This window comes from Phyllobates terribilis, unplaced genomic scaffold, assembly GCF_046119375.1.
Source record: "Phyllobates terribilis strain yellow unplaced genomic scaffold, ASM4611937v1 Scaffold_11__3_contigs__length_659146591, whole genome shotgun sequence".
Classification (NCBI taxonomy): Eukaryota; Metazoa; Chordata; class Amphibia; order Anura; family Dendrobatidae; genus Phyllobates; species Phyllobates terribilis.
This window is the reverse complement of record NW_027362771.1, coordinates 657,134,428-657,206,516: the sequence shown is the minus strand read 5'-3', so window position 1 is coordinate 657,206,516 and position 72,089 is coordinate 657,134,428. Positions and strand designations below refer to the sequence as shown.

The following is a 72,089-nucleotide window of genomic DNA, read 5'->3' as shown; positions in this document are numbered from 1 at the left end:
TGCAGAAAAAAATTATATTGAATTTGCAACCTGGTGGAGGTTAGTATAGATGGACTAATAGAACAAGTCCCACACACTGCTACAAGCCGAAATATTTTTTCAGAGCTAGATGCAGATAAAAATTATATTGAATTTGCAACCTGGTGGAGGTTAGTATAGATTGACTAATAGAACAAGTCCCACACACTGCTACAAACCAAAATATTTTTTCAGAGCTAGATGCACAAAAAAATTATATTGAATTTGCAACCTGGTAGAGGTTAGTATAGATGGACTAATAGAACAAGTCCCACACACCGCTACAAGCCGAAATATTTTTTTAGAGCTAGATGCAGATAAAAATTATATTGAATTTGCAACCTGGTGGAGGTTAGTATAGATGGACTAATAGAACAAGTCCCACACACTGCTAGAAGCCAAAATATTTTTTCAGAGCTAGATGCAGAAAAAAATTATATTGAATTTGCAACCTGGTGGAGGTTAGTATAGATGGACTAATAGAACAAGTCCCACACACTGCTACAAGCCGAAATATTTTTTCAGAGCTAGATGCAGAAAAAAATTATATTGAATTTGCAACCTGGTGGAGGTTAGTATAGATGGACTAATAGAACAAGTCCCACACACTGCTACAAGCCGAAATATTTTTTCAGAGCTAGATGCAGAAAAAAATTATATTGAATTTGCAACCTGGTGGAGGTTAGTATAGATAGACTAATAGAAAAAGTCCGACACACTGCTACAAGCCGAAATATTTTTTCAGAGCTAGATGCAGAAAAAAATTATATTGAATTTGCAACCTGGTGGAGGTTAGTATAGATGGACTAATAGAACAAGTCCCACACACTGCTACAAGCCGAAATATTTTTTCAGAGCTAGATGCAGAAAAAAATTATATTGAATTTGCAACCTGGTGGAGGTTAGTATAGATGGACTAATAGAACAAGTCCCACACACCGGCACAAGCCGAAATATTTTTTCAGAGCTAGATGCGGATAAAAAATATATTGAATTTGCAACCTGGTGGAGGTTAGTATAGATGGACTAATAGAACAAATCCCACACACTGCTACAAGCCAAAATATTTTTTCAGAGCTAGATGCAGAAAAAAATTATATTGAATTTGCAACCTGGTGGAGGTTAGTACAGATGGACTAATAGAACAAGTCCCACACACTGCTACAAGCCGAAATATTTTTTCAGAGCTAGATGCAGAAAAAAATTATATTGAATTTGCAACCTGGTGGAGGTTAGTATAGATAGACTAATAGAAAAAGTCCCACACACTGCTACAAGCCGAAATATTTTTTCAGAGCTAGATGCAGAAAAAAATTATATTGAATTTGCAACCTGGTAGAGGTTAGTATAGATGGACTAATAGAACAAGTCCCACACACCGCTACAAGCCGAAATATTTTTTCAGAGCTAGATGCGGATAAAAAATATATTGAATTTGCAACCTGGTGGAGGTTAGTATAGATGGACTAATAGAACAAATCCCACACACTGCTACAAGCCAAAATATTTTTTCAGAGCTAGATGCAGAAAAAAATTATATTGAATTTGCAACCTGGTGGAGGTTAGTATAGATGGACTAATAGAACAAGTCCCACACACTGCTACAAGCCGAAATATTTTTTCAGAGCTAGATGCAGATAAAAATTATATTGAATTTGCAACCTGGTGGAGGTTAGTATAGATGGACTAATAGAACAAGTCCCACACACTGCTACAAGCCAAAATATTTTTTCAGAGCTAGATGCAGAAAAAAATTATATTGAATTTACAACCTGGTGGAGGTTAGTATAGATGGACTAATAGAACAAGTACCACACACTGCTACAAGCCGAAATATTTTTTCAGAGCTAGATGCAGAAAAAAATTATACTGAATTTGCAACCTGGTAGAGGTTAGTATAGATGGACTAATAGAACAAGTCCCACACACCGCTACAAGCCGAAATATTTTTTCAGAGCTAGATGCAGATAAAAATTATATTGAATTTGCAACCTGGTGGAGGTTAATATAGATGGACTAATAGAACAAGTCCCACACACTGCTACAAGCCAAAATATTTTTTCAGAGCTAGATGCAGAAAAAAATTATATTGAATTTGCAACCTGGTGGAGGTTAGTATAGATGGACTAATAGAACAAGTCCCACACACTGCTACAAGCTGAAATATTTTTTCAGAGCTAGATGCAGAAAAAAATTATATTGAATTTGCAACCTGGTGGAGGTTAGTATAGATGGACTAATAGAACAAGTCCCACACACTGCTACAAGCCGAAATATTTTTTCAGAGCTAGATGCAGATAAAAATTATATTGAATTTGCAACCTGGTGGAGGTTAGTATAGATGGACTAATGGAACAAGTCCCACACACCGCTACAAGCCAAAATATTTTTTCAGAGCTAGATGCAGAAAAAAATGATATTGAATTTGCAACCTGGTGGAGGTTAGTATAGATGGACTAATAGAACAAGTACCACACACTGCTACAAGCCGAAATATTTTTTCAGAGCTAGATGCAGAAAAAAATTATATTGAATTTGCAACCTGGTAGAGGTTAGTATAGATGGACTAATAGAACAAGTCCCACACACCGCTACAAGCCGAAATATTTTTTTAGAGCTAGATGCAGATAAAAATTATATTGAATTTGCAACCTGGTGGAGGTTAGTATAGATGGACTAATAGAACAAGTCCCACACACTGCTAGAAGCCAAAATATTTTTTCAGAGCTAGATGCAGAAAAAAATTATATTGAATTTGCAACCTGGTGGAGGTTAGTATAGATGGACTAATAGAACAAGTCCCACACACTGCTACAAGCCGAAATATTTTTTCAGAGCTAGATGCAGAAAAAAATTATATTGAATTTGCAACCTGGTGGAGGTTAGTATAGATGGACTAATAGAACAAGTCCCACACACTGCTACAAGCCGAAATATTTTTTCAGAGCTAGATGCAGAAAAAAATTATATTGAATTTGCAACCTGGTGGAGGTTAGTATAGATAGACTAATAGAACAAGTCCCACACACTGCTACAAGCCGAAATATTTTTTCAGAGCTAGATGCAGAAAAAAATTATATTGAATTTGCAACCTGGTGGAGGTTAGTATAGATGGCCTAATAGAACAAGTCCCACACACTGCTACAAGCCAAAATATTTTTTCAGAGCTAGATGCAGAAAAAAATTATATTGAATTTGCAACCTGGTAGAGGTTAGTATAGATGGACTAATAGAACAAGTCCCACACACCGCTACAAGCCGAAATATTTTTTCAGAGCTAGATGCAGATAAAAATTATATTGAATTTGCAACCTGGTGGAGGTTAGTATAGATGGACTAATAGAACAAATCCCACACACTGCTACAAGCCAAAATATTTTTTCAGAGCTAGATGCAGAAAAAAATTATATTGAATTTGCAACCTGGTGGAGGTTAGTATAGATGGACTAATAGAACAAGTCCCACACACTGCTACAAGCCGAAATATTTTTTCAGAGCTAGATGCAGATAAAAATTATATTGAATTTGCAACCTGGTGGAGGTTAGTATAGATGGACTAATAGAACAAGTCCCACACACTGCTACAAACCAAAATATTTTTTCAGAGCTAGATGCACAAAAAAATTATATTGAATTTGCAACCTGGTAGAGGTTAGTATAGATGGACTAATAGAACAAGTCCCACACACCGCTACAAGCCGAAATATTTTTTTAGAGCTAGATGCAGATAAAAATTATATTGAATTTGCAACCTGGTGGAGGTTAGTATAGATGGACTAATAGAACAAGTCCCACACACTGCTAGAAGCCAAAATATTTTTTCAGAGCTAGATGCAGAAAAAAATTATATTGAATTTGCAACCTGGTGGAGGTTAGTATAGATGGACTAATAGAACAAGTCCCACACACTGCTACAAGCCGAAATATTTTTTCAGAGCTAGATGCAGAAAAAAATTATATTGAATTTGCAACCTGGTGGAGGTTAGTATAGATGGACTAATAGAACAAGTCCCACACACTGCTACAAGCCGAAATATTTTTTCAGAGCTAGATGCAGAAAAAAATTATATTGAATTTGCAACCTGGTGGAGGTTAGTATAGATAGACTAATAGAAAAAGTCCCACACACTGCTACAAGCCGAAATATTTTTTCAGAGCTAGATGCAGAAAAAAATTATATTGAATTTGCAACCTGGTGGAGGTTAGTATAGATGGACTAATAGAACAAGTACCACACAGTGCTACAAGCCGAAATATTTTTTCAGAGCTAGATGCAGATAAAAATTATATTGAATTTGCAACCTGTTGGAGGTTAGTATAGATGGCCTAATAGAACAAGTCCCACACACTGCTACAAGCCAAAATATTTTTTCAGAGCTAGATGCAGAAAAAAATTATATTGAATTTGCAACCTGGTAGAGGTTAGTATAGATGGACTAATAGAACAAGTCCCACACACCGCTACAAGCCGAAATATTTTTTCAGAGCTAGATGCGGATAAAAAATATATTGAATTTGCAACCTGGTGGAGGTTAGTATAGATGGACTAATAGAACAAATCCCACACACTGCTACAAGCCAAAATATTTTTTCAGAGCTAGATGCAGAAAAAAATTATATTGAATTTGCAACCTGGTGGAGGTTAGTATAGATGGACTAATAGAACAAGTCCCACACACTGCTAGAAGCCAAAATATTTTTTCAGAGCTAGATGCAGAAAAAAATTATATTGAATTTGCAACCTGGTGGAGGTTAGTATAGATGGACTAATAGAACAAGTCCCACACACTGCTACAAGCCAAAATATTTTTTCAGAGCTAGATGCAGAAAAAAATTATATTGAATTTGCAACCTGGTGGAGGTTAGTATAGATGGACTAATAGAACAAGTACCACACACTGCTACAAGCCGAAATATTTTTTCAGAGCTAGATGCAGAAAAAAATTATATTGAATTTGCAACCTGGTAGAGGTTAGTATAGATGGACTAATAGAACAAGTCCCACACACCGCTACAAGCCGAAATATTTTTTTAGAGCTAGATGTAGATAAAAATTATATTGAATTTGCAACCTGGTGGAGGTTAGTATAGATGGACTAATAGAACAAGTCCCACACACTGCTAGAAGCCAAAATATTTTTTCAGAGCTAGATGCAGAAAAAAATTATATTGAATTTGCAACCTGGTGGAGGTTAGTATAGATGGACTAATAGAACAAGTCCCACACACTGCTACAAGCCGAAATATTTTTTCAGAGCTAGATGCAGAAAAAAATTATATTGAATTTGCAACCTGGTGGAGGTTAGTATAGATGGACTAATAGAACAAGTCCCACACACTGCTACAAGCCGAAATATTTTTTCAGAGCTAGATGCAGAAAAAAATTATATTGAATTTGCAACTGGTGGAGGTTAGTATAGATAGACTAATAGAACAAGTCCCACACACTGCTACAAGCCGAAATATTTTTTCAGAGCTAGATGCAGAAAAAAATTATATTGAATTTGCAACCTGGTGGAGGTTAGTATAGATGGCCTAATAGAACAAGTCCCACACACTGCTACAAGCCAAAATATTTTTTCAGAGCTAGATGCAGAAAAAAATTATATTGAATTTGCAACCTGGTAGAGGTTAGTATAGATGGACTAATAGAACAAGTCCCACACACCGCTACAAGCCGAAATATTTTTTCAGAGCTAGATGCAGATAAAAATTATATTGAATTTGCAACCTGGTGGAGGTTAGTATAGATGGACTAATAGAACAAATCCCACACACTGCTACAAGCCAAAATATTTTTTCAGAGCTAGATGCAGAAAAAAATTATATTGAATTTGCAACCTGGTGGAGGTTAGTATAGATGGACTAATAGAACAAGTCCCACACACTGCTACAAGCCGAAATATTTTTTCAGAGCTAGATGCAGATTAAAATTATATTGAATTTGCAACCTGGTGGAGGTTAGTATAGATGGACTAATAGAACAAGTCCCACACACTGCTACAAACCAAAATATTTTTTCAGAGCTAGATGCAGAAAAAAATTATATTGAATTTGCAACCTGGTAGAGGTTAGTATAGATGGACTAATAGAACAAGTCCCACACACCGCTACAAGCCGAAATATTTTTTTAGAGCTAGATGCAGATAAAAATTTTATTGAATTTGCAACCTGGTGGAGGTTAGTATAGATGGACTAATAGAACAAGTCCCACACACTGCTAGAAGCCAAAATATTTTTTCAGAGCTAGATGCAGAAAAAAATTATATTGAATTTGCAACCTGGTGGAGGTTAGTATAGATGGAGTAATAGAACAAGTCCCACACACTGCTACAAGCCGAAATATTTTTTCAGAGCTAGATGCAGAAAAAAATTATATTGAATTTGCAACCTGGTGGAGGTTAGTATAGATGGACTAATAGAACAAGTCCCACACACTGCTACAAGCCGAAATATTTTTTCAGAGCTAGATGCAGAAAAAAATTATATTGAATTTGCAACCTGGTGGAGGTTAGTATAGATAGACTAATAGAAAAAGTCCCACACACTGCTACAAGCCGAAATATTTTTTCAGAGCTAGATGCAGAAAAAAATTATATTGAATTTGCAACCTGGTGGAGGTTAGTATAGATGGACTAATAGAACAAGTACCACACAGTGCTACAAGCCGAAATATTTTTTCAGAGCTAGATGCAGATAAAAATTATATTGAATTTGCAACCTGTTGGAGGTTAGTATAGATGGCCTAATAGAACAAGTCCCACACACTGCTACAAGCCAAAATATTTTTTCAGAGCTAGATGCAGAAAAAAATTATATTGAATTTGCAACCTGGTAGAGGTTAGTATAGATGGACTAATAGAACAAGTCCCACACACCGCTACAAGCCGAAATATTTTTTCAGAGCTAGATGCGGATAAAAATTATATTGAATTTGCAACCTGGTGGAGGTTAGTATAGATGGACTAATAGAACAAATCCCACACACTGCTACAAGCCAAAATATTTTTTCAGAGCTAGATGCAGAAAAAAATTATATTGAATTTGCAACCTGGTGGAGGTTAGTATAGATGGACTAATAGAACAAGTCCCACACACTGCTACAAGCCGAAATATTTTTTCAGAGCTAGATGCAGATAAAAATTATATTGAATTTGCAACCTGGTGGAGGTTAGTATAGATGGACTATTAGAACAAGTCCCACACACTGCTACAAGCCAAAATATTTTTTCAGAGCTAGATGCAGAAAAAAATTATATTGAATTTGCAACCTGGTGGAGGTTAGTATAGATGGACTAATAGAACAAGTACCACACACTGCTACAAGCCGAAATATTTTTTCAGAGCTAGATGCAGAAAAATATTATATTGAATTTGCAACCTGGTAGAGGTTAGTATAGATGGACTAATAGAACAAGTCCCACACACCGCTACAAGCCGAAATATTTTTTCAGAGCTAGATGCAGATAAAAATTATATTGAATTTGCAACCTGGTGGAGGTTAATATAGATGGACTAATAGAACAAGTCCCACACACTGCTACAAGCCAAAATATTTTTTCAGAGCTAGATGCAGAAAAAAATTATATTGAATTTGCAACCTGGTGGAGGTTAGTATAGATGGACTAATAGAACAAGTCCCACACACTGCTACAAGCCGAAATATTTTTTCAGAGCTAGATGCAGAAAAAAATTATATTGAATTTGCAACCTGGTGGAGGTTAGTATAGATGGACTAATAGAACAAGTCCCACACACTGCTACAAGCCAAAATATTTTTTCAGAGCTAGATGCAGATAAAAATTATATTGAATTTGCAACCTGGTGGAGGTTAGTATAGATGGACTAATAGAACAAGTCCCACACACCGCTACAAGCCAAAATATTTTTTCAGAGCTAGATGCAGAAAAAAATGATATTGAATTTGCAACCTGGTGAAGGTTAGTATAGATGGACTAATAGAACAAGTACCACACACTGCTACAAGCCGAAATATTTTTTCAGAGCTAGATGCAGAAAAAAATTATATTGAATTTGCAACCTGGTAGAGGTTAGTATAGATGGACTAATAGAACAAGTCCCACACACCGCTACAAGCCGAAATATTTTTTTAGAGCTAGATGCAGATAAAAATTATATTGAATTTGCAACCTGGTGGAGGTTAGTATAGATGGACTAATAGAACAAGTCCCACACACTGCTAGAAGCCAAAATATTTTTTCAGAGCTAGATGCAGAAAAAAATTATATTGAATTTGCAACCTGGTGGAGGTTAGTATAGATGGACTAATAGAACAAGTCCCACACACTGCTACAAGCCGAAATATTTTTTCAGAGCTAGATGCAGAAAAAAATTATATTGAATTTGCAACCTGGTGGAGGTTAGTATAGATGGACTAATAGAACAAGTCCCACACACTGCTACAAGCCGAAATATTTTTTCAGAGCTAGATGCAGAAAAAAATTATATTGAATTTGCAACCTGGTGGAGGTTAGTATAGATAGACTAATAGAACAAGTCCCACACACTGCTACAAGCCGAAATATTTTTTCAGAGCTAGATGCAGAAAAAAATTATATTGAATTTGCAACCTGGTGGAGGTTAGTATAGATGGCCTAATAGAACAAGTCCCACACACTGCTACAAGCCAAAATATTTTTTCAGAGCTAGATGCAGAAAAAAATTATATTGAATTTGCAACCTGGTAGAGGTTAGTATACATGGACTAATAGAACAAGTCCCACACACCGCTACAAGCCGAAATATTTTTTCAGAGCTAGATGCAGATAAAAATTATATTGAATTTGCAACCTGGTGGAGGTTAGTATAGATGGACTAATAGAACAAATCCCACACACTGCTATAAGCCAAAATATTTTTTCAGAGCTAGATGCAGAAAAAAATTATATTGAATTTGCAACCTGGTGGAGGTTAGTATAGATGGACTAATAGAACAAGTCCCACACACTGCTACAAGCCAAAATATTTTTTCAGAGCTAGATGCAGATAAAAATTATATTGAATTTGCAACCTGGTGGAGGTTAGTATAGATGGACTAATAGAACAAGTCCCACACACTGCTACAAGCCAAAATATTTTTTCAGAGCTAGATGCAGAAAAAATTATATTGAATTTGCAACCTGGTGGAGGTTAGTATAGATGGACTAATAGAACAAGTACCACACACTGCTACAAGCCGAAATATTTTTTCAGAGCTAGATGCAGAAAAAAATTATATTGAATTTGCAACCTGGTGGAGGTTAGTATAGATGGACTAATGGAACAAGTCCCACACACTGCTACAAGTCGAAATATTTTTTCAGAGCTAGATGCAGAAAAAAATTATATTGAATTTGCAACCTGGTGGAGTTTAGTATAGATGTACTAATAGAACAAGTCCCACACACTGCTACAAGCAGAAATATTTTTTCAGAGCTAGATACAGATAAAAATTATATTGAATTTGCAACCTGGTGGAGGTTAGTATAGATGGACTAATAGAACAAGTCCCACACACTGCTACAAGCCGAAATATTTTTTCAGAGCTAGATGCAGAAAAAAATTATATTGAATTTGCAACCTGGTGGAGGTTAGTATAGATGGACTAATAGAATGATGCTATGCCCAAAAGGTTTTACTTCACTAGGTGCAGTAAAAAAAATGGTATTCTATACACAGGTGGTGTAGCTTGCAACACAGATAGGCTACTCCACTGACTAACACACACTGCAAGTGGCCAAAAAGGATTTGCTTTGCTAGATTTAGCCAAATGCTGTGAAAAAAACTTGCACAGCACTGGCACAGACCTGGCTGGCAAAAAGTGATAGGAACTGATGTAACCTAGCCCTCAAAAGGACTGCAATTACAATTAGTCATTACTCCCAACCTATCTATTTAAGAGCACAGACCTGCCTGATAAAAGTGATAGGAACTGATGTAACCTAGCCCTGAAAAGGACTGCAGTTACAATTAGTCTTTACTCCCAACCTATCTAAGAGCACAGACCTGCCTGATAAAAGTCGTAGGAAATGATGTAACATAGTCTTTAAAAGGACTGCAATCACAACTATTCCCTACTCCCAAGCTATCTGTAGATTTGTGCGAAAATTGGCTTGAAATTAACAAAGTATAGCGCACACTGCAACAGCGGTGCCGTCTAACACGCAGCTGCAGCAGTGAGAAAATGGTGGCGACGGGGAAAATAGCTGGGTCTTATAGGGCAAGGACATGTAACATACACTGCCAATGACACATGCCCTTGCTTGTGTGAAAAAAAGCAGTTCGCTCCGTGTGCGCGCTGCTGATAGGCTGACAGATTGCACCTCCCCACTGTAAATGTGGGAAAGAGAAAAAAAAATGGAGATCTTCATTATTTCTGCAGAAATCTGTCCCCTGCCCCGCTGTACACTCAAACTGCGTATTAACATTAATTTTCAGCATTACTGAGAAAAAATCCAGTTATGATTTTGGTGCACGAACAGTTATCGAACATAGCCTCGAACAGCCGAATTTTTTTCAAATCGTTCGTGTTCGCCGAACGGCTCGAACACTGCCCAAAACAGCTCGAATTTGAGAATGGCGAACAGTTCGATTCGAGCACCGCTCATCTCTAGTAGTAGGTGCAAGTTTCTCTAGCCTGTTAGATATCAGAGGGTGAACAGTAGCACATTGGCTCAGTGGTTAACACTGAAGCCTTGCAGCCCTGGGATCCTGGGTTCAAATCCCAGCAAGGACAACATCTGCAAGGATTTTGTATGTTCTCCCCGTGTTTGCGTGGGTTTCCACCTCCGTTAAAAAAGGAGCCATAGAGTGTCCGGGAACCTTCCGACACACTTTTCTTAGCCAGGACTGCTTCTCGGCAGGGTTGGACGGTCCAACCAGAGAATTCTCGGGTGGGCCCTGGCTTCTCCATCAGGAGAGTTCATGATAGCACAAACTTTGCAGCAGCTATGGGGCTCTTGAGCGGTGGAGAAAGGTGAGCCCTCAGAATCAAATCCTCTGGTGGGCCCAATGTTTTTCAACTGTTTGAAACTGCTTCTCAGTGGGAGTTGTATTTCACCACAGCCATATTCTTTAGCTCGGTGAAAGGACTGGCATAGAGGGAAACCGTATCTACTCCTGCTGTCATTTCTCCGTCGCCAGGTTCTGCCCATTGTCACACACGACCATGCCTGGCTGTATGTTCAGCGATGAGAACCACAGGTCAGGCTGCTGTGTTACAGCTTTCAACAACCCTGCAGCGCTGGGCAGTTTGTCACCTAAGCATTAAGCATGTTATATTCAGCACAGCCTGTTGCCACTTGGCCAAGGCAGTGCATCAGTGCTTTCAGCTTGTGACTGATGAGGTCTTTATGGAGATGGAGGCTGAACTGGAGGAGGAGGTGCAGGAGCTGAACAATGTGATTACATTGAGGTTACATTGGCAAGTCTGGTTTTTACACTAAACAAATATCCTACTGTGTTTTTATTTTTTTTACGGAAATCTCATTTTAACATTTTACAACCTTATCTGGCCATGGAGTGTGTGACACATCATCAGACACATCCTGTTTCATTTATGATGGAGGGACTCTGAAAGTCACAAAGCCTATTTTTATAGGGTCATCAGGCAGCCCTTAATATTCTTAAAGGGCCAGCAGTCGGCCCTCGCTATTGTTAGAGAGCCATCAGCCGGCTGTGCTTTGTTGTTCCCATTATTAACTAGAAGGTCTCCTATAGTGGTAATGCCCATGTTGTGACTGCAAGGGCTGCCAAAATTTGGGAAAAACCCCACTAACAATTTAAACACACAGAGCTGGGCCACAGTAACGAGTACGACAGGTTCCCATTAGAAAGGAGAGGGTCTGCTATACAGCTATAGGGTATGCAATGAGTCCAACGGCTGCCATAATTTAGGAAAAACCCCACTAACAATTTAAAGACACAGAGCTGGGCCACAGTAGCGACATGTTCCCATTAGAAAGGAGAGGGTCTGCTATAGTTATAGGGTATGCAGTGAGTCCAACGGCTGCCAAAATTTTGGAAAAACCCCATCAACAATTTAAAGACACAGAGCTGGGCCACAGTAACGACGTTTCTATTAGAAAGGAGTGGGTCTGCTATAAAGTTATAGGGTATGCAGTGAGTGCAATAGCTGCCAAAATTTAGGAAAAACCCCACTAACAATTTAAAGACACAGAGTTGGGCCTCAGTAACAACATATTCCCATTAGAAAGGAGCGGGTCTCCCATACCGTTTGCCTATGCAGTGACTGCAATGGGTGTCCAAAATTTGGAGGCACTCCAATTCCCCTTGCAAGAGACGTAGAGGTCGGAGGGCCTCTTGAAAACAATGTTCCCATTATTAAGAAGTGTGTCTCCCATACTGTTGTTTGCCTATGCAGTGAAGCAACGGCAAAGCTGCTTCACTGCCAGAAAGTTGATTTACGCATGTGGGCACAGTTTTTATCAAATTACAATGGTCGCTCGGTGTGGATGGATGAAGTGATCTCCAATGTGGATTTAGAGTTGGTAACAGATGCGACGGGGTCACATGGTTTTGGAGCATATTTCAGAGGAAAGTGGTGCACAGGGGAATGGCCGGAGGCATGGAGACAGAATGGCATGATAAAAAACTTAACTGTGCTGGAATTGTTTCCAATAGTGGTGGCGGTTGAGATTTAGAAACAAGCTGAACATGTGGTTGCGTGCAATTCATGTACATGGGGTCACTAATTCCATAGCGGACGCGCGCTCTCGTTTTCAGTGGAGCCGGTTCCAGGAGCTGGCACCTGGCACGGAGCCTCCACGGAACTATTGGATCTGGTCTTGGATCAACACAGATTGGTCAGGGAGTCGGTGGCACCGAGCACAGTACATGTCAGTGTGGGAATGGTGGCAGCGTCTGGAGGCAGAGAGAGGTGTGTGTCGGTCAGAGGAGTGGGCCTGTTGTTGCTAGGTTAGGCGAGGGAGGACGGAGTATCGGTGTCAGTACTGAATGGTCGCATGACAGCCTTAGCATTACTGTTTAAACTGACCAAGAAAAAGGATGCTACAAAACATTTCATAGTCAGGCAGGCACTCAAGGGTTACAGGAAAGGCCGAGTGGTCAGAGACTGGAGGAAGTCGGTCTCTTGAGTTATTGAGTAAACTTTTATAGTGGTACTATGGGAGATTTGTTCTTCCGGATTCAAAGTCATTCTGTATCAGCTAGCTTTTACATTAGCCTTTTACAGGGTTTTCAGAATTAGCGAATTAGTCAGTAGTAACGTGCGTAGTCAGGGCGGACTACAATACGGGGACGTTCTACTGGAGGAAGGGGCATGTCGTTGTCTATTGAGAAAGTCCAAGACGGATTCTGGGGGGACAGGCCGTGTAATTGAGCTGAGTGCAGGAACAGGCCTGAATGAATGCCCAGTCAAGTGTATGAGGGAATATTTAAAGATACGAGGAGTTAACCCGGGGTCGTTACTGATACATGAGAATGGATCGGCACTGTCATGATTTCAATTCGTGGCTGTATTTAGGAAGTGTTTGACACTAAATGGGATAGACGGGTCAGACTACGGCTCTCATTCATTCAGAATAGAGGTGCAGCAACGGAAGCATCTAGATGGGGTTTATCTTCTGACATGGTGAAGAGAATCGGACGATGGGGATCGAAGCGTTTCCGTTTATATGTGCGTCCAAATAGGTTATAAAAAAAATAGTGTGTGTGGGGGGGGAGAGTTAAAATGTGTATTGTAAACTGTAATTATATATTTTGCATTCATCTGTTTCTTTCAGGTTGCCCACTGCTGGTGTGGGTTATAGGCCACTGTGGTGTGGTGAGCACTAAGGGCCGATGTTAGACCAGATGGCCGTCAGCTCAGACTCCATAGAGATGAGGCGACGGTTCGGTGTATCGGGGTCAGTGGGATACTATGGACCAGGCTTGTGCCCGAGTTTCGCTTTCACGACAGTTTGGACAGGCCTCCTGCTATCCTGCTAATACACGCCGGTGGGAACAACTTGGGCGTTCGGACCTCTAAGGACTTGATCAGGGATATCAAGTTTGACTGCTTGCGTATCATGTCCTCCTACCCGCGGCTAGTATTAGTCTGGTCAGACATTGTCGCCCGATTGACATGGAAACACGGCCGGTACACTGAGCGTTTAAACAAGACTCGGGCAAAAGTCAACAGAGAAGTATCTTGTTTCCTTTCCAAGAATGGGGCCTTTGTAGTCAGGCACCATCAGTTAGAAGTCCCTTCACAGGAGCATTTGTGTAGGGATGGGGTACATTTGTCTTCCGTAGGACTGATATATGGGCACTAGGATTAAGAGAAGGCCTGGAGAAGGCTGTTTGGGTGTGGAGAATCATGCATTCAGGAGGTGGTCATTCATGCATGCCGTGGCAGGATCGGGTCTTTGGAAAGCTAAGTGGTGGTACGGAAAAAGTGGGGGACCCAGTTGTGGGCGGGTCACCTCCCTCCATTTGACAGAGAATAAGCAGGGTCCCGACTGGGCTAAGGTCTCAGAGGGAAATTGGATGGGCACCATTCAGCTGGAGGGCCCCCGAATTGGCACGTTGCGGTTGGGGGCAATAGAGGAGCTGATGGTGAGAAGTTTCGATGTGGCGGCTTCCAAAGACCCTTTCCTTATTCTCAGGTTATTTTATATGTAATAGATGCATTAAATTTAATGTGTTTATTTGTTAATAAAGGCGGCTCTGGCCATTTCATCCAAGTCACAGTGTCTGTCTTTATTGCGGGAACAGGGGAAATGAATGGGAGGGCGGCAGGGGTTATTGGGCTTGGGGTATTTGTCCAGAGGGCAGCCATTCTGCAGTCATGTGTAGTGTTGTACAGATTTGTGTTTTGCGTATTGAATGGTTTACATAAGATGGTACAACATAACAGACTCACCCTTCCTTCTACCGCCTGGAATAGAACACCTGCGACTTTGGAGACTTCAAGGACTGACTACCTCAACCAGTGGCCCCCCGCTACAGGCGGGCCCCCACAGAGTAGGTAGCGGCAAGCTTAGGAAGCTAGCAGTCCATCGAGTTACAAGGCCAGGAGACACGAGGGTCCCACCCTGGCCTCCGAGAGTTTTCATGGGGCCAGATGACCGGCGAGTCCCGCGAGTCCCAGTCTGGCTTCGCTGAATGTCTCCATGAGTTCCAGGCGACCGGTGGGTCCCTCCTGACAACCCCAAACATATCCATGGGGCCAGGTGCCATCTTCATCCCACCCTGGTCTCCCCAAAATGTATCCATGTCTCTGATGGTCAATGGAGCAGATCCAAATCTTTCCAGTCATGTCCGATACACTTAGGCTAGAATAATGTAAAAGCCAAATCTGTGTCAGAGTAATGCCATGCAATCCATCTACTGTCCTGAAGGAAGTCTCTCATTCTCCTTGTAAAGTCTTTCTCCCATCTCTGTTTCAAGTCTGACCGCTACAGAAGCACAAGTCCTTTATAACAGTTAACCTGTGAATGTGTACTTTTAAAGGACAAGAATTAAGGATATTATTCAACAGGGCTCGAGTATCCACAGCTCATTCCCCAAGATGACTGGCAAACACCCTACAATGGTATTTAACATATCTAGCAAACATCCATTGTTCAGAGTCCCTGTATGGCCGACGATTCATTGTAAGAGCTGATATAAGATGTAGATAGCAGCCATTCATCAATTACCAATATCACCTCAAGTGACCAGGATTCAGGTTTATACAAACAAATGTCTGTTGAGCAACCAAAGAACACAGGTTAAAAAGTCAACATAAAAATAAAGGTATACTACTCTTGGATTAACAAATCGAATCGTCTGGCTTATTAACATAATAGACTATTGTCACAACTCCCATTCTTGCTTGCATCTTGTAATGTCCCCCCTTATTTTCCCCATCCAGTAATGCTCCCCATATTGGCCCCTTTAGGACATGCGGAAGCTCCAGAGTTACCACATAAAGGGACACATCTGATCTGAAAAATTTGTCTGTCGGGAAAGTGAAATCTGGCTTGAGCTGGAAGGAGTTTCCTTTTATAATTTGAGCAGCCATAGCATGGTGGTCCCAGGTCACTCTGAACACAGTGAACCATTATCCAGAGCACTGTATTACCATAGGAGCCCAGTCTAAAGTATCCCCCGATGTGTGAGCAAGAACCAGACCGAGCTTCGGAAGTTTGAAACTTTTATTTATTTTTTTTAGAAGAACAAAACGTCACTTTGTCAAACATCTATTAAGATTTCCAAAAACATTAAGCAAAAAAGAGACTGCAGACAAATCCTAGCAGCCTGAGCAGAATCAGAACTAAAACGCTGAAGCTTCTTATCCGTCGTTATAAATAATGCGCCGTGCCGATCAGACAAATTATTTTGCCACTTAAAAGTAGTGATGAATTCTCAACTTATGAACTTTTAGTCTATCACGCAAAAAATCATGAACACAATGTGGTCTCCTGAAACCATACAAGGAAGCCTCCAACCCCGATCCATGCACTTAGAACTGATTGATCATGTGAGAATTTCTCATTTAGACGAGCGAAGCTCCCAATGCGGGAGACAGACGTGTCCAGTGGAAGCTGCTGCTGCTCAGTTTTCTTCATCGCTGTCATCTGGACTGATTGCTGGACTTGTGAGACTGTAGGTTGGCGATGTGGGACTGTATCCTGGGGACGTTGGAGAGTAAGTGGAGCCTTTAGGACTGGTTGGCGAGTAGGTGGGTGAAGTTGGCGAATACTTAGGGGAGGTCGGTGAATATGTTGGCGAAGTAGGAGAGTATTTGGGGGATGTAGGAGTATAGACTGGGGAAGTGGGGGAATATGTTGGAGATGTAGGAGAGTATTTGGGAGTTGTTGGAGAATAAGTAGGGGATGTTGGCGAGTATTTGGGAGAAGTTGGCGAGTACTTGGGGGAGGTTGGAGAATATTTGGGGGAAGTCGGTGTGTACTCTGGAGAGCTTGGGCTGTAGGACGGGCTTGTCGGTGTATATTTGGGGCTTGTTGGGGAATAGCTGGGTGAACTGGGGCTGTAGCTTGGGGAGCTAGGAGTATAGCTCGGAGACTGAGGGGTATAACGTGGACTTGAAGGAGAGTAACTAGGCGATGTTGGAGAATAGCTCGGGCTTGTAGGACTGTAGTTGGGAGAGGTGGGACTGTAACTGGGAGAGGTGGGACTGTAACTGGGAGAGGTGGGTGTATAATTAGGAGAAGTTGGCGAGTAATTGGGAGAAGTAGGAGAATAAGAAGGTGATGTTGGGCTGTAAGATGGGGATGTAGGTGAATAGGAGGGTGAAGTTGGGCTGTATGAGGGAGATGTAGGAGAATAGCTGGGAGAAGTGGGTGAGTAACTAGGACTAGTAGGAGAATAACTGGGAGAAGTAGGTGAGTAACTTGGAGAAGTAGGACTGTAGCTGGGAGAGGTAGGACTGTAGCTTGGCGATGTCGGAGAATAGCTTGGGGATGTTGGAGAATAGCTCGGAGAAGTGGGACTGTAGCTGGGGCTGGTTGGGCTATAACTCGGAGAGGTTGGAGAGTAGCTTGGACTTGTTGGTGAGTAGCTTGGGGAAGTGGGAGAGTAGCTTGGGGAAGTGGGACTATAGTTCGGGCTTGTGGGAGAATATGAAGGGGAGGTTGGACTGTAAGAGGGCGACGTCGGAGAGTAACTTGGACTTTGAGGAGTATAGCCGCCAGGACTCCTTGGTTCATAAGCTGGAGAGGTGGGGGAATAGCTGGGAGACATTGCTCCACCTGTAGAGGAAAGAAAAATAATATATACATATTACATGAACCAGACTTGGCACAGAACTTGTACAGGCGACAATGGAAACTGACTGCAGAACATCAACAATTATCTAAATCAGTACAAGAGCATGGCTGCAGAAACACTGCCACTGGGCTGTACCTGCGCTATGTCCATGTCCAGCCTTCCTCCAATTTGATTATAGAGAAGGCTAAAGCATCCGTCTGGTTGTTAGCAGAACCTACCTACCTACGCACCAGACCGATCACTCACAACTCAGACTGGTGGACACATCGCTGCCAGATGTTTCCTACTCCAATGGTAAGAAACGATGGGCCTTATATTGTGGCGTATCAATCCATGTAAAGCCATGCTTACAACAGAGAGGTGAACATCTTCACACTATAGATCTGGACTCTGGTGAAACCTAGTAAACAGCAAAAACAGGGCCCTTACCTGGGGAAGGAATGTACGGACTTGAGGGGCCTGGCGAGCCAGGAGAACCTGGAGTGGGAGACCAGGCCGGAGAATAGCCAGGACTGAAGCCACTGGCGTCCGAGGCAGCACTGGGAGAGAAGCCAGCTGCGCCAGGCGTCATGCCGCTTCCTGTAAAATAAAGTGGTTATCGGCATTAATGTCCGAGGCTTCTTCTTTCTGTATGTATATGAGGGATCTGAAGACAGTCAGGAACCCTAAGAGAGGTCATTAACAGATATCAGAAGAGCGGAGAACAGCCCTTGTAATAGAACATCAGACTGGGAGCACCCGCCCTACAGAAGCATTTCTGGTGGAACTACTAGAAGGGAGGTCCCAATCTCCTGGTCTGTCTCCTGGTCCTTTATGATTGCAGATAAATGAAAAAAAATAAAATAAAAAACATGGAAACATCTCCATTCTTTGATTGCCAGAAGTTCCTGAGTTATTATTCTTTGGGTTGCAAGATCAAAATTGAGAAACGTACAATACACAGACTTTTCAGCATGAAGTCTGGACTGAAAACTGAAGACTAATCACAAGATGCTATCAATGTAGATTAACTATAGTTCTTCATAAAATCTCTTGGTTGGTGAGCCAAGATCACCAGTGACCATATAAGCAGCCAGTCACCATATAAGAAGTGCACGTAAACCATGTAACCGCATATTACAAGACTTCAGAGCATCTTTAAAGATCTGGACTGTGCTCCCCCCCCCCCCCCCCCGCCCCGACATACCAAGACTTGGAGACCATGCTCCGTAGGCCGGCGTAGCACCTTGGTTCCATGGGGTCATCGCAGGAGACATTCCCCCCATTGGGCTTGGGGCGGTTCCAAAAAACATTCCAGTTGCTGAACAAAATAGACCAAATATTAGAAGGTAAATCTTCATAATGGGGGTTAGATGTAAAAGTGAAGCAGATCCCATAGATACTCACGTCCCGCAGCTCCAAGTCCCGGGATATTTGTAGGAATCTCCATTCCAAATTTACATTTCTCTGCATCCAACAAAAGATCAAAACAGCCAGTGCCAGCGGGCGCCAACTGCCCCAGCATGATGTTCTCAGACACTCCCTTCATGGGATCAGTCTCGCCATGCGCTGCTGCCTCCATGAGGACATCCACCTGTCGGAAAAAAAGTGGGAGGTAAACCCAAGCCTGTGAAGGACACCACAAGCAGCCGTCACCTGAACGGGTGAGCTGCACGTACCGTTTCTTCAAACGAACATTTCATGAGCGGTCCTGTGTCCTGTCTGTTGACACCGTGACGAGTGATGGCCATCAAGTGGCCTCTGCAGGTCATCGTGTCACAGAGAAGGGCCAAGTGGCGATAGTTCACGTAAGAACCATCAAAGGAAATGACGTGGTAAAGTTCTCTCTCCAGCGCTTTCCTGACGGCCTCGATTCCAAGAACCTGAAAGAGAGAGATGTCAAGACTAACCCAACTTACAAAAGGAAAGCGACAAAACAAGCATCAGACTTACAGTGAAGATCTCCACGATGTCGTTAGACGTCGTCCTCACAGGATCCACATCTTTTTCACTCAGAACCCTCATCAGGCTGACGCCGTCTGTCTCTAGGATCCATTCCTGCAGAGCCTTGAACTCTCCATCCTCTGTCAGAATTATCTTCTTTTTGTTGTCCGTCTGTGGCAGGTGCATGTAAACCTGAACAAACAAAAACTTTAGTCAAACAACCCTGACAAGCTACAATAACGTGCATTATAACAGCCATCAGGACCTGCCTCGATGGGAGGAAAAAAAAACAAACATCTTTGCTTACAGCAGTAGTGGCTGACTAGACAGAACTTCTCTGTACACCATGGACTTCAGAGGGTCACCTACCTTACTGATCTGCTCAATCCCCTGCAGAGTCATGTCTGTCAGCATATTAGACTCAATGCAACGAAGGAAGACATCGTCGTCCATCTTGTCCACCACCTCTTCTTCCTGAACGCAGGGAGTAATAAGGTTAGCAACACTACGAGGCTGTGACTCTTAAACTGCTTCAGGGGCTTTTTCTCACCTCTTGCATCTTGTTCTCCTCACTGTTCATAATCCGTATCCTCAGAACCAACTTCTCAGCATTATCATCATTAAATATACAGTTGAGATCATCGCCAAAGCCTGGAAGAAGGATACAAGACATGAGGGTGGCACCGGTCAGAGACTGGACCGGCACAGGACAAACCTCCACAACTCACCTGCATTGATCTTCTCTGCGATCTGCTCCATGGTCAGTTTACGGTCAGTCATGTGTTTGCGGTCAAGCTCCACACGAAGCAGCCATGGGGAAATCCTAGTGACATCAAAGTCTGGCATCTCGTAGTAGACATTCACCCACTCCTGGTCTTCAGCCACCACGGTATTTTGTGGGTTTGGATCATAGTAAATGGCGGTATTGGCTGTAACTTTCCGCAGAGTTGTGTGCTCCAAGCGGCACAAAATGTCCTGAACAAGTAGACAAGTGTAAGAGGTTTGCCGGCAGGATGTGAACATCAGAAGACACCACAACATGCCATGAGACCGACCTTGGCACGCTCAGCATCTCGAGCAGATTGGCCCAGTAAGAAGACTGTGAGGGAAGGAGTCTTGGGTTTCTTTGAGATATTAATTAACTCCTTCAGACGAGGAACTCCCAGAGTGACATTTTTGGCTGAGACACCAGCGTAGTGGAAAGTGTTCAAGGTCATCTGAGTGGCTGGCTCACCAAGAGACTGAGCGGCCAGTGCCCCAACCATCTCTCCCGGATGAGCCTGCAGAAAAGGGAATCATTAATACTCCAGAGTAACGTGTTCCCCAAGATGCACAGCTGCCACACAACACTTACAATAGCCTGGTTGAATTTAGACTCGATTTCTCCCAGTAGCCAGTCAAAGGCCTCACCACTAAGCCGGAACTCCTCCACCATCCGGCGACTGCACAGCGTGGAGCGCAGGTGGATGTTAAACAGGAGCGTGGCATTCTCCTGGGCCTGGCGACTCAGAGGATCATCTCCATTTACAATCACCAGCTTCTTACTCAGATCCTTCACGCCTTACAGGAGAAAAACAAGATTAACGGTGATGAGGATGAGGGGGCAAAGACCAAGAGGAATTGATTATATTTGCATCATTGCCAGCAACCAGTACTGTATAATGCCTACCATCCACCACTTTGATGGGGTGCAGATCTGAGGGCATGCGGGTGTTGATGTGGAATATCTTCTGTGCGTTCCAGATCATCCTGAGGAGATTACACGGTAGGACCACCTGAAGTAGACAAGCCATAGTCAGCAACGAAGCCGCCACAATACCCAGCGATCACTGCCGGATTGTAAGTTACCTTGCTGTCACCAGTAGGGAAGATAACCCGCAGGACCTCTCTGTCTTCCTTCATCTTGTCAAACTCCTTCTCCAGCTCATTCTGAATGTGGGCATTACTGAGGATATCCTTCACCACATCTTCCTGTAGAGTCCTCCTCAGAGCGCGCTCATTTGCGTAGTCGAATTTAAATCTAAAAACACAGGCCTGCGTCAGCACGAGCCCACCCAGGAGCCCCACATAGGCAGGCATCAACATGACCCCACCCGCAAGCTAGGACACGCACACAGACCGGTATCAGCACAAGCCCACCCAGGAGCTCCACACAGGCCAGCACCAGCATAAGCCCCACCTACGAGCTAAGAGACACACAGGACAACATCAGTGCGAGCCCCACTGTGACAAAAAAAGCTTCTAATCTTAATCAACCAAACGATTAGATTTGTTAAGCCAGGATAATACACGATTAGGTTTGTCTTGACTTTATGACTTGTGTGTGTTTCTTTGATGGGTCAAGAAGGACAGACCAGTATTTGTATAACCCTGAATGTGGTCTTCTCATGGTTCTGAAACAATGATGCTTGTTACTATGCTAACTGCATATTGTATTAAAACCAGCTAGATGTTTATAACCCCCTGTTATACCAACTATGTAAATTGTTGAAACGCTCAAACAATGAGACCTAAGCCCTGTGGAATAATACCCTCCCTAACCCTTGCCCCGTGGATGTATACTTTAAAAGACCAAATGTGAACTATTTAAGGAACTCTGTAGCAGGGAGAATTGAAAGAGACTTTACAATGAGAATCAAAGATCAGACTCTCTTCAGGCCATCTGCTTGGTAGCATGGCTTTATCCGAAGAGAAACAGATTTGGATTCTACATGATTCCAGCCTAAGATTGGGACCAGCCAGCCATCTGGCCCCATAAAAACTCTTGGAGAGGCAAGGGTGGGACCCTTGGTCTCCTGGCGTTTTACCTCGAGGGACTGCTATTGCCACCATTTCCTCTCTGTGGGGGCCCGCCAAAAGCTGGGGGCCAACCCAAGTCCCAACTGTTCTATCCCAGGTGGGCCAACGGAAAGTTGAGACTGTGTAATGTTGTTGGGACTGTTCTATGTGATATTGTCCATTTGGTGGATCAATAAACTATTGCCACAATGTTTTATCCTCACCCTGTGTTGTCTGAGTAGTATTACGCACAATGAAGACCCTGGACCTTCACACCCACCTGCAAGCTAAGACACACACAAACCTGCATCAGCACGAGTCCCACCCGAGAGCTAAGACAAGCACACAGGCCGGCATCAGTGCAAGCCCCACCCGAGAGCTAAGACACGCACACAGGCTGGCATCAGCACGAGCCCACCCAGGAGCCCCACACAGGCCGGCATCCGTGTGAGCCCCACCTGCAAGCTAAGACACACACAGGCCAACATCAGGGCGAACCCCACCATGGGCCAAGACAATCCAGAATCAGCGCAAGCCCCACCCGAGAGCTAAGACACGCACACAGGCCGACATCTGTGTGAGCCCCAACCGCGAGCTAAGACACGCACACAGGCCAACATCAGGGCGAACCCCACCATGGGCCAAGACAATCCGTTATCAGCGCAAGCCCCACCCGCGAGCGACAACACGCACATCGGCCAGCCTCAGCATGAACTCACCCAGGAGCCCCACACAGGCCATCAGCATGAGCCCACTCAGGAGCTTCACATGAGCGGCAGACGCACACGCTGGCATCTGATCAAGCCCCAGCCGCAAGCCAAGACATGCACACGGGCCAGCATCAGTACAAGCCCACCCAGAAGCTCCATGCGAGTGAGACAGACACAAAAACACATACACACCAGTGTGAGCCCACCCAGAAGCCCAACACAGGCCAGCATCAGCACAAGCTCCATCCACGAGCAAGACATGCACACAGGCTGGCATCAGCGTGAGCCCATCCAGGAGTTCCTCACAGGCCAGCATCAGCACAAGCCCCATCCATGAGTGAGACACACGTCAGTGTGAGCCCACCAAGGAGCACCGTCACACATGCTGGAGTCAGCACAAGCCCCACACGCGACCGAGACACAGGCCAGGCTCAGCATGACAGATCACCATCAGCACAAACTCCCTTAGTGAGTGAACACACACCTCCCCGTGTCCCTCTAGCCTACAGGCATGGTATTCAGCTCCCAACCACCTAAAACCAACACTCACTTTTTCTCAAAGGCTTTGTTAGATGGTTTCAGAGTAGCCAGGTTCTGGAACTCCACACCTTCTCCAGCCAGACCATCCTCACCGTACCGCAACTGTACCACCTGATTGATGGAGTTACGTACTGTAGCGTCGTACTTCACCATGACAGACTCCATAGACTTGATCAGACGTCTCTGGATGTAACCTGGCGAGAAGCAGAATGGAAACTTCTTAGCTTTATCCCTCTCAGGAGAGATTTTTGGCTCCACATTTAGGCATGGACCTGCTTATAGTAAGCCCTGGTGTCCCCCCCCCCCCCCCGAATAGCAGGTCAGTGTAGACAGACGGGGGTGACAATCGCACCTGTCTCAGCAGTCTTCACAGCGGTATCAATTAATCCCTCTCTTCCTCCCATAGCATGGAAGAAAAACTCTGTTGGAGTAAGGCCAGCGAGGTAGGAGTTCTCTACGAAGCCTCTGCTCTCCGGGCCATAATCGTCTTTGATGAAGTGAGGCAGCGTCCGATGTTTGAAGCCAAAGGGGATGCGTTTACCCTCCACGTTCTGCTGACCGACCACAGCAATGACCTTGAAGAAAAGGGAATCAGGTCTGCGCACACTGCATATGCTGACCTCTGCCACCTTCCACTAAGCCACCGCTCACCTGGGAGATGTTGATCTTGGAGCCCTTGGCTCCTGACACCACCATGGACTTGAAGTTGTTATACTCCGATAAAGACTTCTGGGCAGACGAGCCGGTTTTATCTCTGGCATCATTGAGGATTCGGTTCACCTGGTTCTCAAAAGTCTGACGTAGGGTATTTCCAGGTGTGGGTTCCAGCTCATTGTTATGGGCCTTCTCAATGACCTGCACAATAGGAGATACTGAGTTCAGAACATTACTGGGGCAGCCCAGGCGCATCAGAACTAGACTCCACCAGCCTCACCTCTATCACATCCTGCTTGGCTTTTTTGATCGTGTTCTGGATATCCTGGTAAGTCTTTGCATCAGCAATAGAGTCTCCGATCCCAATAGTGTGACCTACAGAAGAAAGCAGCAACCATCAAAAGAGTCCACAGCACACAGCAGTTTACATATATACAGTGCAGACACCCAGCAGACCCCACCACTCCCAATAGACCCCCTCTAACCATACACCCACCCTCAATGAGCAGCCAGTTATTGATGACAGTCTGGATATTGGAGTAGAAGAGACGAGTGACATCATGTCCCATCTCTAGATATGAGATATGGACCAGCGATCCAGCAGACGTCCCCAGCGATTTCTTACACAAGATCCCCATGATCAGCTCTCCATTCTCTACAATGACCTGAAGATGACAACAAATGTGATGAAGCAGCAGCTTAGACCAGAGCTCAGCCTGATATCAGGACCCTTCACTACTCACCTTTGTGTCCCCCGGGGAGATGTGTTTATAAGGACCACTGTCCTCATCATCTGGGTGGGTGCTATGAGTCCGGATAACATTAATGTGCCCTGGAACAATCAGAGAGAAAATCTGCTTCCCGGTCCAGAGAGGACGAGGCTTCAAGATGGCTGGCTGAGGAACCTTCCCATCCCATGTGGAGAGAAACATCAGCAAATTCATCACCTCCCCCTAAAAAAGAAACATGAAACATTAGAGGTCCAGCAAAGCCTGATCTAAGCATATCATACAAGACTAGCGAGGTCCAGGGACGAGCCTGACCTAAGCACTACATGGTAGACCAATGAGGTCCAAACATGAGCCTGGCTGAAGCGTACAAGATCCAAATATTGTGATTGAGTGAGGGTGCAAGAACGGTACTGGAAATGCATTAAATGTAGACGAGTTTAATCATGGCACTACAAAGGTGCAATCAGAAAATCAAATACGGCTTTACAGTAGTGTCATAATGCTTAAGTGTGTACAATGTCCAACATTTCGGTTACATGTGGACCTTGGTCACGGCCTTAACGCAGATATCGGAGCGTAATACGGTTATGAATTAAGTCAGCAACACATCATTACACTTGGAGGGTAAACTGTAAATATGGAAGCCAGGATCCACCGATGTCCCGGGGGTAGGACAGTGATGACAGATACTGGGGGATGGAGGGAAGGATGAAGTCTGGGTTAAACCGTCCAGAAGTATTAGATCGTGTCATTAATTCATCACATATCTATTTATTCTGTGTTAGGGCCATGACCACAAGGTCCACATGTGATTGAAACGTTGGCCACGGGACAAAATGGAGTTTTCCACTGATTCAATAAAGACATTTGAGATTATAGATAGATAGAGATTAGTGTTGAGAGAGTATGTTCTGTTAACCCTTTCGGCAAGTATGCTCGGACGAGCACTGAGTATTTACAGCTGCTCGGTGAGGTGATATGGTTGAATCGCTCCCATGATTTGCGACTGTTTGACAGTTTTATTACATGTGAGGAATGTGTAAGAAATAAACATTCACATGTAATAAAGCTGTCAAACAGTCGCAAATCATGGGAGCGATTCAACCATATCACCTCACCGAGCAGCTGTAAATACTCGGAGCTCGGCCCGAGCATACTCGCTCAACACACACACATACATATATATATATATATTCTCTATTTTTTTTATTGCATGTCTTGAACTGCAGGGATTAGATTTCTTCTATGGTATACAAGACTAGTTATGGCCAGACATGAGCCTGGCCTAACCCCACTACACATTATACAAGACTAGTAATGGCCAGAAAGATGAGACTAACCGGAATATACGGCAAACGTAAAGTACTACAAGACTAGTAATGCCCAGAGAGGAGCTCAGCCTAACTGCATCTACAGCATACAAGATTAGCGATATCCAGAGATAAGCCTGACCTAACCGTACCTGTGTGTACATAGCGTTTGGGAAATTAGAACCTCATTATCTGGAGGAATGCAACACTGTGGACCTTCCCTACAGCCACCAGCATCTCCCATTATTTCAGGGTACCTTGAGTTTCATCTACTCACCCTTTCCAGGAAAACATCCCTTTTTGTGAATTTCCTAACTGCAGTCAGCGTGTCCTGCACAATTCCCATAACTGGTCTGTTGGACTGAGGAGTGACGATCATACGAGGTACCATGGCAAGCTCCTGAATCTCTGCCCGCGTCTCCAGAGACTGTGGAAGATGCAAATTCATCTCATCCCCGTCAAAGTCAGCATTGTATGGAGTGGTGACACTGGAAATAAAGAACTTCTAAGCTCCTGAACTAAAATGGCACAAAGAGCAACATATCAGATGAGGGATGTACCTGAGGTTCAGCCGGAAGGTGGACCAGGGCAGAATGCGGACTCTGTGCCCCATCATAGACATTTTGTGCAGCGTCGGCTGTCTGTTAAAGATGACGATATCTCCATCGCACATGTGTCTCTCCACCTGGAGGGAAGCAGAGAGCGCAGCTGTTAGGGTCTCTAATGTCTGTGCTTTCTCTCATTATGGGGGGCATCACAAAGCCCCTCACCTTGTAGCCAATCTGTAAATGCAGGTCACTGGGTTTAGGGTGAAATCTGAGATCAATGCGATCCCCATTATCTCGAATGATGTATTTGGCTCCAGGGTACTGACTGTTTCCTCGTCTCACCAGCTCCTGCAGCCTGAATACAAGAAACAAAGCTGAAGCATTAGAGCTGCAGGATACAGAAAGCCTTGTCACATGCGACTAGCAGGCCCGAAGGTCCGTGTCAGATAGCGTCAATCTGGCTGTGGCCCATGGGATATAGATAACAGGAGGACAAGAATAAGACTTCTGGGATCTCACCGATCAATGTTGAAGGGAGTAACGATCTCTGGAAAAGTCATATTAGCAGCAATCGACCTCGGGACCCCAACTTGGTCAATGGAGAGGTTTGGATCAGGGGTGATAACTGTTCGAGCAGAGAAATCTACACGTTTTCCCATTAAGTTTCCTCGGACTCTCCCTTCCTTCCCCTTCAATCGCTGCTTCACAGACTTCAGAGGACGGCCAGACTTTTGCATGGCCTGAGGGAGGAAGGCAGAGGGTGTAAGTACATGTAGCATTCATAGGGAGCAGAACACGGTGTCCGACGTCTTCTCCTCAATCTCCAGAAAACGTAGGCTGACATCCGGCCCACGAGTTTCTTCACTTACCCTAGGAAGGCCAGGTAGCTCATTGTCTATCATCGTGGCAACATGGAACTGCAGAAGCTTCACGTCGTCGGCAATGACGTGGGCTGCGGCGCCATTCTGTTCGTTCCGCCTCAGCTGGTTGTTAATTTTCACAATATCGGCAAGTTTGTGGGTCAGATCGTCCTGAGAGCAGAAGGATTAGAGGACCAATGTCAGCACACACACTTGTTACCACCCATGTGTTCCTGCACTATGACCTGGACCCACCTGGTTCCTGGCAGACCCTTGCATGACGACTGCGGGCCGCACAGAGAGCGGAGGTACTGGCAGAACGGTGACGATTAGCCACTCGGGGCGAGCGTATCGCGGCTCCATTCCTAGGATGAAGCACTCCTCATCTGTGATGCGCTTGAATATCTCATGGACTCGCTCTGGACTCAGCAGAATCTTCTTCTCCTGCGAGTCCTCGTTCACGTGCTTCCACTCTGCGTACAGCTCCAGGCCTGTACGTCTGATCCTTGGCTGATAGCGGCCACAGCCACCGTGGCCCTGATGAAGACAGAGTACAGAAGCAGAGTTACCCCAGGACTGAGCCCACCCTGACCACCCCCAGCCATTTGCCTGCCCCCTACCTTCTCTTTCTGGATGTCTTCATCACCTTCATTCTGATCCATCCCGAACTTGTTGTCCATCTCCTCGCCTCCCTCACAGATGTTCTTTCCCTTACACAGCTCGTACACGTGGGTCAGACGCTTCTTTGGCTGTCCTTTAGATTTTGTCAAAATGTCTTTGATTTTTGGGTTGTTCTATAAAAATAAAATAAAAATGAAGTCTATGTGGAGGAAAACCACAAGCATCCTCCACTGGCACCGCAACTTACCGCATCCACCAGTAACTTGGAGCAGAAGAAACAGACGCAACGTAAAACCTTCATGGTCTTCACCAGAAATCCCACATGAAAGACAGGCTTAGCCAGTTCAATGTGCCCGAAGTGGCCAGGACACTCCGTCATGTTCCCTGTCAGAAGACACCCACAAAAAGGCGTGATGGCAACAGACACCCTGGTAGTACTACCTCACCGACCGCTACCTGCCCAGAGCAGCCACCCTGATGACATACCTGCACATGTCTGACAGCGGCCAGTGCGCTCAACCACACCCTGACGAGGGTCCATCAAACCACCCAACTTGGGGCGACCACCCTCCGTGGTCTCAGGATACTTAATTCCACCCTCCGTCACGGACATCCGCTTCTAAAACACAAAAAGAAAGCCAAGAGATTAACAGCGCGGACCGACCGACGGAGGACGACGACGAGCGCCCGCGGACCCACCGGAGGAGGAGGGACGAGGAGGAGGGCCCGCGACGCGCGCGCGGACCCACCGGAGGAGGAGGGACGAGGAGGAGGAGAGCCCGCGGCGCGCGTACCCACCGGAGGACCGACGGACGGAGGACCGACGGACGGAGGATCGACCGACCGACGGACGGAGGACCGACCGACCGACGGACGGAGGACCGACCGACGGACGGAGGACCGACCGACGGACGGAGGACCGACCGACGGAGGACCGACGGAGGACCGACGGAGGACCGACCGACGGACGGAGGACCGACCGACGGACGGAGGACCGACGGACGGAGGACCGACGGAGGACCGACCGACGGACCGACGGAGGACCGACCGACGGACCGAGGACCGACCGACGGACGGACGGAGGACCGACCGACGGACGGAGGACCGACCGACGGACGGAGGACCGACCGACGGACGGAGGACCGACCGACGGACGGAGGACCGACCGACGGACGGAGGACCGACCGACGGACGACCGACGGACGGAGGACCGACCGACGGACGGAGGACCGACCGACGGACGACCGACCGACGGAGGACCGACCGACGGACCGACCGACGGACCGACCGACGGACCGACCGACCGACGGAGGACCGACCGACGGACCGACGGAGGACCGACCGACGGACCGACGGAGGACCGACCGACGGACCGACGGAGGACCGACCGACGGACCGACCGACGGAGGACCGACCGACGGACCGACCGACGGAGGACCGACCGACGGACCGACCGACGGACCGACCGACGGACCGACCGACGGACGGAGGACCGACCGACGGACCGACGGAGGACGGACCGACGGAGGACCGACCGACGGACCGACGGAGAACCGACCGACGGACCGACGGAGGACCGACCGACGGACCGACGGAGGACCGACCGACGGACCGACGGAGGACCGACCGACGGACCGACGGACCGACGGAGGACCGACCGACGGACCGACGGAGGACCGACCGACGGACGGACCGACGGAGGACCGACCGACGGAGGACCGACCGACGGAGGACCGACCGACGGACCGACGGAGGACCGACCGACGGACCGACGGAGGACCGACCGACGGACCGACCGACGGACCGACGGAGGACCGACCGACGGACCGACGGAGGACCGACCGACGGACCGACGGAGGACCGACCGACGGAGGACCGACCGACGGAGGACCGACGGAGGACCGACCGACGGACCGACGGACCGACCGACGGACCGAGGACCGACCGACGGACCGAGGACCGACCGACGGACCGAGGACCGACCGACGGACCGAGGACCGACCGACGGACCGAGGACCGACCGACGGACCGAGGACCGACGGAGGACCGACCGACGGAGGACCGACCGACGGAGGACCGACCGACGGAGGACCGACCGACGGACGGAGGACCGACGGAGGACCGACCGACGGACGGACCGACGGACCGACGGAGGACCGACCGACGGACCGACGGAGGACCGACGGAGGACCGACCGACGGACCGACGGAGGACCGACCGACGGACCGACGGAGGACCGACCGACGGACCGACGGAGGACCGACCGACGGACCGAGGACCGACCGACGGACCGACGGAGGACCGACCGACGGACCGACGGAGGACCGACCGACGGACCGACCGACGGAGGACCGACCGACGGAGGACCGACCGACGGAGGACCGACCGACGGACGGAGGACCGACGGACGACCGACGGACGGAGGACCGACCGACGGACGACCGACGGACGGAGGACCGACCGACGGACGACCGACGGACGGAGGACCGACGGAGGACCGACCGACGGACGGAGGACCGACGGACGGAGGACCGACGGAGGACCGACCGACGGACGGAGGACCGACGGACGGAGGACCGACGGACGGAGGACCGACGGACGGAGGACCGACCGACGGAGGACCGACCGACGGAGGACCGACCGACGGAGGACCGACCGACGGAGGACCGACCGACGGAGGACCGACCGACGGACCGAGGACCGACCGACGGACCGAGGACCGACCGACGGACCGAGGACCGACCGACGGACCGAGGACCGACCGACGGACCGAGGACCGACCGACGGACCGAGGACCGACCGACGGACCGAGGACCGACCGACGGACCGAGGACCGACCGACGGACCGAGGACCGACCGACGGACCGAGGACCGACCGACGGACCGAGGACCGACCGACGGACCGAGGACCGACCGACGGAGGACCGACCGACGGACCGAGGACCGACCGAGGACCGACCGAGGACCGACCGACCGAGGACCGACCGACCGAGGACCGACCGACGGACCGAGGACCGACCGACGGACCGAGGACCGACCGACGGACCGAGGACCGACCGACGGAGGACCGACCGACGGAGGACCGACCGACGGACCGAGGACCGACCGACGGACCGAGGACCGACCGACGGACCGAGGACCGACCGACGGACCGAGGACCGACCGACGGACCGAGGACCGACCGACGGACCGAGGACCGACCGACGGACCGAGGACCGACCGACGGACCGAGGACCGACCGACGGACCGAGGACCGACCGACGGAGGACCGACCGACGGACCGAGGACCGACGGAGGACCGACCGAGGACCGACCGACCGAGGACCGACCGACCGAGGACCGACCGACCGAGGACCGACCGACGGACCGAGGACCGACCGACGGACCGAGGACCGACCGACGGACCGAGGACCGACGGACGGACCGACGGAGGACCGACCGACGGACGGAGGACCGACGGAGGACCGACCGACGGACGGAGGACCGACGGAGGACCGACCGACGGACCGACCGACGGAGGACCGACCGACGGAGGACCGACCGACGGACCGAGGACCGACCGACGGACCGAGGACCGACCGACGGACCGAGGACCGACCGACGGAGGACCGACCGACGGAGGACCGACCGAGGACCGACCGACGACCGACGGAGGACCGACCGACGGACCGACGGAGGACCGACCGACGGAGGACCGACGGACCGAGGACCGACCGACGGAGGACCGACCGACGGACCGAGGACCGACCGACGGAGGACCGACCGACGGAGGACCGACGGACGGACGGAGGACCGACCGACGGACCGACGGACGGAGGACCGACCGACCGACGGACGGACCGACCGACGGAGGACCGACCGACGGACCGACCGACGGAGGACCGACCGACGGACCGAGGACCGACCGAGGACCGACCGACGGAGGACCGACCGACGGACCGAGGACCGACCGACGGAGGACCGACCGACGGACCGAGGACCGACCGAGGACCGACCGACGGAGGACCGACCGACGGACCGAGGACCGACCGACGGAGGACCGACCGACGAACCGAGGACCGACCGAGGACCGACCGACGGAGGACCGACCGACGGACCGAGGACCGACCGAGGACCGACCGACGGAGGACCGACCGACGGACCGAGGACCGACCGACGGACCGAGGACCGACCGACGGACCGAGGACCGACCGACGGACCGAGGACCGACCGACGGACCGAGGACCGACCGACGGACCGAGGACCGACCGACGGACCGAGGACCGACCGACGGACCGAGGACCGACCGACGGACCGAGGACCGACCGACGGACCGAGGACCGACCGACGGACCGAGGACCGACCGACGGAGGACCGACCGACGGACGGACGACCGACGGACGGACCGACGGACGGACCGACGGAGGACCGACCGACGGAGGACCGACCGACGGAGGACCGACCGACGGAGGACCGACCGACGGAGGACCGACCGACGGAGGACCGACCGACGGACCGACCGACGGACCGACCGACGGACGGAGGACCGACCGACGGACCGACCGACGGAGGACCGACCGACGGAGGACCGACCGACGGACGGACCGACCGACGGACGGACCGACCGACCGACGGACCGACCGACGGACGGACGGAGGACCGACGGACGGACCGACCGACGGAGGACCGACCGACGGAGGACCGACCGACGGAGGACCGACCGACGGAGGACCGACCGACGGACGGACCGACGGAGGACCGACCGACGGACGGACCGACCGACGGACGGACCGACGGAGGACCGACCGACGGAGGACCGACCGACGGAGGACCGACCGACGGACCGACCGACGGACGGACGACCGACGGACGGACGGACCGACGGACGGACCGACCGACGGACGGACGGAGGACCGACCGACGGACCGACGGACGGAGGACCGACCGACGGACCGACCGACGGACGGAGGACCGACGGACCGACCGACGGACGGAGGACCGACCGACGGACGGACGACCGACCGACGGAGGACCGACGGACGGACCGACGGACGGAGGACCGACCGACGGAGGACCGACCGACGGACCGAGGACCGACCGACGGAGGACCGACCGACGGACCGACCGACCGACGGACGGAGGACCGACCGACGGACCGACCGACCGACGGACGGAGGACCGACCGACGGACGACCGACCGACGGACGGAGGACCGACCGACGGACGGACGGACGGACCGACGGACGGACGGACGGACCGACGGACCGACGGACGGACGGACGGACCGACGGACGGACCGACGGACGGACCGACGGACGGACCGACCGACGGAGGATCGACGGAGGACCGACCGACGGACGGACCGACGGACGGACGGACCGACCGACGGACGGAGGACCGACGGACGGACCGACGGACGGAGGACCGACCGACGGACGGAGGACCGACGGAGGACCGACGGACGGACGGAGGACCGACCGACGGACCGACGGACGGAGGACCGACCGACCGACGGACGGACCGACCGACGGAGGACCGACGGACGGACCGACCGACGGAGGACCGACGGACGGACCGACCGACGGACGGAGGACCGACCGACGGACGGAGGACCGACCGACGGACGGACCGACGGACGGAGGACCGACCGACGGACGGAGGACCGACCGACGGACGGAGGACCGACGGACGGACGGAGGACCGACGGACGACCGACCGACCGACCGACGGACGGACGACCGACGGACGGACGACCGACCGACGGACGACCGACCGACGGACGACCGACCGACGGACGACCGACCGACGGACGACCGACCGACGGACGACCGACCCAGGATGGATGGATGGACCGACCCACGACGGAGGGGGTCATTTTCCAATAAGTCCCACGTCTTTTTACAATCATGAAGAGATGATTATTGGGTAAAGCATCCCAGCAGAGTTTCGCCAGCAGCAGATACGAGCAGCCATTGCCTTTCTACAATATCTGTAGGATATCGGGTCCCAGCCTGAACATATAGGAATATCGCGCTATGGTATCAGTCACGACATTACACTCATGGACACACATCACGGGCACACAGAAGCCTGCAACCACTACATGCAGTACCAGCAGCCGCCGCTGCACTTCCGGGTGGCGCCCCGCCTCCCCACCGCCCGCCTTCTTCCTCTTACCAGCTCGTCCGGGCCCAACACACCGAACTGGACCCGCTTAATGATCCGGAGCGGGCAGGCGCTGTCACCGGCAGGCGGTCCGTGCATGGCGGCGATGTCGTCTGTTATTGTAGCTACTCAGTCTACTCTACAGACAACTGGTCTCCGAGACCCCAGCAGCGGATACCCGTCCTCAAGGTTCGTCGCCGCTTGCGCTCAGAGCGCATCTGAAGACCAGAGAGGAACGTCTCCCATATATATACTCTAGTAGGTTTCGCACGGGGTCGCCTTCTCCACATTCCAGGAGCTCTAGCCAGTCTTCGTAAACATGATTGGAGGAGATCGACCAACCCGACGAGGAATTTGTGCACATGCGCACTAACACTGTGATTACGAAACACTTTCGTCTATTTCCCTCAAAATTATGTGGCTCGTGATACAGTAAGCACAGGGAGGGGGCGGGGCGCACGTTTGATCGACATCTCTGCTAGCCTAATGTGCGGCAGTTTACTTTCCTGTGGTTTCTCCCTCTGCTCATTGCGCATGCGCTTTTGTGGCGACTTGTGAAATAGCGCTCGCATAACCCGCAGGTCACATCCCTGGTGATAGTTGTCGGTGATTAGGGGCGGCTGTGCCTCGGAGATCGGAGCCGCTGACTGAGAACGCGGTGCTCACTCTTGGGGTGAGCGGTACAGAGTAGGCCTCACATCCCCGGGCTCAACTGAAGCGGGATCCGCCGATATCCTCAGGAGCGCGGCCAATAGCTGAATACAGACCGCGGCTTCTGGGGAGGGCTAGGCCCCACGTGAGGATGATCACACAGCAATGCCCCGGGCAAAACGCGAGGGAGCCGGTAAGAGAGAGACCGAGACCTCACCACAGAGAAAGCGAGACAGAGGCCTCGCCACAGAGAGAGAGGGACAGAGGCCTCGCCACAGAGAGAGAGAGAGGGACAGAGGCCTCGCCACAGAGAGAGAGAGAGGGACAGAGGCCTCGCCACAGAGAGAGAGAGAGGGACAGAGGCCTCGCCACAGAGAGAGAGAGAGGGACAGAGGCCTCGCCACAGAGAGAGAGAGAGGGACAGAGGCCTCGCCACAGAGAGAGAGAGAGGGACAGAGGCCTCGCCACAGAGAGAGAGAGAGGGACAGAGGCCTCGCCACAGAGAGAGAGAGAGGGACAGAGGCCTCGCCACAGAGAGAGAGAGAGGGACAGAGGCCTCGCCACAGAGAGAGAGAGAGGGACAGAGGCCTCGCCACAGAGAGAGAGAGAGGGACAGAGGCCTCGCCACAGAGAGAGAGAGAGAGGGACAGAGGCCTCGCCACAGAGAGAGAGAGAGAGGGACAGAGGCCTCGCCACAGAGAGAGAGAGAGGGACAGAGGCCTCGCCACAGAGAGGGGGACAGAGGCCTCACCACAGAGAGGGGGACAGAGGCCTCACCACAGAGAGGGGGACAGAGGCCTCACCACAGAGAGGGGGACAGAGGCCTCACCACAGAGAGGGGGACAGAGGCCTCACCACAGAGAGGGGGACAGAGGCCTCACCACAGAGAGGGGGACAGAGGCCTCACCACAGAGAGGGGGACAGAGGCCTCACCACAGAGAGGGGGACAGAGGCCTCACCACAGAGAGAGGGACAGAGGCCTCACCACAGAGAGAGAGAGAGAGAGGGACAGAGGCCTCGCCACAGAGAGAGAGAGAGAGAGGGACAGAGGCCTCGCCACAGAGAGAGAGAGAGGGACAGAGGCCTCGCCACAGAGAGAGAGAGAGAGGGACAGAGGCCTCGCCACAGAGAGAGAGAGAGAGAGAGAGAGGGACAGAGGCCTCGCCACAGAGAGAGAGAGAGGGACAGAGGCCTCGCCACAGAGAGAGAGAGAGAGGGACAGAGGCCTCGCCACAGAGAGAGAGAGAGAGGGACAGAGGCCTCACCACAGAGAGGGGGACAGAGGCCTCACCACAGAGAGGGGGACAGAGGCCTCACCACAGAGAGGGGGACAGAGGCCTCACCACAGAGAGGGGGACAGAGGCCTCACCACAGAGAGGGGGACAGAGGCCTCACCACAGAGAGGGGGACAGAGGCCTCACCACAGAGAGAGGGACAGAGGCCTCACCACAGAGAGAGAGAGGGGGACAGAGGCCTCACCACAGAGAGGGGGACAGAGGCCTCACCACAGAGAGGGGGACAGAGGCCTCACCACAGAGAGGGGGACAGAGGCCTCACCACAGAGAGGGGGACAGAGGCCTCACCACAGAGAGGGGGACAGAGGCCTCACCACAGAGAGGGGGACAGAGGCCTCACCACAGAGAGGGGGACAGAGGCCTCACCACAGAGAGGGGGACAGAGGCCTCACCACAGAGAGAGGGACAGAGGCCTCGCCACAGAGAGAGAGAGAGAGGGACAGAGGCCTCGCCACAGAGAGAGAGAGAGAGAGGGACAGAGGCCTCGCCACAGAGAGAGAGAGAGAGGGACAGAGGCCTCGCCACAGAGAGAGAGAGAGAGGGACAGAGGCCTCGCCACAGAGAGAGAGAGAGAGGGACAGAGGCCTCGCCACAGAGAGAGAGAGAGAGAGAGAGGGACAGAGGCCTCGCCACAGAGAGAGAGAGAGGGACAGAGGCCTCGCCACAGAGAGAGAGAGAGAGGGACAGAGGCCTCGCCACAGAGAGAGAGAGAGAGGGACAGAGGCCTCACCACAGAGAGGGGGACAGAGGCCTCACCACAGAGAGGGGGACAGAGGCCTCACCACAGAGAGGGGGACAGAGGCCTCACCACAGAGAGGGGGACAGAGGCCTCACCACAGAGAGGGGGACAGAGGCCTCACCACAGAGAGAGGGACAGAGGCCTCACCACAGAGAGAGAGAGGGGGACAGAGGCCTCACCACAGAGAGGGGGACAGAGGCCTCACCACAGAGAGGGGGACAGAGGCCTCACCACAGAGAGGGGGACAGAGGCCTCACCACAGAGAGGGGGACAGAGGCCTCACCACAGAGAGGGGGACAGAGGCCTCACCACAGAGAGGGGGACAGAGGCCTCACCACAGAGAGGGGGACAGAGGCCTCACCACAGAGAGGGGGACAGAGGCCTCACCACAGAGAGAGGGACAGAGGCCTCACCACAGAGAGAGAGAGAGAGAGAGGGACAGAGGCCTCGCCACAGAGAGAGAGAGAGAGAGGGACAGAGGCCTCGCCACAGAGAGAGAGAGAGAGGGACAGAGGCCTCGCCACAGAGAGAGAGAGAGAGGGACAGAGGCCTCGCCACAGAGAGAGAGAGAGAGAGAGAGGGACAGAGGCCTCGCCACAGAGAGAGAGAGAGGGACAGAGGCCTCGCCACAGAGAGAGAGAGAGAGGGACAGAGGCCTCGCCACAGAGAGAGAGAGAGAGGGACAGAGGCCTCGCCACAGAGAGAGAGAGAGAGGGACAGAGGCCTCACCACAGAGAGGGGGACAGAGGCCTCACCACAGAGAGGGGGACAGAGGCCTCACCACAGAGAGGGGGACAGAGGCCTCACCACAGAGAGGGGGACAGAGGCCTCACCACAGAGAGAGGGACAGAGGCCTCACCACAGAGAGAGGGAGAGGGACAGAGGCCTCACCACAGAGAGAGGGAGAGGGACAGAGGCCTCACCACAGAGAGAGAGAGGGACAGAGGCCTCACCACAGAGAGAGGGGGGGGGGGACAGAGAGAGGGTAGACAGAGACCTCACCACAGAGAGAGGGCGAAAGAGAGACAGAGGCCTCACCACAGAGAGAGAGGAGACAGAGGCCTCACCACAGAGAGAGAGGAGACAGAGGCCTCACCACAGAGAGAGAGGAGACAGAGGCCTTACCACAGAGAGAGAGGAGACAGAGGCCTCACCACAGAGAGGAACAGAGGCCTCACCACAGAGAGAGAGAGAGGGACAGAGGCCTCACCACAGAGAGAGAGGAGACCGAGACCTCACCACAGAGAGGCGGAGGCCTCGCCACGGAGAGAGGGCGAAAGAGAGACAGAGGCCTCGCCACAGAGAGAGGGCGAAAGAGAGACAGAGGCCTCGCCACAGAGAGAGAGAGGGACAGAGGCCTCGCCACAGAGAGAGGGGGTCAGAGGCCTCACCACAGAGAGGGGGACAGAGGCCTCACCACAGAGAGGGGGACAGAGGCCTCACCACAGAGAGAGGGACAGAGGCCTCACCACAGAGAGAGGGAGAGGGACAGAGGCCTCACCACAGAGAGAGGGGGGGGGGGACAGAGAGAGGGTAGACCGAGACCTCGCCACAGAGAGAGAGAGAGGCGGAGACCTCGCCACAGAGAGAGGGAGAGAGAGAGGCGGAGACCTCGCCACAGAGAGAGAGAGAGGCGGAGACCTCGCCACAGAGAGAGAGAGAGGCGGAGGCCTCGCCACAGAGAGAGAGAGAGGCGGAGGCCTCGCCACAGAGAGAGAGAGAGGCGGAGGCCTCGCCACAGAGAGAGAGAGAGGCGGAGGCCTCGCCACAGAGAGAGAGAGAGGCGGAGGCCTCGCCACAGAGAGAGAGAGAGGCGGAGGCCTCGCCACAGAGAGAGAGAGAGAGGCGGAGGCCTCGCCACAGAGAGAGAGAGAGAGGCGGAGGCCTCGCCACAGAGAGAGAGAGAGAGGCGGAGGCCTCGCCACAGAGAGAGAGAGAGGCGGAGGCCTCGCCACAGAGAGAGAGAGAGGCGGAGGCCTCGCCACAGAGAGAGAGAGAGGCGGAGGCCTCGCCACAGAGAGAGAGAGAGGCGGAGGCCTCGCCACAGAGAGAGAGAGAGGCGGAGGCCGAGACCTCACCACAGAGAAAGAGAGAGAGAGGGACAGAGGCCTCACCACAGAGAAAGAGAGAGAGGGACAGAGGCCTCACCACAGAGAGAGGGCGAAAGAGAGACAGAGGCCTCACCACAGAGAGAGGGCGAAAGAGAGACAGAGGCCTCACCACAGAGAGAGGGCGAAAGAGAGACAGAGGCCTCACCACAGAGAGAGAGGAGACCGAGACCTCACCACAGAGAGGCGGCACAGTGGCTGATGGTTAGCACTGTACTGTATATAGGGTAGGACCGTGGCTCAGGGTTAGTACTGTATATAGGGCAGCACGGTGGTTCAGGGTTAGCTCTGTACTGTATATAGGGTAGAACGATGGCCCAGGGTTAGTACTGTATATAGGGCAGGACGATAGCTCAGGGTTAGCACTGTACTGAATATAGGGCAGGACGATAGCTCAGGGTTAGCACTGTACTGAATATAGGGCAGCACGGTGGCTCAGGGTTAGCACTACTGAATATAGGGCAGCACGGTGGCTCATGGTTAGCACTGTACTGAATATAGGGCAGCATGGTGGCTCATGTTTAGCACTGTACTGGTTATAGGGCAGCACGGTTGCTCATGGTTAGCACTGTACTGTATATAGGGCAGCACGGTGGCTCAGGGTAGCACTGTACTGAATATAGGGCAGCACGGTGGCTCAGGGTTAGCACTGTACTAAATATAGGGCTGCACGGTGGCTCAGGGTTAGCACTGCACTGTATATAGGGCAGCACGGTGGTTCAGGGTTAGCACTGTACTGTATATAGGGTAGGACGATGGCCCAGGGTTAGTACTGTATGTAGGGCAGCACGGTGGCTCAGGGTAGCACTGTACTGTATATAGGGCAGCACGGTGGCTCATGGTTAGCACTGTACTGAATATAGGGCAGCACGGGGGCTCATGGTTAGCACTGTACTGGTTATAGGGCAGCACGGTTGCTCATGGTTAGCACTGTACTGTATATAGGGCACCACGGTGGCTCATGGTTAGCACTGTACTGTATATAGGGTAGGACGATGGCCCAGGGTTAGTACTGTATATAGGGCAGCACGGTGACTCAAGGTAGCACTGTACTGAATATAGGGCAGCACGGTGGCTCATGGTTAGCACTATACTGGTTATAGGGCAGCACGGTTGCTCATGGTTAGCACTGTACTGTATATAGGGCAGCACGGAGGCTCAGGGTTAGCACTGTACTGAATATAGGGCTGCACGGTGGCTCATGGTTAGCACTGTACTAATTATAGGGCAGCACGGTTGCTCATGGTTAGCACTGTACTGAATATAGGGCAGCACGGTGGTTCAGGGTTAGCACTGTACTGAATATAGGGCAGCACGGTGGCTCAGGACTAGCACATTACTGTATATAGTGCAGGACGGTGGCTCAGGGTTAGCCCTTAACTGAATATAGGGCAGTACGGTGGTTCAGGATTAGCGCTGTATTGTATATAGGGCAGGACGATGGCTCAGGGTTTGTACTGTATATAGGGCAGCACGGTGGTTCAGGGTTAGTACTGCATGTAGGGCAGGACGGTGGCTCAGGGTTAGCACTGTACTGTATATAGGGCACCACGGTGGCTCAGGGTTAGCACAGTACTGTATATAGGGCAGGACGATGGCTCAGGGTTAGTACTGTATATATGGCAGGACGGTGGCTCAGGGTTAGCACTGTACTGAATATAGGGCAGGACGGTGGCTCAGGGTTAGTACTGTACTGTATATAGGGCAGGACGGTGGCTCAGGGTTAGCACTGTACTGAATATAGGGCAGCACGGTGGTTCAGGGTTAGTACTGTATATAGGGTAGGACGATGGCTCAGGGTTAGCACTGTACTGTATATAGGGTAGGACGATGGCTCAGGGTTAGTACTGTATATAGGGTAGGACGATGGCTCAGGGTTTGCACTGTACTGTAGATAGGGCAGGGCTGTGGCCTTGTAGCACTGGGGTCCTGGGTTCACATCCCACCAAGGACATCTGAGTTTGTGTTCCCCGTGGGTTTCTGGTTTCCTCTCGCAGTCCAGGGACATTGAGTGGGAATTCAGATTGTGAGCCCCGGTGATGACGTCGTGGCCGCACAGCTGTGGAATTATTGGCGCTATAAGCAAATTAAAATAAATATCCAATTTAGATAATGGTAACGGGAGGACCTTGACCCCACAACTTGTGCCGTTTCTCCTGGGTGAACTGTTTTGCACATGTCGGAGCTCGGAGGGATTGGAGCTGAAATAGACTGGATGCCATCATATATTTGAAGAGCCCCTGAGGTGACAACATAGAATCCCCCCCACAAGTGACCTCACTTTATAAACGACACCCCTCAAGCAATCCATCGATGACTGTCATGAGCATACTGAGACCAGAAGAGCATCACAGAATTTTACAACACTTGGAGGTGAAAATAAAAAATGACTTCATTTCCACTAGAACAGCCCCTTTCAGTCCATATGTTTGACCTCAGTAAAATATTAGCACTTGTCCTCCCCTCCGTTGCCTGCGCTGTTCCATCAGTGTCTGCACTGTCTCCCGGGGCTGGAATGACACTGGTTACAGGGATCGTGTGACAATCAGCGGCCACTTCGCTCTCCTGGCCTTCAGACAGATCACATAGATCTGCTGCTAATGTGATCTGTGGAAGAAGCTCCGTGGGGAGCCGCTCCGTGGGTGGCACCACTTATTAAGTACAATATGCCTTGGTATCAGGGAAGAACTTGTTGATATGATATTGCCTGAAGGTTTTCCCTGATGTCCTCCAGTAAATCACTATCTCACTCACCTTTGGTCACGTATCGGGGGTCTTGGGACCCTTTGGTGACAGTTTTGCATGCACATTTGCATTCTGACTAGTTTGGGTGTAAATTGAATATTATTGTGATGAGAACCATCATCTCGTGGATCAGACCTCCTTGTCTGACCTGATGGATCGGTCTTGTCTGTCTCTATACGTACTCTCCTCTGTTTTAGATCCTTTTCCCTTGTATTTCTGAATGGTGAGAGTAATAGTATCTCTGAATGGTGAGAGTAATAGTCTCCATTTTGGATGCCGTCACTTGTAGGTTTTGTGTAGTTGTTCCTCCTGACTGCTGTCTCACACACAGGCCACTTAGCTGGCAGCCAAATGTTGTGGGTTTATATATGGAGATTGTGTTGTTCAAGTAGATGTAGCAGAGGTGAACATGACAATCCTTGGGCCACACTGCTGTGATAAATCACTTATGTGATCGTGTTGTGCCTGTTCATCTCATCGCGATCTGTTGTGTGTGACATCCGCGGCTCTACATTGGACTGCAGAGAATCCTCACTACCTTTCCCTAGTCTAACACCTAGACAAACGCCACACTACATCTGTGCACGCTGATATACCGGATTTGTGGTTCCCTCCAGGACTGCAGCATAAACTGGGCTGAGATTGGCCTTTGACTTAAATATTGTCTGTGGTTTTACATAGGTCTAGAGTGCATAGATGAAGGAGAATTGATATATAAAAATGAAAAAGTTCATCCAGCTCACCATACGCAGTAGAATTCCTCAGGACTTGCAGGGACTGTGAGCATGTGTTGGCAACAGGGTGGATCAACGCCGATGCACTGACTAAACAGATGGATCCGGGGATAGTCATGATGATAAATAATACCGTATATATAAGTCGATCCGAATATAAGCCGAGGCACATCATTTTACCACAAAAAACTGAGAAAATTTATTGACTCGAGTAGAAAAATATTTAGATTTGAGAGTTCTCAGTGGTTGATACCTTTTAATGGCTAACTGAAAAGATGGTAACAGGTTGAAAGCTTTCGAGACTACTCAGGCCTCTTCATCAGGCTAGTATAACCCCAAATCTGAACAGTCACATATTTATACACAATAGGGCACAGAAATAATACAATAGATGAGACAAGTGATGAAAAGCAGAGCTATTACTATGGGAGAGATAAACATTTCTGGCTGTAAATATTTTAGCAGTTCACAGATAAGGACTGTGAAAGTTTTATTGTCTGGTGTAGTGTTGTGATGACACCACAAGTCTGATGGGCACATTCCTTAGTTGATGTAGAATGACCTTAATCCATGCGACACATTCATTCCTGCTCTGAAGGTGTCAAAGGTCACCATTAGTTTATATTCCTAGACTCGCTCTCCTTTCTCTCTGAGATTTGAAGTTACCTTTTAATACCTGTAATTTCATGTGTTTGATGCTGTGATCAGGGGAACAAAAATGCTTGGCTACAGATAGATCTATTCTTTTTTCTTATTGTGTGGCGATGAGGATTCATCCTTGTCCTAAGTTTTTGCCCGGTCTCCCCCCTACTTACAGACCCCCAACTGGAAATTTGGTGTATATAATTAAGTACACTACATTAGATGTGATACAGCTGAACGTGCCTGGGATCTGGTAGTCCTGATGTGAGTTGGGGATCTTCATCTTGTCTGTGGTCATTATAAACGGACAGGTTTTAAATTTTTTCTTGTTGCAAGAAGAAACGTGCACAATTGGACAGTGATATTTTTTTCTTATCTAAATGCAAAAAGAATCTAATTCCTAAAGGACTCTGGATTACAAACCCAATTCTTCATATCTACAATACTCATGCACAAAATCTTATGAAAATGAGCAGCAGCAGTTTTTTTTTTTTTTCTCACAAGCGGGCTTTCCCCATAGAGATTAGGTCTATGGAGAAAGCCCGCATGTGGACCCACAGGAGAAATAGACATGCTGCTGTCTGGAAAGACGCGCCGCAAGTCAGTTTCCGCTGGTGTGCCGCAGACGCATAGTGGACATGGGATTTGTATAAATCCCATCCGCTATGCTGTAACATCTGGTCACTGCAGATTGCACGCAGCGCACTTGTGCTGCGTCCATTCCGCAGTGAACACTGATTGTGTGCACATACCCTTACTGAGCAAGTTTCTGGATGCGTAGACGGTGTCCTTTAAACCCCTGGTAAAGAATACACCCAGCTACACTCAGGGCACGACGGACCTACTGAATAAACTAGCAGCAATAGGTCCTCTACCAGAAGGAACCATCCTGGCCACCATGGATGTGGAATCTTTGTATTCTAATATCCCACACCAGGATGGATTAAATGCCTGCAAAATCTTCATGGAAAATACAGGAATTGATGCTGATTCCGTGGTGAAACTTACAGAATTCATCCTCACCCACAATTACTTTGAATTTGATAACAACATCTATCTACAGGAGACTTGTACAGCGATGGGAAGTAAAATGGCTCCACAGTACGAAAATCTTTTCATGGCCAAGCTTGAAAGTGACTTTTTGTCCTCCTATCCAATCAGACCTCTGGCCTACTATCGTTTCACTGACGATATTTTAATCAACTGGACTGGGTCTGAGCAACATCTGAAGACGTTCCATCAACACTTTAATCGATTTCATCTCATCATCAACCTAACACTCAACTACTCATAATATAATAATCTTTATTTATATAGCACCAACATATTCCGCAGCGCTTAACAATTCACAGGTTCATATACAACAGTCATGTAACATAGCTAAAGATAATACAATAGTTCCAGCAAAAATGACAACCCTACTGGTAAGAGCTTACAATCTACAATGAGGTGGGGGTGACACAAAGTATAATGGCTTATTTACAATGATGGTCCAGCCATCTTGAGGGGATGAGGGATAGATAAAGGCTGCATGAGCTCATCACCAGACAGTATCTGTAGTGCTTTTTGGTGCGGTAGAGACTTATGTTTGGAGAAATAAGGAATGGGCTATAAGAATATAAAAGGACTTCGATTAGGGAAGGTGATAGGCTGCTTTAAACAGGTGTGTTTTTAGGGAGCGCCTAAAACTGTGTAAGTTGTGGTTCATCCTAAGTTCTTGGGGTAGAGCATTCCAGAGAATAGGTGCAGCTCGGGAGAAGTCTTGAAGCCGGGAGTGGGAGGTGCGGATTAGTGCGGCTGTTAGTCGAAAATCGCTTGCGGAGCGCAGAGAACGGGTAGGCTGATAAACAAATGAGGGAAGAGATGTAGGGGGTTGCCGCACTGTGGAGAGCTTTGTGGGTGAGAACAAGCAGTTTACATTGGATCCTATAATTCATGGGCCGCCAGTGCAATGACTTGCACAGAGCAGAGGAGTCTGAGTAACTGTTAGCCAAATAGATGACTGTGGCTGCAGCATTAAGGATGGACTGGAGGGGGAAATGTCGAGTGAGGGGGAGGCCAATTAATAGTTACAGTAGTCAAGGCGGGAGTGGATGAGGGTAACAGTGAGGGTTTTTTGTTGTTTCCAAGGTGAGAAAGGGGTGGATTCTAGAGATGTTCTTCAGGTGCAAGCGACAAGAGCGGGCAAGCGATTGTATATGGAAGGTGAAGGAGAGATTGGTGTCAAAGACCACGCGCCTGCTGGCTCTGCATAATTGTGGTGCCACACACGGAGAGAGAGATGTCAGATTTAGAGAGGTGAGTAGACGGCGAGGGGTAGAAGAAGTTTAGTTTTGGAAAGTTTGAGTTTCAGGTAGAGAGCGGACATGATGTTAGAAACTGCGGCCAGACAGTCACTGGTGTTCTGTAGTACAGCGGGGGTGAGGTCAGGGGATGAGGTGTATAGTTGTGTGTCATCAGCATAAAGATGGTACTGAAAGCCAAATTTCCTGATGGTCTGTCCAATTGGGGCTGTGTAGAGAGAGAAGAGAAGAGGGCCAAGGACTGAACCCTGAGGAACCCCAATAGTGAGAGGAAGAGGGGAAGAAGTTGAGCCAGCGAACGATACACTGAAAGAGCGGTCAGATAGGTAGGAGGAGAACCAGGAGAGAGCAGTGTCTTTTATGCCGATTGAGTGGAGCATAGAGAGTAGGAGGTGGTGGTCAACGGTGTCGAAGGCTGCAGAGAGGTCAAGAAGAATGAGCAGAGTGATCGCCATTACGTTTTGCTGTCAGAAGGTCATTGGTTACTTTGATGAGTGCAGTTTCTGTAGAATGTAGGGGGCGGAAGCAGGACTGTGATGGGTCTAGAAGAGAGTGAGTGGAGAGGTAACTGGTAAGGCGGGAGTAGACCAGGCGTTCCTAGAGTTTAGAGATGAAGGGAAGATTGGAGACTGGTCTGTAGTAGTTTGTGCAGGAAGGGTCAAGAGAGGGTTTTTTTAATGATGGAGTGTTTGAAGGAGGAGGGGAAAATACCTGAAGAGAGGGAGAGGTTAAAGATTTTAGTTAGGTGAGTAGTGACGACTGAAGAAAGAGACTGGAGTAGATGTGAGGGGATGGGGTCAGTGGTGCATGTAGTGGGATGAGAAGAAAAGAGGAGCCTGGAAACTTCGTCTTCTGTGACTGGGTTAAATGTGGAGAGTGATCCAGAAGGGATGTGGTGGGGGGGTGGGAGTCATGGCACTTGGTGGCTGGGAGCTGATTTCCTGACCGATGGTGTCTATTTTCTCTGTGAAGTAGGAGGCCAAGGCCTCGGCACAAATGTCCGTGATGGGGGCCTGTGCTTTAGGACTGAGGAGGGAGTGAAAGGTATCGAAGAGTTTTTTGGGGTTGTTGGATAGTGAGGATATCAGGGTGGTGAAGTAGGTCTGTTTGGCGAGGTGAAGGGCAGAGTCATACAGTTATATGAAAAAGTTTGGGCACCCCTATTAATCTTAAGCTTAATGTTTTATAAAAATTGGTGTTTTTGCAGCAGCTATTTCAGTTTGATATATGTAATAACTGTTGGACACAGTAATGCTTCTGCCTTGAAATGAGGTTTATTGTACTAACAGAAAATGTGCGGTCTGCATTCAAACAAAATTTGGCAGGTGCATAAGCATGGGCACCCTTATCATTTTCTTGTTTTAAATACTCCTACCTACTTTTTACTGACTTACTAAAGCACTTTTTTTGGTTTTGTAACCTCATTGAGCTTTGAACTTCATAGCCAGGTGTATGCAATCATGAGAAAAGCTACTTAAAGTGGCCACTTGCAAGTTGTTCTCCTGTTTTGAATCTCCTCTGAAGAGTGGCATCATGGGCTCCTCAAAACAACTGTCAAATGATCTGAAAACAAAGATTATTCAACATAGTTGTTCAGGGGAAGGATACAAAAAGCTGTCTCAGCGATGTAACCTGTCAGTTTCCACTGTGAGGAACATGGTAAGGAAATGGAAGAACACAGGGACAGTTCTTGTTAAGGCCAGAAGTGGCAGGCCAAGAAAAACATCAGCAAGGCAGAGAAGAAGAATGGTGAGATCAGTCAAGGACAATCCTCAGACCACCTCCAGAGAGCTGCAGCATCAACTTGCTGCAGATGGTGTCACTGTGCATCGGTCAACTATACAACGCACTTTGCACAAGGAGAAGCTGTATGGGAGAGTGATGCGAAAGAAGCCGTTTCTGCAAGCACGCCACAAACAGAGTCGGCTGAGGTATGCAAAAGCACATTTGGAGAAGCCAATTTCTTTTTGGAAGAAGGTCCTGTGGACTGATGAAACCAAGATTGAGTTGTTTGGTCATACAAAAAGGAGTTATGCATGGCGGCAAAGCAACACAGCATTCCAAGAAAAACACTTGCTACCCACAGTAAAATTTGGTGGAGGTTCCATCATGCTTTGGGGCTGTGTGGCCAATGCCGGCACCGGGAATCTTGTTAAAGTTGAGGGACGCATGGATTCCACTCAATATCAGCAGATTCTTGACAATAATGTTCAAGAATCAGTGATAAAGTTGAAGTTACGCAGGGGATGGATCTTTCAGCAAGACAATGATCCAAAACACAGCTCCAAATCTACTCAGGCATTCATGCAGAGGAACAATTACAATGTTCTGGAATGGCCATCCCAGTCCCCAGACCTGAATATCATTGACCATCTGTGGGATCATTTGAAGAGGGCTGTCCATGCTCGGCAACCATCAAACTTAACTGAACTGGAATTGTTTTGTAAAGAGGAATGGTCAAAAATACCTTCATCCAGGATCCAGGCAATCATTAAAAGCTACAGGAAGTGACTAGAGGCTGTTATTTTTGCAAAAGGAGGATCTACTAAATATTAATGTCACTTTTCTGGTGAGGTGCCCATACTTATGCACCTGTCAAATTTTGTTTGAATGCAGATTGCACATTTTCTGTTAGTACAATAAACCTCATTTCAAGGCAGAAACATTACTGTGTCCAACAGTTATTACATATATCAAACTGAAATAGCTGCTGCAAAAACACCAATTTTTATAAAACATTAAGCTTAAGATTAATAGGGGTGCCCAAACTTTTTCATATAACTGTATGTTTTTAAAATAAATTTGTAGTGGATAAAGTTTTCTGGTGTCCGAGTTTTCCTCCATAGGTGTTCGGCACTTCTAGGGCAACGCTGGAGAAATCGGGTTTGCGGTGTGAGCCAGGGCTGTTTTACTCTGTGTTTAGAGGTTCTGAGGGTGAGGGAAGCTACTTGGTCCAGCGTTCTTCTGAGAGTGTCATTGTAGTGGTTTACAGCCAGATCAGGACAGGAAAAATAGGAGATTGGGGACAGTGATGAGTGAAGGGAGTCTGTAAGTGTATGAGGGTTAATGGCTTGTAGATTTCTGAATGTGTGATAGGTAGGAGTGTGCTGGGGCGGGTGAGGATTTGTGAGCGTGAAGGAGAGAATGTTATGATCAGAGAGGGGAAGAGGGGAGTTATTTAGGTGGGGGATTGACCTAAGCCGGACAAAGACCAGATCAAGAGTGTTTCCGTCTTTGTGTGTCTCAGAGGTTGAAAGCTGAGAGAGGCCAAGAGATGTGGTTAAAGATAGAAGCTGGGATGCGGATGAGGAGGTGGGGCTGTTTATGGGGATGTTGAAGTCTCCCAGGATAAGGGTCGGTAAATCTGAGGACATGAAGTGCGGCAGCCAGGCAGAAAAATGGTCAAGGAACTGGGTGGGTGAGCCTGGGGGACGGTATATGACCGCTACTCTGGGGGAGAGGGGATGGAAGAGCCTGATGGTGTGGACCTCAAAAGAAGGGAATGCGAGTGATGGTACTGGGGGGATGACCTGGAAGGTGCAATTTGGGGACAGGAGAATGCTGACCCCACCACCAAGTCTGCCTGCAGGTCTCGGGGAATGGGAAAAATGCAAGCCGCCATGAGAAATAGCAGCAGGACTGAAATTAACTTTTTGGACACCATCATCGAGCTACAGAACAATGAAATAAAGACATCCCTGTACCGGAAGCCAATTGACCGCCCAACGTATCTTAAATGGGACAGTTTCCATCCGAAACACAAACTCTATTGTCTACAGCCAAGCCATCAGATACAATCGGATATGTTCCAACCCTATGGATAGAGACAAACACCTTGATGGCCTCAGAAAGACCTTTTTGAATCAGGGCTACCATCCAAAAACAATTGAGAACCAGATTACAAGAGCCACTAGAATATCAAGGAATCAGATCCTACATTACAAAACCAAACAAAAAAGCAACCGGGTGCCTCTAGTAGTCACCTACAATCCAAATCTGGAGGCGCTAAGGAGAGCTGCACGGAAACTACAACCCTTACTACAAAAAGATGCCCGACTACAATCCATATTTCCAGATTACACACACACACTTCTGTGTTTCAGGCAGCCCCCAAATCTAAGAAGCATCATTGTCAGAAGCTCTCTGTCATCTCCACCAGCTACAGGAACCTTTCCTTGCAACCAGAAAAAATGTAAAACCTGTCCGTTTATAACGACCACAGACAAGATAAAGATTCCCAAATCACATCAGGACTATAAGATCCCAGGTATGTTCATCTCTATCACATCTAACGTAGTGTACTTAATTATATGTACCAAATGTCCAGCTGGGGGTCTTTATGTAGGGGGGAGACAGGGCAAAAACTTAGGACAAGCATGAATCCTCATCGCCACACAATAAGAAAAAAGAATAGATCTATCTGTAGCCAAGCATTTTTGTTCCCCTGATCACAGCATCAAACACATGAAATTACTGGTATTAAAAGGTAACTTCAAATCTCAGAGAGAAAGGAGAGTCTCAGAATATAAACTGATGGTGACATTTAACACTTTCAGAGCAGGAATGAATGTGTCGCATGGATTTAGGTCATTCTACATCAACTAAGGAATGTGCCCATCAGACTTGTGGGGTCATCACAACACTGCACCAAACAATAAAACTTTCACAGTCCTTATCTATGAACTGCTAAAATATTTACAGCCAGAAATGTTTCTCTCCCATAGTAATAGCTCTGCTTTTCATCACTTGTCTCATCTATTACATTATTTCTGTGCCCTATTGTGTATAAATATGTGACTCTTCAGATTTTGGGTTATACTATGCCTTATGAAGAGACCTGCGTAGTCTCGAAAGCTTGCAACCTGTTACCATCTTTTCAGTTAGCAATTAAAAAGTATCTACCACTGAGGACTCTCAAATCTAAATATTTTTTTAATCGAGTCAATAAATTTTCCCATTTTTTTGTGGTAAAATGATGTGCCTCAGCTTATATTCGGATCGACTTATATATACAGTATTATTTATCATCATGACTATCCCCGGATGCATCTGTTTAGTCAGTTCACTGTCAAATCTAAATATTTTTCTATCTACTGGCTAACACGGTACAAAAAAATATATATATTGTAATATATACATTTTTTTTCCTTGACTCGAGTATAAGTTTAGGGTGGCAAAAGCAACAGCTACTGGTAAATTTCCCCAATCCTGGTACGCATGGCACCCCTCATCCCCCAATCTTGGTACGCATGGCACCCCTCATCCCCCAATCCTGGTACGCATGCCACCCCTCATCTCCCCAATCTTGGTACGCATGGCAACCCTCATCCCCCAATCCTGCTACGCATGGCACCCCTCATCCCCCAATCTTGGTACGCATGGCACCCCTCATGCCCCAATCTTGGTACGCATGGGACCCCTCATCCCCCAATCTTGGTACGCATGAGACCCCACATCCCCCAATCTTGGTAGGCATGAGACCCCTCATCCCCCAATCTTGGTACGCATGGGACCCCTCATCCCCCAATCCTTGTACCCATGGCACCCCTCATCTCCCAATCTTGGCACGCATGGCACCCCTCATGCCCCAATCTTGGTACGCATGGGACCCCTCATCCCCCAATCTTGGTACGCATGGCACCCCTCATCCCCCAATCTTGGTACGCATGGCACCCCTCATCTCCCAATCCTGGCACGCATGGCACCCCTCATCCCCCAATCCTGGCACGCATGGCACCCCTCATCCCCCAATCCTGGCACGGATGGCACCCCTCATCCCCCAATCTTGGTACGCATGGGACCCCTCATCCCCCAATCTTGGTACGCATGGGACCCCTCATCCCCCAATCTTGGTACGCATGGGACCCCTCATCCCTCAATCCTGGTACGCATGGGACCCCTTATCCCCCAATCCTTCTACGGATGGCACCCCACATCCCCCCAAACCTGGTACGCATGGCACCCCTCATCCCCAATCCTATGTCACGCAAGGTGTGGGAAAGATTAAGTGCAACACGAAGGGATGAGGGGGAGGTAGCCCAGACACACTCCCAGAAAGGGGGAGTGGAGACCCCTAGGCAGATCTAATATCACCCTGTCTATCCTACGGTCCCTATATACAGTTAGGTCCATATACGAGGGTCAGTCAATAAGTAATGCCTCCTTTTTTTTTTTTCTCCTTAAATAAGGTAGTTATGTTAAATATTGGAATTTGGCACAATTCCTCAAACCTTCTTCTCCAATCCACAGCAATTGCAACTTCCTGCACCAACAGGTGGCAGGACTGTATCCTTTTGCAAAATGGCTGACATCGATGTTCGTATTAGACAACGTTCTGTGATTGAATTCTTGCATGCAGAAGGTGAAACGCCCATTCAAATTCATGAGAGACTGAAAAATGTGTCCGGTGATGCAGCAGTGGATGTCAGTACTGTTAGACAATGGGTTCGTCGCTGTAACACAGCTGAAGGGCCATCACCGTTGGCTGACAAAATGCGGAGTGGCAGGCCAGTAACCGCAGTGACTCCAAGCAACATTCAGCGAGTCGATGACATCATTGGTGGTGACCGCCGGGTGACTGCAGATGAATTGTGTGGCATTATCTGCCTCAGTAAAGGCAGTGTGATGACAATTATTGGACAACTGGGTTGCAGAAAAGTTTGTGCACTTTGGGTCCCAAGAATGCTTTTTACCATGCTGGAATACATGCCCTTGTTAAACGGTGGACCAAGACTGTGGAAATGGATGGAGATTATATTGAAAAGTGACAAATTAATCGTTAATGTTGTGGTTTTCAACCTATGTAATTGCATTTGAATTTCTTGCCAATTAAAAGGAGAAAAAAAATAGGAGGCATTACTTATTGACTGACCCTCGTATATATTTGGACAGAGACAACATTTTTCTAATTTTGGTTCTAGACATTACCACAATGAATTTTAAACAAAACAATTCAGATGCAGTTGAAGTTCAGACTTTCAGCTTTCATTTGAGGGTATCCACTTTAAAATTGGATGAAGGGTTTAGGAGTTTCAGCTCCTTAACATGTGCCACCCTGTTTTTAAAGGGACTAAAAGTAATTGGACAGATTAAATAATTGTAAATAAAATGTTCATTTCTAGTACTTGGTTGAAAACCCTTTGTTGGCAATGACTGCCTGAAGTCTTGAACTCATGGACATCACCAGACGCTGTGTTTCCTCCTTTTTGATGCTCTGCCAGGCCTTCACTGCGGTGGTTTTCAGTTGCTGTTTGTTTGTGGGCCTTTCTGTCTGAAGTTTAGTCTTTAACAAGTGAAATGCATGCTCAATTGGGTTGAGATCAGGTGACTGACTTAGCCATTCAAGAATATTCCACTACTTTGCTTTAATAAACTCCTGGGTTGCTTTGGCTTTATGTTTTGGGTCATTGTCCATCTGTAGTATGAAACGACGACCAATCAGTTTGGCTGCATTTGGCTGGATCTGAGCACACAGTATGGCTCTGAATACATCAGAATTCATTCGGCTGCTTCTTTCCTGTGTCACATCATCAATAAACACTAGTGACCCAGTGCCACTGGCAGCCATGCATGCCCAAGCCATCACACTGCCTCCGCCGTGTTTTACAGATGATGCGGTATGTTTTGGATCATGAGCTGTACCACGCCTTCGCCATACTTTTTTCTTTCCATCATTCTGGTAGAGGTTGATCTTGGTTTCATATGTCCATAGAATGTTCTTCCAGAACTGTGCTGGCTTTTTTAGATGTTTTTTAGCAAAGTCCAGTCTAGGCTTTTTCTTCTTGACGCTTATGAGTGGCTTGCACCGTGCAGTGAACCCTCTGTATTTACTTTCATGCAGTCTTCTCTTTATGGTAGATATGGATATTGATACGCCTACCTCCTGGAGAGTGGTGGTCACTTGGCTGGCTGTTGTGAAGGGGTTTCTCTTCACCATGGAGATTATTCTGCGATCATCCACCACTGTTGTCTTCCGTGGGCACCCAGGTCTTTTTGCATTGATGAGTTCACCAGTGCTTTCTTTCTCACTATGTACCAAACTGTAGATTTTGCCACTCCTAATATTGTAGCAATTTCTCGGATGGGTTTTTTCTGTTTTTGCAGCTTAAGGATGGCTTGTTTCACCTGCATGGAAAGCTCCTTTGACCGCATGTTTACTTCACAGCAAAACCTTCCAAATGCAAGCACCACACCTCAAATCAACTCCAGGTCTTTTATCTGCTTAATTGAGAATGTATAGTACATACTAATCATGAGCAAGTAGTGTATATCATACAAAGTGTTTATAAACGTAAAATATTACTACATTCAATACTACCCTATTACGGACATCATAAGACTCCATCGCCATAAATTTACGAACCAAACCAAGAAAAAACGAAAAAGGAGCCCACAGTACTGCAAAAATAATGTATATCAAGATTTATTAATACATAAATGATCAGACAGATACAGGAATCAGTACGGAAAACTGATGAGGCATTAAAACCCGCAACAACCCTCTACACATGGCAAACTCCAATTCAGGACTCAAAAGGTACGAAATTGTAAATATATTTAAAATATCCAAATAATCAAAAGATCATCGCCATACAGAAAATAGTATTGTCTATCCTCTCTATAAAATTTACAGAGAGGGTAATATGTAGATACATAATTTCACATGAAGAGCAGGGATGCCCCTGACGAAGGGAACCATTGAAACACGCGTCGGGGCATCCCTGCTCTGCATGTGCCGACCCCAGACGGACCTCTAAACTTCTGACTATCCCCTGACTGTTCCGTGCTGAAGTTTGATATCCCTGGTACGCATACAGTAGTGACTCCAGCAAGTCACTCACAGTTATATCCAGCACGTGATAGGGAATTTGTACCCAGCACGCATAGGACAGTGTGGGCAGTTCAGTATACACGCTGTACTATGAAATTATGTATCTATATATTACCCTCTCTGTAAATTTTATAGAGAGGATAGACAATACTATTTTCTGTATGGCGATGATCTTTTGATTATTTGGATATTTTAAATATATATACAATTTCGTACCTTTTGAGTCCTGAATTGGAGTTTTCCATGTGTAGAGGGTTGTTGCGGGTTTTAATGCCTCATCAGTTTTCCGTACTGATTCCTGTATCTGTCTGATCATTTATGTATTAATAAATCTTGATATACATTATTTTTGCAATACTGTGGGCTCCTTTTTCGTTTTTTCTTCGTTTGGTTCGTTAATTGAGAATGACATAACAAAGGGATTGCCCACACCTGTGCATGAAATAGCCTTGGAGTCAATTGTCCAATTACCTTTGGTCCCTTTAAAAACAGCGTGGCACATGTTAAGGAGCTGAAACTCCTAAACCCTTCATCCAATTTGAATGTGGATCCCCTCAAATGAAAGTCTGAACTACAACTGCACCTGAATTGTTTTGTTTAAAATTCATTGTGGTAATGTCTAGAACCAAAATTAGAAAAATGTTGTCTCTGTCCAAATATATATGGACCCAACTATAGGTTCCACACCTATCACCGAGCAGGAAACCTAATCCCTGTATATCCCTAGAGCTAGGCCCTAGATAGGGTGGGGGAGGGGTGAGCACTGGTCAGGCCCCACTACAAACTAAAGACAACAAGGTAGATAAACAAAGGGGAAAAACTTAGTTTGAGCAGGCACCAGAGAGATAACGCCAACTGTTCTCCAAGGGTACCAGAGAAGAAGCTAGCCGACTGCTATAGCTCCAAGCCTGCCCAAAGGTACATAGAAATATCACCAGTGATTTCCTGAAGCAAACAGTGTTTTTAACACCTGGAAAAGGGTGTGTCAATTAGCAGCAGGATGGAGGTTGCCGCTGGGTCCTAAAGGAAAAAGGATTAAGGCTATGTGCACACGTAGAGTTTTTGATGCGTTTTCACCCCGGGAATGCAGCGAAAATGCTATGTAATCCGTCAGCCAGGTATTGCAATAATAATCCTGATGTGCTGTGCACATGATGCGGAAATTTCCGCTCAGGATTACCATTGCAGAAAAAAATATGTCTATTGTGCGCGTGTTTCCACTGAAAATTCACGCCCATTGACTTTGTATAATATACCTGCTTATTTGCTGCTTTTCAATTAAAGCCAATGGGCACGAATTCGTGGCGGAAAAGCTCTGCGGGTGGTACCCGGGTAGAAAAAGCGGCGACCACTTTACTACGCCATCAGTAATGGGGGCGTCTTATAGACGCCCTTCATTACTAACCTGGGCTTCACGTCAGCCGCCAATACAAGGCTGACGTGAATCCCAACCCCACTCGCCACCGTTACAGGGCAGTGGGAAGAGCGTAGCATAAGCTCCAGATTTGGCGCATCTTATGGATGCGCCATTTCTGGGACTGCTAAGGGGTGATATTATTAGACGCAGAGGGGGCAAGTATCCATGGCCCCTTCCCTGGCTATTATCAACCTGCAGCTGTCTGTTTAGCCTTTTCTGGTAAGATTTTGTAGGAGGACCCTACATCAATTTTTTTTCAGGGGTCCTCCTGTAATCTAGCCAGTAAAGGCTAAGCAAACAGCTGTGGGCTGATATTAATAGCCAGGGAACATTGTTGGCTAATGGCCCCTTCCCCGGCTACTACTATCAGCCTACAGCGGTTGGCTTTCCCTCTGCGGGTTATAAAAATGACGCAGGAGCCCACGCCATGTGTGTTGTTTGTTTTTTTTTGTTGTTTTTTTACATTTTAGGCTCTGTGCCCACGATCCGGACATAGCAGCGCTTTGGACGCATATTTTTTGCTGCGTCCAAAACTTTGCATTCTATTGAACTGAACCATGCGTATTTACCACATTGTATACTTTGTAGTGGTCAAATTTCTATTGCGGAGACTAGCGACTCCGCAAGAGAATTTGGCATGCTGCGGTCCTGAAAGACGCGCTGCATGTCAGCGTCCACGGGTGATTCGCAACCTCTAATGCATGCATAGTACACATGGGATTTCTAGAGATCCCATCCACTATGCTGTAACATCTGGACGCTGCGGGTTTGACGCTGTATAAACACACAGCGTCAACCCTGCAGCGGCTCCTGACCATGGCCACGTACCCAAACTCATCCGCAGCATGTCAGTTCCTGTAGCGGACACGCTAGTCTCCTCTGCAGATTTTGACCGATTTGAAGGGTCATTATATGCGGTGGATTCACATGTACCGACAACAAAAGTGCGGCATTAGAACACCGCGTTTGGGATGCAACAAAAATATGCTGTGTCCAAAGTGCTGCTGAGTGCTGATCAGGGGGATGTAGCGGCTAACAAAACAGCTGTGATAATGGCCAGGGACGATGTTTACAAATGGCACCTTCCCAGGCTAAGAATACCATCTCACTGCTGCCACATAAATTACATGAATAGAAATGGGACTAGCTGACACCTAGCTCTTTTGTTTGGTGATGACAAGGTGTCAATCAGACCTTTTCATGACCAAACCTTATTAAAGAAAAATAAAAAGTTAAATAAATACACAGACACAGAGCTAACACTTTATTTGAAATACAACAGACACATTCTTTAATCATTCAAATTAACCATTATACTTTCCCCAGTTCTGACGGTAATCCAAGGGTTAAAACAATGTCCCACCAAATAACTTCATTTAGCTCCAAAAAGCATTCACTGATGTACAAAAACACTTTAAAAAAACACGCGTTTTTCCTCAGTGTTTTTCCTGCCAAGGAGATGCAGAAACGCTTTAGAAACTTCTGCTTCAAATCCTGAGCGTGCGCACATAGCCTAAGAACACGTCTGCAATGCCAAGGGCAGTGACCTTCTACAGCCAGATCCAGAGCGACTGTCAGTTACACCTGACACATCTGTGACATCCTGGTATGCATGGCCCCCTCTTCCCCAATCCTGGTATGCATGGCCCCCTCTTCCCCAATCCAGGTATGCATGGCCCCCCCTATCCTGGTATGCATGCCCCCCCCATTACTGCACACATGAAAAAAATAAACACATATTCACCTTCCTTCCTCCCCTGTGCTCCAGTGCTGCGTTCTGTTCTGCCAGTAGCTCATCTCAGCATCTGAGCAGCGCATGATGTAACTGCCAGGCACCCTCATACGCTGAGGTGAGCTGCCGGGATATTCATTTTCTGCTGGGAATATTCATTTTCTTTAATAGCATGCGGTGTCAGCAGTGCCACAGCGATCCTCTGTGCCCGCTCCTAAAGAGAATGAATATTCACTCTTCTTCACGCCCATAGGAGTATAGAAGAGTGAATATTTATATTCTCTAATAGCGGGCACAGAGGATCGCTGAGCCGCAGCAGGAAGCGGCAGCTGTGACAGTCTGCGCTATTAAAAAAAATGAATATTCACTCTTCACCACTCCCATGGGCATGGAGATGAGTTAATATTAATTTTCTTTTAGCAGCGGGTACACGTGGTAGCTGCAGCAGCGGCTATTGCCTGTGACACGCTCCTCCGCCGCAACCCCCACCACCGAAATGTATATACTATAAAGTGCAACTGCATCTCACTAAATTAGAATATCATCAAAAAGTTAATTTATTTCAGTTCTTCAATACAAAAAGTGAAACATTGAGTCATTGCAAAGAGAGTGATCTATTTCAAGAGTTTATTTCTGTTAATGTTGATAGTTATGGCTTACAGCCAATGAAAACACAAAAGTCATTCTCAGTATATTAAAATAATTAATAAAAAAAACACCTGCAAAGGCTTCTTAAGCGTTTAAAAAGGTCCCTTAGTCTGTTTCAGTAGGCTCCACAATCATAGGGAAGACTGCTGGCTTGACAGATGTCCAGAAGGCAGTCATTGACACTCCACAAGGTCCCAGAGTCTGGAGGAAGAGTGGAGAGGCCACAATCCAAGCTGCTGGAGGTCTAGTGTGATGTCTCCACAATCAGTGATGGTTTGGGGGCCATGTCATCTGCTGGTGTAGGTCCACTGGGTTTTATCAAGACCAGAGTCAGCGCAGCCGTCTCCCAGGACATTTTACAGCACTTCATGCTTCCCTCTGCCGACAAGCTTTATGGAGATGGAAATGTCATTCTCCAGCAGGACTTGGCCCCTGTCCACACAGCCAAAAGTACCAATACCTGGTTTACACACAACAGTATCACTGTGCTTGATTGGCAGCAAACTTGCCTGACCGTAACCCCATAGAGAATCTATTATAGAGAATCTATAGGGTATTGTCAAGAGGAAGATGAGAGACCCCAGCCCCAACAATGCAGACGAGCTGAAGGCTGCTATCAAAGCCACCTGGGCTTTCATAACACCTCAGCAGTGCCACAGGCTGATCACTTCCATGCCACAGGCTGATCCCTCCATGCCACAGGCTGATCCCTCCATGCCACAGGCTGATCGCCTCCATGCCACAGGCTGATCCCTCCATGCCACAGGCTGATCCCTCCATGCCACAGGCTGATCACCTCCATGCCACAGACTGATCACCTCCATGCCATATTGCCGCCTTGATGCAAAAGGAGCCCGACCAAGTATTGCGTCCATTTACTGAACAGACTTTTCAGTAGGCCAACATTTAAAAACAATTTTCAAGATGTTGTTATAAAGTATTCTAATTTACTGAGATAATGACTTTTGTGTTTTCATTGGCTGTTAGCCATAATCAGAAATAAACACTTGAAATAGATCCCTCTGTTTGTAATGACTCTATACAATAGATCCCTCTGTGTGTAATGACTCTATATAATAGATCCCTCTGCGTGTAATGACTCTATATAATAGATCGCTCTGTGTGTAATGACTCTATATAATAGATCCCTCTGTGTGTAATGACTCTATATAATAGATCCCTCTGCGTGTAATGACTCTATATAATAGATCCCTCTGCGTGTAATGACTCTATATAATAGATCCCTCTGCGTGTAATGACTCTATATAATAGATCCCTCTGCGTGTAATGACTCTATATAATAGATCGCTCTGCGTGTAATGACTCTATATAATAGATCGCTCTGCGTGTAATGACGCTATATAATAGATCCCTCTGCGTGTAATGACTCTATATAATAGATCCCTCTGTGTGTAATGACTCTATATAATAGATCCCTCTGTGTGTAATGACTCTATATAATAGATCCCTCTGTGTGTAATGACTCTATATAATAGATCCCTCTGTGTGTGATGGCTCTATATAATAGATCCCTCTGTGTGTGATGACTCTATATAATAGATCGCTCTGTGTGTAATGACTCTACATAATAGATCCCTCTGTGTGTAATGACTCTATATAATAGATCCCTCTGTGTGTAATGACTCTATATAATAGATCCCTCTGTGTGTAATGACTCTATATAATAGATCCCTCTGTGTGTAATGACTCTATATAATAGATCCCTCTGCGTGTAATGACTCTATATAATAGATCCCTCTGCGTGTAATGACTCTATATAATAGATCCCTCTGCGTGTAATGACTCTATATAATAGATCGCTCTGCGTGTAATGACTCTATATAATAGATCGCTCTGCGTGTAATGACTCTATATAATAGATCCCTCTGCGTGTAATGACTCTATATAATAGATCCCTCTGCGTGTAATGACTATATAATAGATCACTCTGTGTGTAATGACTCTATAATAGATCCCTCTGCGTGTAATGACTCTATATAATAGATCCCTCTGCGTGTAATGACTCTATATAATAGATCGCTCTGCCTGTAATGACTCTATATAATAGATCCCTCTGCGTGTAATGACTCTATATAATAGATCGCTCTGTCTGTAATGACTCTATATAATAGATCCCTCTGCGTGTAATGACTCTATATAATAGATCGCTGTCTGTAATGACTCTATATAATAGATCCCTCTGCGTGTAATGACTCTATATAATAGATCACTCTGCGTGTAATGACTCTATATAATAGATCCCTCTGCGTTTAATGACTCTATATAATAGATCCCTCTGTGTGTAATGACTCTATATAATAGATCCCTCTGTGTGTAATGACTCTATATAATAGATCCCTCTGTGTGTAATGACTCTATATAATAGATCCCTCTGTGTGTAATGACTATATAATAGATCCCTCTGTGTGTAATGACTCTATATAATAGATCCCTCTGTGTGTAATGACTCTATATAATGAGTTTCACTTTTTGTATTGAAGAACTGAAATAAATTAACTTATTGATGATATTCTAATTTAGTGAGATGCACCTGTATATACTGGAGTATAAGCCGAAGGGGGCTTTTTCAGCATAAAAAAATGTGCGGAAAAAGTCGGCTCATACTCGAGTATCTATGGTAATCTTTTTATATAGTGCCAACTTACTCTGCAGCACTTTACAATTCAGACAATTTACATACATTATCAGCACTGTTTCCATTGGGCTCACAATCTAAATTCCCTATCAGTATGTTTTTGGAGTGTGTGAAGAAACAAGAAGAAACCCACGCAAACACGGGGAGAACATACAAACTTCTTGCAGATGTTCTCCTTAGTGGGATTTGAACCCAGGACCCCAGCGCTGTAAGGCTGCAGTGCTAAACACTGCACCACGGTGCTGGCCATAATGATGTATCAGACAGGAGAGCGGATGAGGCTCTGGGGCTAATAATGATGCGTCACAAAGGAGAGCGGAAGAGCCTCCGGGGCTGGCAATAATGCATCACTCAGGGGAGCGGAGGAGGCTCCGGGGCTAGTAATGATGCGTCACACAGTAGAGCGGATGAGGGTCCGGGGCTAGTAATCATGCGTCAGACAGGAGAGCGGAGGAGGCTCCGGGGCTAGTAATGATGCGTCAGATAAGAGAGCGGAGGTGGCTCCGGGGCTGGTAATAATGCATCACTCAGTAGAGCGGAGGAGGCTCCGGGGCTAGTAATGATGCGTCAGATAAGAGAGCGGAGGTGGCTCCGGGGCTGGTAATAATGCATCACTCAGTAGAGCGGAGGAGGCTCCGGGGCTAGTAATGATGCGTCACACAGTAGAGCGGATGAGGCTCCGGGGCTAGTAATGATGCGTCAGACAGGAGAGCGGAGGAGGCTCCGGGGCTGGTAATAATGCATCTCTCAGGGGAGCGGAGGAGGCTCCGGGGCTAGTAATGATGTATCACACAGTAGAGCGGAGGAGGCTCGGGGGCTAGTAATGATGCGTCAGGCAGGAGAGCGGAGGAGGGATCGGGGCTAGTAATGATGCGTCACAAAGGTGAGCGGATGAGGCTCCGGGGCTAGTAATGATGCGTCAGACAGGAGAGCGGAGGAGGCTCCTGGGCTGGCAATAATGCATCACTCAGGGGAGCGGAGGAGACTTCGGGGCTAGTAATGATGTGTCAGACAGAGTGGAGGAGGCATCGGTGCTAGTAATGATGCGTCAGACAGGAGAGCGAAGGAAGGCATCGGGGCTAGTAATGATGCGTCAGACTGGAGAGCGGAGGAGGCTCCGGGGCTAGTAATGATGCGTCAGACAGGAAAGCGGAGGAGGCATCGGGGCTAGTAATGATGCATCACTCAGGGGAGCGGAGGAGGCATCGGGGCTAGTAATGATGTATCAGACAGGAGAGCGGAGGAGGCTCCGGGGCTAGTAATGATATGTCAGACAGGAGAGCAGAGGAGGCTCCGGGGCTAGTAATGATGCGTCACACAGTAGAACGGAGGAGGCTCCGGGGCTAGTAATGATGTGTCAGACAGTAGAGTGGAGGAGGCATCGGGGCTAGTAATGATGCGTCAGACAGGAGAGCGAAGGAAGGCATCGGGGCTAGTAATGATGCGTCACACAGTAGAGCGGATGAGGCTCCGGGGCTAGTAATGATGCGTCAGACAGGAGAGCGGAGGAGGCTCCAGGGCTAGTAATGATGCGTCAGATAAGAGAGCGGAGGAGGCTCCGGGGCTGGTAATAATGCATCACTCAGGAGAGCGGAGGAGGCTCCGGGGCTAGTAATGATGCGTCACACAGTAGAGCGGATGAGGCTCCGGGGCTAGTAATGATGCGTCAGACAGGAGAGCGGAGGAGGCTCCGGGGCTGGTAATAATGCATCACTCAGGGGAGTGGAGGAGGCTCCGGGGCTAGTAATGATGTATCACACAGTAAAGCAGAGGAGGAGGCTCCGGGGCTAGTAATGATGCGTCAGGCAGGAGAGCGGAGGAGGCATCGGGGCTAGTAATGATGCGTCAGACAGGAGAGCGAAGGAAGGCATCGGGGCTAGTAATGATGTGTCAGACAGGAGAGCGGAGGAGGCTCCGGGGCTAGTAATGATGAGTCAGACAGGAAAGCGGAGGAGGCATCGGGGCTAGTAATGATACGTCAGACAGGAGAGCGGAGGAGGCTCCAGGGCTGGTAATAATTCATTACTCAGGAGAGCGGAGGAGGCTCCGGGGCTAGTAATGATGCGTCACACAGTAGAGCGGATGAGGCTCCGGGGCTAGTAATGATGCGTCAGACAGGAGAGCGGAGGAGGCTCCAAGGCTAGTAATGATGCGTCAGATAAGAGAGCGGAGGAGGCTCCGGGGCTGGTAATAATGCATCACTCAGGAGAGCGGAGGAGGCTCCGGGGCTAGTAATGATGCGGCACACAGTAGAGCGGATGAGGCTCCGGGGCTAGTAATGATGCGTCAGACAGGAGAGCGGAGGAGGCTCCGGGGCTGGTAATAATGCATCACTCAGGGGAGTGGAGGAGGCTCCGGGGCTAGTAATGATGTATCACACAGTAGAGCGGAGGAGGCTCCGGGGCTAGTAATGATGCGTCAGATAAGAGAGCGGAGGAGGCTCCGGGGCTGGTAATAATGCATCACTCAGGAGAGCGGAGGAGGCTCCGGGGCTAGTAATGATGCGGCACACAGTAGAGCGGATGAGGCTCCGGGGCTAGTAATGATGCGTCAGACAGGAGAGCGGAGGAGGCTCCGGGGCTGGTAATAATGCATCACTCAGGGGAGTGGAGGAGGCTCCGGGGCTAGTAATGATGTATCACACAGTAGAGCGGAGGAGGCTCCGGGGCTAGTAATGATGCGTCAGGCAGGAGAGCGGAGGAGGCATCGGGGCTAGTAATGATGCGTCAGACAGGAGAGCGAAGGAAGGCATCGGGGCTAGTAATGATGCGTCAGACAGGAGAGCGGAGGAGGCTCCGGGGCTAGTAATGATGAGTCAGACAGGAAAGCGGAGGAGGCATCGGGGCTAGTAATGATACGTCAGACAGGAGAGCGGAGGAGGCTCCAGGGCTGGTAATAATTCATTACTCAGGAGAGCGGAGGAGGCTCCGGGGCTAGTAATGATGCGTCACACAGTAGAGCGGATGAGGCTCCGGGGCTAGTAATGATGCGTCAGACAGGAGAGCGGAGGAGGCTCCAGGGCTAGTAATGATGCGTCAGATAAGAGAGCGGAGGAGGCTCCGGGGCTGGTAATAATGCATCACTCAGGAGAGCGGAGGAGGCTCCGGGGCTAGTAATGATGCGGCACACAGTAGAGCGGATGAGGCTCCGGGGCTAGTAATGATGCGTCAGACAGGAGAGCGGAGGAGGCTCCGGGGCTGGTAATAATGCATCACTCAGGGGAGTGGAGGAGGCTCCGGGGCTAGTAATGATGTATCACACAGTAGAGCGGAGGAGGCTCCGGGGCTAGTAATGATGCGTCAGGCAGGAGAGCGGAGGAGGCATCGGGGCTAGTAATGATGCATCACAAAGGAGAGCGAAGGAGGCTCCGGGGCTGGCAATAATGCATCACTCAGGGGAGCGGAGGAGACTCCAGGGCTAGTAATGTGTCAGACAGTAGAGTGGAGGAGGCATCGGGGCCAGTAATGATGCGTCAGACAGGAGAGCGAAGGAAGGCATCGGGGCTAGTAATGATGCGTCAGACAGGAGAGCGGAGGAGGCATCGGGGCTAGTAATGATGCATCACTCAGGGTAGCGGAGGAGGCTCCGGGGCTAGTAATGATGCGTCACACAGTAGAGCGAATGAGGCTCCGGGGCTAGTAATGATGCGTCAGACAGGAGAGCGGAGGAGGCTCCGGGGCTAGTAATGATGTGTCAGACAGGAGAGCGGAGGAGGCTCCGGGGCTAGTAATGATGCGTCACACACTAGAACGGAGGAGATTCCGGGGCTAGTAATGATGTGTCAGACAGAGTGGAGGAGGCATCGGGGCTAGTAATGATGCGTCAGGAGAGCGAAGGAAGGCATCGGGGCTAGTAATGATGCGTCAGACAGGAGAGCGGAGGAGGCTCCGGGGCTAGTAATGATGAGTCAGACAGGAAAGCGGAGGAGGCATCGGGGCTAGTAATGATATGTCAGACAGGAGAGCGGAGGAGGCTCCAGGGCTGGTAATAATGCATCACTCAGGGGAGCGGAGGAGGCTCCGGGGCTAGTAATGATACGTCACACAGTAGAGCGGATGAGGCTCCGGGGCTAGTAATGATGCGTCAGACAGGAGAGCGGAGGAGGCTCCGGGTCTAGTAATGATGTGTCAGACAGGAGAGCGGAGGAGGCTCCGGGGCTAGTAATGATGCGTCAGACAGGAGAGCGGAGGAGGCTCCGGGTCTAGTAATGATGTGTCAGACAGGAGAGCGGAGGAGGCTCCGGGGCTAGTAATGATGCGTCAGACAGGAGAGCGGAGGAGGCTCCGGGTCTAGTAATGATGTGTCAGACAGGAGAGCGGAGGAGGCTCCGGGGCTAGTAATGATGCGTGACACAGTAGAACGGAGGAGGCTCTGGGGCTAGTAATGATGTTTCAGACAGTAGAGTGGAGGAAGCATTGGGGCTAGTAATGATGCGTCAGACAGGAGAGCGGAGGAGGCTCCGGGGCTAGTAATGATGCGTCAGACAGGAGAGCGGAGGAGGCTCCGGGGCTAGTAATGATGCGTCAGACAGGAAAGCGGAGGAGGCATCGGGGCTAGTAATGATGCGTCAGACAGGAGAGCGGAGGAGGCTCCAGGGCTGGTAATAATGCATCACTCAGGGGAGCGGAGGAGGCTTCGGGGCTAGTAATGATGCGTCACACAGTAGAGCGGATGAGGCTCCGGGGCTAATAATGATGTGTCAGACAGTAGAGCGGAGGAGGCATCGGGGTTAGTAAAGATGTGTCAGACAGGAGAGCGGAGGAGGCTCCGGGGCTAGCAATGATGCATCACTCAGGGGAGCTTAGGAGGCTCCAGGGCTAGTAATGATGTGTCAGACAGGAGAGCGGAGGAGGCTCCGGGGCTAGTAATGATGCGTCAGACAGGAAAGCGGAGGAGGCTCCAGGGCTAGTAATGATGCATCACTCAGGGGAGCGGAGGAGGCATCGGGGCTAGTAATGATGCATCAGACAGGAGAGCGGAGGAGGCTCCGGGGCTAGTAATGATGCATCAGACAGGAGAGCGGAGGAGGCTCCGGGGCTAGTAATGATGCACCAGACAGGAAAGCGGAGGAGGCATCGGGGCTAGAAATGATGCATCAGACAGGAGAGCGAAGGAGGCATCGGGGCTAGTAATGATGCGTCAGACAGGAGAGCGGAGGAGGCTCCGGGGCTAGTAATGATGCGTCACACAGTAGAACGGAGGAGGCTTCGGGGCTAGTAATGATGTTTCAGACAGTAGAGTGGAGGAGGCATTGGGGCTAGTAATGATGAGTCAGACAGGAGAGCGGAGGAGGCTCCGGGGCTAGTAATGATGCGTCAGACAGGAAAGCAGAGGAGGCATCGGGGCTAGTAATGATGCATCAGACAGGAGAGCGGAGGAGGCTCCAGGGCTGGTAATAATGCATCACTCAGGGGAGCGGAGGAGGCTTCGGGGCTAGTAATGATGCGTCACACAGTAGAGCGGATGAGGCTCTGGGGTTAGTAATGATGTGTCAGGCAGGAAAGCGGAGGAGGCTCCGGGGCTAGTAATGGTGCGTCACACAGGAGAGTGGAGGAGGCTCCGGGGCTAGTAATGATGCGTCACACAGTAGAGCGGAGGAGGCTCCGGGGCTAGTAATGATGCATCACTCGGGAGCGGGGGAGAATCCGGGGCTAGTAATGATGTGTCAGACAGGAGAGCGGAGGAGGCATCGGGGCTAGTAATGATGCGTCAGACAGGAGAGCGGAGGAGGCATCGGGGCTAGTAATGATGCGTCAGACAGGAGAGCGGTGGAGGCTCCAGGGCTAGTAATGATGCGTCAGACAGGAGAGCGGAGGAGGCTCCGGGGCTAGTAATGATGCGTCAGACAGGAAAGCGGAGGAGGCATCGGGGCTAGTAATGATGCGTCAGACAGGAGAGCGGAGGAGGCATCGGGGCTAGTAATGATGCGTCACCCAGTAGAGCGGAGGAGGCTCCTGGGCTTGGTAATGATGTGTCACACAGTAGAGCAGAGGAGGCATCGGGGCTAGTAATGATACATCACTCAGGGGAGTGTAGGAGGCTCCGGGGCTAGTAATGATGCATCACTCAGGGGAACGGAGGAGGCTCCGGGGCTAGTAATGATGTATCACTCAGGGGAGCGGAGGAGGCATCGGGGCTAGTAATGATTTGTCAGACAGTAGAGCGGAGGATGCTCCGGGGCTGGTAATGATGCATCACTCAGGGGAGCAGAGGAGGCATCGGGGCTAGTAATGATGTGTCAGACAGGAGAGCGGAGGAGGCTCCGGGGCTGGTAATGATGTATCACACAGTAGAGTGGATTAGGCTTCGGGGCTAGTAATGATGCATCACTCAGGGGAGCGGAGGAGGCTCCGGGGCTAATAACGATGCATCACTCAGGGGAGCGGATGAGGCTCCGGGGCTAGTAATGATGTGTCAGACAGTAGAGCGGAGGAGGCTCCGGGGCTAGTTATGATGCATCACTCAGAAGAGCGAAGGAGGCTCCGGGGCTAGTAATGATGTGTCACACAGTAGAGCGGAGGAGGCTCCGGGGCTAGTAATGATGTGTCAGACCGTAGAGCGGAGGAGGCATTGGGACTAGTAATAATGCGTCACACAGTAGAGCGGAGGAGGCATCGGGGCTAGTAATAATGCGTCACACAGTAGAGCGGAGGAGGCTCCGGGGCTAGTAATGATGCGTCACACAGTAGAGCGGAGGAGGCTCCGGGGCTAGTAATGATGTGTCACACAATAGAGCAGAGGAGGCATCGGGGCTAGTTATGATGCATCACTCAGAAGAGCGGAGGAGGCTCCGGGGCTAGTAATGATGCGTCACACAGTAGAGCGGAGGAGGCTCCGGGGCTAGTAATGATGTGTCAGACCGGAGAGCGGAGGAGGCATTGGGACTAGTAATAATGCGTCACACAGTAGAGCGGAGGAGGCATCGGGGCTAGTAATAATGCATCACACAGTAGAGCAGAGGAGGCTCCGGGGCTAGTAATGATGTGTCAGACAGTAGAGCGGAGGAGGCTCCGGGGCTAGTAATGATGCGTCACACAGTAGAGTGGAGGAGGCTCCGGGGCTAGTAATGATGTGTCACACAGTAGAGCGGAGGAGGCTCCGGGGCTAGTAACGATGCGTCAGACAGGAGAGCGGAGGAGGCTCCGTGGCTGGTAATAATGCATCACTCAGGGGAGCGGAGGAGGCATCGGGGCTAGTAATGATGCATCAGACAGTAGAGCGGAGGAGGCATCGGGACTAGTAATGATGCGTCAGACAGTAGAGCGGAGGAGGCTCCGGGGCTAGTAATGATGCGTCACTCAGGGGAGCGGAGGAGGCATCGGGGCTAGTAATGATGCGTCAGACAGGAGAGCGGAGGAGGCTCCGGGGTTAGTAATGATGATTCACTCAGGGGAGCGGAGGAGGCATCGGGGCTAGTAATGATGTGTCAGACAGGAGAGCGGAAGAGGCTCCGGGGCTGGTAATGATGTGTCACACAGTAGAGCGGATGAGGCTCCGGGGCTAGTAATGATGCATCACTCAGGGGAGCGGAGGAGGCTCCGGGGCTAGTAATGATGCATCACTCAGGGGAGCGGAGGAGGCTCCGGGGCTAGTAATGATGCGTCACACAGTAGAGCGGAGTAGGCATTGGGGCTAGTAATGATGTGTCACACAGTAGAGTGGATGAGGCTCCGGGGCTAGTAATGATGTGTCACACAGTAGAGTGGAGGAGGCATCGGGGCTAGTAATGATGTGTCACTCAGGGGAGCGGAGGAGGCTCCGGGGCTAGTAATGATGTGTCACACAGTAGAGCAGATGAGGCTCCGGGGCTAGTAATGAAGCATCACTCAGGGGAGCGGAGGAGGCTCCGGGCCTAGTAATGATGCATCACTCAGGGGAGCGGAGGAGGCATCGGGGCTAGTAATGATGTGTCAGACAGGAGAGCGGAGGAGGCTCCGGGGCTGGTAATGATGTGTCTCAAAGTAGAGCGGAGGAGGCTCTGGGGCTAGTAATGATGCATCACTCAGGGGAGCGGAGGAGGCTTCGGGGCTAGTAATGATGCGTCACACAGTAGAGCGAAGGAGGCTCTGGGGCTAGTAATGATGTGTCAGACAGGAGAGCGGAGGAGGCTCCGCGGCTGGTAATGATGTGTCACAAAGGAGAGCGGAGGAGGCTCTGGGGCTAGTAATGATGCATCACTCTGGGGAGTGGAGGAGGTTTCGGGGCTACTAATGATGTGTCAGACAGGAGAGCGGAGGAGGCTCTGGGCTAGTAATGATGTGTCACACAGTAGAGCGGATGAGGCTCCGGGGCTAGTAATGATGCATCACTCAGGGGAGCGGAGGTGGCTCCGGGGCTAGTAATGATGCATCACTCAGGGGAGCGGAGGAGGCTCCGGGGCTAGTAATGATGCGTCACACAGTAAAGCACATGAGGCTCCGGGGTAAGTAATGATGTGTCACACAGTAGAGCTGAGGAGGCATCGGGGCTAGTAATGATGTGTCACACAGTAGAGCAGATGAGGCTCCAGGGCTAGTAATGATGCATCACTCAGGGGAGCGGAGGAGGCATCGGGGCTAGTAATGATGTGTCACACAGTAGAGCGGAGGAGGCTCCGGGGCTAGTAATGGTGTGTCACACCGTAGAGCGGAGGAGGCATCGGGACTAGTAATAATGCGTCACACAGTAGAGCGGAGGAGGCATCGGGGCTAGTAATAATGCGTCACACAGTAGAGCGGAGGAGGCTCCGGGGCTAGTAATGATGTGTCACTCAGGGGAGCGGAGGAGGCTCCGGGGCTAGTAATGATGCATCACTCAGGGGAGCGGAGGAGGCTCCTGGGCTAGTAATGATGCATCACTCAGGGGAGCGGAGGAGGCATCGGGGCTAGTAATGATGTGTCAGACAGGAGAGCGGAGGAGGCTCCGGGGCTGGTAATGATGTGTCACAAAGGAGAGCGGAGGAGGCTCTGGGGCTAGTAATGATGCATCACTCAGGGGAGCGGAGGAGGCTTCGGGGCTAGTAATGATGCGTCACACAGTAGAGCGGAGGAGGCTCTGGGGCTAGTAATGATGTGTCAGACAGGAGAGCGGAGGAGGCTCCGGGGCTGGTAATGATGCGTCACAAAGGAGAGCGGAGGAGGCTCTGGGGCTAGTAATGATGCATCACTCAGGGGAGCGGAGGAGGCTTCGGGGCTAGTAATGATGCGTCACACAGTAGAGTGGAGAAGGCTCTGGGGCTAGTAATGATGTGTCAGACAGGAGAGCGGATGAGGCTCCGGGGCTAGTAATGATGCGTCAGACAGGAGAGCGGAGGAGGCTCAGGGGCTAGTAATGATGTGTCAGACAGTAGAGCGGATGAGGCTCCGGGGCTAGTAATGATGCGTCAGACAGGAGAGCGGAGGAGGCTCCGGGGCTAGTAATGATGCGTCAGACAGGAGAGCGGAGGAGGCTCCTGGGCTTGGTAATGATGTGTCACACAGTAGAGCAGAGGAGGCATCGGGGCTAGTAATGATACATCACTCAGGGGAGTGGAGGAGGCTCCAGGGCTAGTAATGATGCATCACTCAGGGGAGCGGAGGAGGCTCCGGGGCTAGTAATGATGTATCACTCAGGGGAGCGGAGGAGGCATCGGGGCTAGTAATGATTTGTCAGACAGTAGAGCGGAGGATGCTCCGGGGCTGGTAATGATGCATCACTCAGGGGAGCGGAGGAGGCATCGGGGCTAGTAATGATGTGTCAGACAGGAGAGCGGAGGAGGCTCCGGGGCTGGTAATGATGTATCACACAGTAGAGTGGATTAGGCTTCGGGGCTAGTAATGATGCATCACTCAGGGGAGCGGAGGAGGCTCCGGGTCTAATAACGATGCATCACTCAGGGGAGCGGATGAGGCTCCGGGGCTAGTAATGATGTGTCACACAGTAGAGCGGAGGAGGCATCGGGGCTAGTAATAATGCGTCACACAGTAGAGCGGAGGAGGCTCCGGGGCTAGTAATGATGTGTCAGACAGTAGAGCGGAGGAGGCTCCGGGGCTAGTTATGATGCATCACTCAGAAGAGCGAAGGAGGCTCCGGGGCTAGTAATGATGTGTCACACAGTAGAGCGGAGGAGGCTCCGGGGCTAGTAATGATGTGTCAGACCGTAGAGCGGAGGAGGCATTGGGACTAGTAATAATGCGTCACACAGTAGAGCGGAGGAGGCATCGGGGCTAGTAATAATGCGCCACACAGTAGAGCGGAGGAGGCTCCGGGGCTAGTAATGATGCGTCACACAGTAGAGCGGAGGAGGCTCCGGGGCTAGTAATGATGTGTCACACAGTAGAGCAGAGGAGGCATCGGGGCTAGTTATGATGCATCACTCAGAAGAGCGGAGGAGGCTCCGGGGCTAGTAATTATGCGTCACACAGTAGAGCGGAGGAGGCTCCGGGGCTAGTAATGATGTGTCAGACCGGAGAGCGGAGGAGGCATTGGGACTAGTAATAATGCGTCACACAGTAGAGCGGAGGAGGCATCGGGGCTAGTAATAATGCATCACACAGTAGAGCAGAGGAGGCTCCGGGGCTAGTAATGATGTGTCAGACAGTAGAGCGGAGGAGGCTCCGGGGCTAGTAATGATGCGTCACACAGTAGAGTGGAGGAGGCTCCGGGGCTAGTAATGATGTGTCACACAGTAGAGCGGAGGAGGCTCCGGGGCTAGTAACGATGCGTCAGACAGGAGAGCGGAGGAGGCTCCGGGGCTGGTAATAATGCATCACTCAGGGGAGCGGAGGAGGCATCGGGGCTAGTAATGATGCATCAGACAGTAGAGCGGAGGAGGCATCGGGACTAGTAATGATGCGTCAGACAGTAGAGCGGAGGAGGCTCCGGGGCTAGTAATGATGCGTCACTCAGGGGAGCGGAGGAGGCATCGGGGCTAGTAATGATGCGTCAGACAGGAGAGCGGAGGATGCTCCGGGGTTAGTAATGATGATTCACTCAGGGGAGCGGAGGAGGCATCGGGGCTAGTAATGATGTGTCAGACAGGAGAGCGGAGGAGGCTCC

At 49.5% G+C, this 72,089-nt stretch overlaps 1 protein-coding gene across 1 annotated transcript; it reads right to left on the bottom strand.

The window, feature by feature from the left end:
- Positions 1 to 16,160: 16,160 nt before the first annotated feature.
- Positions 16,161 to 34,844, bottom strand: POLR2A (RNA polymerase II subunit A). Its single transcript, XM_073654654.1, has 29 exons — positions 34,586 to 34,844; positions 28,916 to 29,048; positions 28,677 to 28,813; positions 28,429 to 28,602; positions 28,064 to 28,345; positions 27,818 to 27,979; positions 27,468 to 27,688; positions 27,171 to 27,303; positions 26,961 to 27,085; positions 26,678 to 26,888; positions 25,103 to 25,312; positions 24,856 to 25,024; positions 24,640 to 24,734; positions 24,357 to 24,560; positions 24,058 to 24,280; positions 23,716 to 23,899; positions 21,526 to 21,697; positions 21,347 to 21,452; positions 21,032 to 21,237; positions 20,733 to 20,957; positions 20,406 to 20,652; positions 20,228 to 20,328; positions 20,047 to 20,151; positions 19,687 to 19,869; positions 19,413 to 19,616; positions 19,141 to 19,327; positions 18,941 to 19,054; positions 18,184 to 18,333; positions 16,161 to 17,735 (listed from the first exon to the last, which is right to left on the bottom strand). The coding sequence occupies exons 1-29, from the start codon at positions 34,670 to 34,672 to the stop codon at positions 16,579 to 16,581; spliced, it is 5,907 nt and encodes a 1,968-aa protein (XP_073510755.1). The 5' UTR covers positions 34,673 to 34,844; the 3' UTR covers positions 16,161 to 16,578.
- Positions 34,845 to 72,089: the final 37,245 nt, after the last annotated feature.

Bases quoted from the DNA above. Each gene is read 5' to 3' on its own strand.
- POLR2A (XM_073654654.1), bottom strand. From the start codon at position 34,672: ATGCACGGACCGCCTGCCGGTGACAGCGCCTGCCCGCTCCGGATCATT. The intron at 28,603-28,676 runs GTAAGTTGCGGT...TTATTTTTATAG, and splicing joins CCAAGTTACTGGTGGATGCG to AACAACCCAAAAATCAAAGA. The intron at 21,453-21,525 runs GTAACTTACAAT...TGTCTACTTCAG, and splicing joins TCCCTACTGGTGACAGCAAG to GTGGTCCTACCGTGTAATCT.